Source organism: Cucurbita pepo, chromosome 10 (assembly GCF_057944985.1).
Source record: "Cucurbita pepo subsp. pepo isolate OVF chromosome 10, ASM5794498v1, whole genome shotgun sequence".
Taxonomy (NCBI): Eukaryota; Viridiplantae; Streptophyta; class Magnoliopsida; order Cucurbitales; family Cucurbitaceae; genus Cucurbita; species Cucurbita pepo.
This window is the reverse complement of record NC_141807.1, coordinates 8,868,025-8,940,113: the sequence shown is the minus strand read 5'-3', so window position 1 is coordinate 8,940,113 and position 72,089 is coordinate 8,868,025. Positions and strand designations below refer to the sequence as shown.

At 34.5% G+C, this 72,089-nt stretch overlaps 1 long non-coding RNA gene, 5 other non-coding genes and 1 pseudogene across 6 annotated transcripts; 5 read left to right on the top strand and 2 right to left on the bottom strand.

The window, feature by feature from the left end:
* Positions 1-952: 952 nt before the first annotated feature.
* Positions 953-2,060, top strand: LOC147790606 (uncharacterized; annotated as a pseudogene).
* A 3,301-nt stretch (positions 2,061-5,361) lies between these two features.
* Positions 5,362-7,777, top strand: LOC147790605 (uncharacterized). The gene is made up of 3 exons (XR_015422597.1): positions 5,362-5,476; positions 6,160-6,253; positions 7,543-7,777. It is a non-coding gene; the product is annotated as an uncharacterized LOC147790605 (long non-coding RNA).
* A 5,863-nt stretch (positions 7,778-13,640) lies between these two features.
* On the bottom strand, positions 13,641-13,712 carry TRNAQ-UUG (transfer RNA glutamine (anticodon UUG)). The gene has a single exon. It is a non-coding gene; the product is annotated as a tRNA-Gln (tRNA).
* Positions 13,713-26,404: 12,692 nt separating this feature from the next.
* TRNAF-GAA (transfer RNA phenylalanine (anticodon GAA)) lies at positions 26,405-26,477 on the bottom strand. Its single transcript has one exon. It is a non-coding gene; the product is annotated as a tRNA-Phe (tRNA).
* A 7,037-nt stretch (positions 26,478-33,514) lies between these two features.
* On the top strand, positions 33,515-33,586 carry TRNAP-AGG (transfer RNA proline (anticodon AGG)). The gene has a single exon. It is a non-coding gene; the product is annotated as a tRNA-Pro (tRNA).
* A 1,946-nt stretch (positions 33,587-35,532) lies between these two features.
* On the top strand, positions 35,533-35,604 carry TRNAP-UGG (transfer RNA proline (anticodon UGG)). Its single transcript has one exon. It is a non-coding gene; the product is annotated as a tRNA-Pro (tRNA).
* Positions 35,605-49,480: 13,876 nt separating this feature from the next.
* TRNAA-AGC (transfer RNA alanine (anticodon AGC)) lies at positions 49,481-49,553 on the top strand. Its single transcript has one exon. It is a non-coding gene; the product is annotated as a tRNA-Ala (tRNA).
* The last annotated feature ends 22,536 nt before the right edge of the window (positions 49,554-72,089 follow it).

The following is a 72,089-nucleotide window of genomic DNA, read 5'->3' as shown; positions in this document are numbered from 1 at the left end:
ATTTATAAAAGCAAAATATCTCAGAGTAACAAAAATAAAAATGAGATATAGATACGATACATAAATATTATACCAAATAGATATGATAACTGTAAGGATTAGATTTGATCGAGTTATTTGGATTAGATTTTATGTAGTTATTTGAATTAGATTTGATTTAGTCATTCTTCAATTGGATGAGAGATTTCTCCCGATTCTTCTAATCTTTCCAGTTTTCTTTTTTTGTTCCTAACATTTTGGTATCAGAGTCATGCCCTAAACTAGTTAAAACTAAAAGCAGAAGTCTTCTACGTGTGTCATAATAAAAGTATGTCGATGGAGAGTTCACTTGTGCAGTCTGCTGGAGGAAGGAGACAAGGTCGTGGAAGCTTTAGAGACAGAGGAAGGGGACGAGGCAGACAAACCTTCAACAAGGCCATAGTGGAGTGCTATAACTGTCACAAGCTAAGACATTTTCAATGGGAATGTCAAAGCAATACCAGACGAGGCAGACAAACCTTCAACAAGGCCACAGTGGAGTGCTATAACTGTCACAAGCTAGGACATTTTCAATGGGAATGTCAAAGCAAGGAGAAGGAGACAAACTATGCAGAGAGTCTAGAAGAGATGTCGCTGAGGCTTACGTGAATATGAATAAGGCCAATAGAGAAGATATGTGGTTCCTTGACTCGGGATGTAGCAATCATAAGTGTGGGAAGAAGAAATATTTTTTAGATTTTGATGGAAGTTTCAGAGATTCAGTGAAGCTGGGCAACAACTCAAGCATGGTTGTAACCGAAAAGGGTAATGTACTGCTGGAAGTGAATGGAATCATAATGATAATCACAGGAGTGTTCTATGTGCCAGACCTGAGGAACAATTTGTTGAGTATTGGTAAATTGCAAGCAAAGGCGTTACCTTTTTGTTTCAAAATGGAACATGCAAGGTGTTTCATCCTGAGAGAGGCTTAATCATGGAGACAAAGATGTCTTTGAATCGAATGTTCGTATTGCATGCTATATCTCAGCCTGTAGCAGCCGTTCAAACTCAATTGAAACTTATGGGGAAAAGTGGTTCAAGGTCTCTGTCGTACACTCACCGCTCCAATTCCTATCGCCATAGTCAGAGATGTAGAAGGGACCCAAGTTCTTCTCCCTATCATTCCACTACCAATTCCAGGAGAAGCAGCCGTTCAAGTTCCCTCAGCCGCCAACGCAGAAGTAGGTCTTCCTCGTTATCTCCTTTCCCCAAATCGTCCAGTTCCAGTCCTAGTCGTGCATCCACTGATCGGAATCATTCCATAGAGAAGCTTAAGGAAGAGGAAGAAGAGAAGAAAAGGCGTGAAACAGAGTTGAAGAAGTTAGAAGAAGATGCAACTAGGAGGATGGAAAAATTAATTCAGAAGAATGTTGAAGAAAGGCTAAACTCTAAAGAGACTAAATTAGAAATACAGAGGCGAATAGAGGAAGGTCGCACGAAGTTGTTTGATGATGTTGATGTGCAGCTTGAGAAAGAGAAAGAAGCCGCTCTTACTGCTACAAGACAAAAAGAAGAACAAGCACGAAAAGAGAGAGAAGAGCTAGATAAAATGCTGGAAGAGAATAGAAGAAGGGTAGAAAAAGCACAGCGACGATTAGTTCTGGAGCTGCAGCGGAAGGAAGAAGAACAATATTGTGAGCTCGAGTTGATTCAGAGATAAAAAGAGGAGGCAGCTCAGAGAACTAAGCTAGATGATAAGAGTTTGAGTTATGTTTTGCTGGGAGTTAGTGAAGAGTCAAAAGCATACAGACTCTATGATATAGAAACGGCAGATGAAAATAAAGATATAGAAGCGGCAGATGAAAATAATGATATAGAAGCGGCATATGAAAATACTGCAGAGGAAAATATTTCATCTGGCTCTTTGGCTGAAGCAAGCTCTCCTAGCTCGAATAAGGCAAGGAATAAGAGACCACCAGTCCGGATGAGAGACTATGCAATAGGAGAAGTTTTTTTTTGTAAAGAAGATGATGAAGCTCAGCCATGTTTACCCCTACTGAACCTGCAAACTTTGTAAACTTTAGAGAAGTATTGAAGAGTGAGAAATGGAGGCAAGCCAGGGATCTGGAGCAATAAACAGAAATGGCACATGGGAATTGATGAAGTTACCTAGTGGAAGTTTGGTATGAGGTCGTGGATATAAACTGATTACTATTCGTGTTCAGTTTAAGGGAGGGATTGTTAGGATTAGATTTGATTGAGTTATTTGGATTAGATTTGATCTAGTTATTTGAATTAGATTTGATTTAGTCATTCTTCAATTGGATGAGAGATTTCTCCCAATTCTTCTGATCTTACCATTTTCTTTTTCTGTTACTAACAGTAACATGTCATTCTTAAAAAACTAGGATACCGATGTGACAATGATACATTAATTAAAAAGAATTATTTCAAAAAATTTATCAATTTTATATTAGAAATAAATTCATATAAATAAGTTTATATATTTGTATACTTAAAAAAAAGCTTAATGTATGTTTCACTCTCAAAATATATTCAAAGTCAAGTGTCTGATACGATGGATTATAAATTTGTAATGTATCCATTGTATTAACAAGTGTTCAGTACATGCCCAACACGTGTCGGATTAGTGAAACTAAGTTATTCTCATGCTCTCTTTACACCCATTTAAAGTAGTTTGAAAACTAGCACGTCAAATATTATAATTGACTAACCACAACTTCAATTTTGTGTTTTAAGGATTGTTTTGACCCAAGAGAAATAAAATCCTTAATTTAGTACATGGTAGCAAAGATGAACAAGAGAATGAGTTATTCTCATAGGGAAAGAGATTTAACCTTAAGTTATATCTCATATCCTCTCTTAACCAATTATTTAGTTTTATTTAGTATGTTTTAGAAAGATACACCCGTCAATAGCAAAAAATTAAAATAAAATAAAATAAAATAAATAGAATAGATTAAATTAGCCAAAAGTAATGACTAACGTAATTAAAAAAAAATAAACATAAACGATGAATTGATTAAATTGGCTAATTGCTAACATAATTAAAAAAAAAAGATTGTAACAAACACACCAAAGTAAGATTAGGAACAAGTAAAAAAAAAAAAACACAAACAGCCAAAAAATCAAGATTTGGAAAGTGTTAAACAGTTTTGATATATAGACATTTCAAGATCTTACTCGTGCAATTTTCCCATGAAATCTAACACTAGAGCATCATAAAATTTAGAGAAATGATTGAAATTGATGTCATGTTCATATAGGTTGACTTTAATACAAAAGACAAATCGAACTTTCTTAAGGATAAATTGGGGACACCAGCCTAAGCTAATCATGTAGGTGGCCTTACCATCCGTATGGTTATATTTGATGTTGACTGTGCTCGTGGTTCTGCAAGTGTCATATATATTGATATATGTGAAATGTTTGTAAATCGATATGCTTATGATATGTTATAATATGTGAATTGTATGATAATACTTACGGTACCATGTGTTCAATGGTATATTTAAGATAGGATATGAGAAGGATGCACTAAACGTAAAGTAATGATAAGAGTAAGACATGTTCATGAAACGTTATGGTTTGGTTACGTATCGAAGTGTTATGGGTATGACAGATCGATAATAACGATATGGTCACGATGGATTCATAAAACAATACGATTAGGTTATGGGTAGAAAGGGACAGGATTATGATAGATTGATAGAACGATAGCATTAGGATACGTTCCTGTAACGTTAAGACTAAGGTACATTCAGGTAACGACACAACTATGATATGTCTAAGGACGTTAAGGCTATGATAAATTAGGGAAGGATATAATCACGAAGTTTTTACGACATGATATGATTATGATACGACATGTGAAGGACGGATATATATCCAACAAGTGTCTAAGAGGGACGTGAGAATAAATTATTCTCGAGCTTTCTTTACATCGGTCAAAGAGTATTTGATAAGCTTTCAAAATGAAGGGTTTTCTCTTTTCTTCTTCCTTATTTCTCCCTTTTCACGTTTATTTATTTATTTTTTTAAATAAAAAAAAAGTTTAATGTGAGAATGAAGAAGTTAGAAATGAGAAAGAAATGAATGTAATAAAACTTTTCCGTCGGTAGGAATGGAAATGGTGAATGGGTCCTTGACGATAGTCGACCGCTATACTCTTGTTTTGGATGTAAGTGATGATTATCAGCAATATGAGTTGTGTCAATACCACACCGTTATCAAGAGGAAGTAAAGTAGAGTAGAATAGATCAAGCGATCCATTTGTTGAGAGTACTGTAAGAGGCACACAAGTAAGAATGTTGGATATAACTACTCTTTCACATATGAGGGATGAGTCTCATAGATCCAACTACAATATCAAAGAAACTTCGGGTGGTAGTGATTGCTTGCATTGGTGGCTCCGTGGTATCCCAGACACATGTAACATGATTTTTCTTTCTCAAATATAGCTTCATTTGTCTTAAAAGTTCACTTTTGAGTAATCCAGAAAGGCTTATTAATTTGCAGCCTCTGGTGAAGATGATCACTCCGAGGTGGGTTTGTTAGTGAAGATGCAATTATATAATCAGGGTTTTCTATCAATGGTTCCATTTATATCTATAAATGAAATTTGTGGTGTATTTTTTTGAAAATTCAACAATAATCATCGGTTATTTGGTTACCATTCTAAAGAAATTCAACTTTCGACCTTTTGTGAATGCTCAAAGCTACTTGCAAAGTACTGTTGATTATGATCCATAATACTCACTGACTCGAAATTGAGGTTTGTTCATGTTTGAAAATGTGACAAACCAAAAGACAAGATGCTAATTAATATTGTTTGTGATTGTTGTTGTGAATTTTCATCTTTGAATACATATTTTGGTTGGCTCATGAATTTTTCCATCTTTTAAAAATATTATTTTTTTAGTTCGGGCCTAATTTCATAATAGGCTATTGAATCACAATATTGCAATATTTTAAGTTACTTTTCACATTAAAGGTCCATGAATAAAGTAATTACGGCAAGTTCTTTTTATGCATCTTATTTTAATCTAGCACATAAATGCTTCCTAATTATTTTATTTATTTTTTTATGAATTAGGTTATGAAGATCATTCGAATTCTAAAGGCTTTAATTTATACAATATTTAATAACTAATCATTTTAATATTTATACTCAAATATACTAACAAGTACTAGTAATGTAACAGCCCAAAAATGAATAAATAAACAAATAAAAATTATTATTATGTATAAAAAAAAAAATAATAAATTAATAAATAAGTAAATAAAATAAATTAAATTAAATTAAATTAAAAAAAAAAACCATTATTCCCTCTTTTTAAGGCACTTCCCCAATCATCTCTCCTCAACACACCTCACAAAAATGGAAAATCTCAGATTTGAGAAAACAGACATGCCTTGCATCAAATTTATAGGAGATGGGTTGACAGAGATGATCAAGATTTACCTGGGAGAGGGGAGAGAGATTTGAGATTTTTCGGTAAGTTATATCTCACATCTCCTTTTCTTTTATCCAATTATTTAGTTTTATTTAGCAATTTAATTAGAAAGATACGTCATGATTAATAGCAGAAACAAAATAGAATCCATTCAATTGGCAGAAGTAATTGCCAACCTAATTGGAAAAGTAACAAACAAAAAATAAAAAGAAAGGATTAAACAGATTTAACTAATCAGAATTTCTTCTCTCCTGCAAAAACAAGCACAAAAGGGTTCAGATTCAGTTTTGTTTGGGTAGAAAGAGATATTTTGCTAAAAAGAGATATTGCATTTGGAGAGGTCAGTAGTTTTCCTTTTATTTTATTTAATGATATTAAGAGTCATTCTCAAACAGAGAGAGATAATTAAAAGAAAGAAAACACAGTAAGAGACAGAGAGGGAAGACTGTGAATATAATTGAAAATTATCTGGAAAATGTTAAAAGGGTATTAAACACCATCAGAGAAAATAGATTATCTGGTAAATTTTGATGAGTATTAAATGGTTTGTATGAAAAATAATACTATAACAAACATATATAAATATTTTAACACCTAACTCAAGCAAAGACCCTAACGTTCAAGACTCTAACGTTCGCATGAAGTATAACACATGGGTCAACATAAATTAGAGAAATAATTTTATAGAGTTCAAACTTGAAACTGATGTCATGGGCTCACATAGGTTGACTTGGAGTTCAATGGACTTTCATCAAGGATAACGACGGAATCGAACTTTCATTAAGGATATATTCGTGACAACGACTTAAGCTAACCAGGTAAGTGACCTTACTATCGGCATGGTTATATTTGATGTTGACACGTGCCCTGTGGTTCTGTACGTGTCATATATATTGATATGTGTGAATTGTCTGTGGATCGATATGCTTTCTATATGTTATGTTATGTTATAATGTGTGGTTTGTATGATAATAATTATGGTACGATGTGCTCAAGGATATGTTTAAGATAGGGTACGAGAAGGATGCACAAAACAAAATGTAACGATAGGAGTAAGATGCGTTCATGAAACGTTAGAGTTAGGTTACATACCGGAGTGCTATGGATAGGAGAGATTGATGAAAGAATACGGTTAGGTTATGGGTAGAAAGGAATAGGTTTGTGATAGATTGATAGAACGATAGCGTTAGAGTACGTTCTTGTGACGATATGACTAAGGTACGTCATGTAATGATATGTCTGTGATAGGTATAAGAACGTTAAGGCTATGGTAAGTTAGAGAATGATATGACTATGAAGTGTTTACGTTATGACTTGGTTATGATATGATACATTGTATGCTAGATTATTGTGCTTAAGTACGAAATCATGTGAACGTGAGTGTATGTTATTTATGCTGGTTAGTTGATGTGATATGAATGCATGTGACGATGTGTGCCCTTGTACGATTATGGTTTGTTGTATGAGTATTGAAATGTAATTGAATGAATTGTATGACATGAAATACGGTAAATTGCATGATACATAACCCCGCTAGGAATATGTATGATATGTAACGAAATGAGAATGGGAATGACATGTAAGCATGAAAACGTGACATGGGGTTATGTTCATTAAATGATGACTGTAGGACTAGTGGGACCTCATGCATATTGTGTGATCATGCATTTGGGGGGATACCCCTATCCCATCACGAGGGTACGGACGCGTACATCCAAATGGCAGGACAACGATCGTTATGCCCTGCATAGCGCTGCCGTGACGGTTTTAGTTTTAACGGGTCCCGGTGGGCCCCCAGAGCATGCCCACCGGCTAGGGACAGTGGCCCAGCGGTGTGCGAACTAGCTGGTGAGCTCATACTCGCACGTATGGGCTGCGTGTAGAGTATATGGTATACGTCCACGATTACCTGTTAGGATTACACCGTAGGGAAAAAGAAACGAAACGAAACGAAAAAGAAACGAAACGAAACGAAACGAAATGAAACGAAACGAAAGATGGGTCCCATCATTTCATTGCATGTGATTGTTGCATTTAACCCCAATAGTGGGGTCACTTACTGAGTATTTCTTTAAATACTCAGGCCATGTGCTACTACATTTTTCAGGTTAAGGCAAGGCATTCCTGTACGGTTGACGACGGCATCGCAACTCGAGATCATGGCACATGCATAGGATAGTGGTATTTATTTTCTTAGACTTAGGATAGAATAGGATGTTTTAAACTTAAACGCTTATTTATTTTATTTCGGGTCTTTTGTTGTGTCGTTTTAAAGATGTTTTCGAAACACGTAAGTCCATGGCTGTGTTTTTAAGGTAAAGGTTATGTTTTACGGAATTTAAATGAAGTCTTCCGCATTCAATGTTTATGGTATGTATACAGTAGCGACCTTAAATTAAGTAGAAAATTTCGGGTCGTTACAAGTAACACTAGTCTCAATGACTTAAAGAATACAACTATTATCTCGAACTATAAAGAATTTAATTCCAACCTATTCTAATGGACAAACACTTTATTAGACTCTATTGTAAGATTTCACTTCATCAATTTAAGTAGCGTTCAACTACAACTATAAATATCAAATTCTTAAGTATTCATGAACAAAATCGGCCTAACAATGTCTCTTGGAACTATATACCAAAGGTGTTAGACTGAGCCGTGTGGAAGGGTTGCCTTTAGATGCTTTAGTACCAATTAAGGATGTCAATATCCTAGTAGTGCAGAATGCAGGAAGGTTCGTAGTTGAAAAGAATAACGAGAATAGTGGACATCGTTTCATCTACAATCGTGTGGTGAACGGTCTAGTTGGTATGACTAGAGAACGTCGTCCTCGCAGAATTTATATTATTGTGATAGAAGTTATAAATAACGATGATATTCCTTGGTCTTTTATTACAAAGGTGCAGAACTTTTAAAGAAGTTCTCGAGTTCCTTGTCCCCAAGTAGCAATACAACTACTAAAATGCTATCTCTACTTATAATAAAGCCCTCTCTCTCTCGAAATATATATGTGTATGTTTGTGGATGTATTACTCTCTTTTATTAATGAAATATGGCATAGTCATAATGATATTATGAGTATCTTTTCTATCCCTCCCTTCCTTATCGCTATATAAAGAATATGAAGATTATAAAGAATATGAAGATTATAAGTAAAAGATGTACAAGTAATTTGTTACTTTTGAACTTAAAATGCTTATAATTCAATATATCTTTGTTATCATCAATAATTATCAAACGGTACATAATTTTGTCCAAGTAAGGTCGCTTCTCATTCCCTGTATGATATCATAACACAAAATCGAGCGGAAAGGTTAACGATAAAATGATAACAAAAAACCAATTCGTCGAACTAACTATAAAGGAAGGGTTGGTTGGAAACCATGTCTATACTTCTTTGCTTTAATCACAGGTAACTAAAGATATATAAGAACAACAGAATATGGCATGCCTAGTCAAAATATAAAAAATTTCTTGCCATATTATAGTTAATGAATATGGTATGCACAAAGATCCGATGTCACACTTCATGATTGGAGACCAATACAGTGAGCTATGGTCGTCCATAACGTCCTTTGGTCCAATTATGTCAAGCAAATATTGTAGCAAGCAAAGAGTTTTTAATAAGTTTGCTATTGCAAAGAGCTCGGTTTAAGGCACAAATGTCTCTGATGTGAAAGGCGCACCAATTCAACGAGATTTAAGTAACCATGAATAAGACACATGATACAGCTTGTAAACAAAACGATGTCCATGACTCTTGTTATTTTCTTCCACTACAAACCTTCTAGCCTCTTGCACTTTTTTGTCATTGACATCCTTAATTGAAATTAGAATTGAAGGAAACACTTCTCCACAACTCATTGTGGAACACCTTTGATAGATAGTTTCAACAGATTTACTTTGTCGAGGAATACTTTAAAATTCGATATTTATAGTTGAACGCTACTTAAATTGATGAAGTGAAATTTTACAACACATGTTAATAAATCGTTTGTCTATTAGAAGAGAGCTTGGAATTAAATTCTTTATAGTTGGGATAAGGGATGTTTTAGTCAAATTTAGTATACTTTTTAGTTTTAAAATAAATTAATTTTTTAGTTTAAAATAAATTGATTTTTTAGTTTTAATTTTATTCCTAATAAATTAATTTTGATGTGGTGTTATGTATTTTAATAAAATTAATATTAACTTAATCAACAAAAATTTGTATTTTTTTTTAAATTATAAGCTAAATTAATAAAAATACCATTGAACTTTGCACTTTATCTAAAAAAATACTCATAATTTTTTTAGAAGTTTCAATAATACACTTAATCTTTAAAAAAAAAAAAAATCTAAAGAAACTATTAATTTGTTTTTTATAAAAATACAGTTGAATTTTCAAAAAAAAAAAAAAAAAGCTTCAAAACTACTGTTAACTTTCAAAAGTGTTTAAAAAAAATAGATGGGAGAAAATTGTGTTCATGGGGATAAAATTGAAGGTTATTTTAGGAGAAGATTTTCAAGATCAGTATAAGATCCTGAAAACATAACAAGAAGTAATATCCTAGCTTAAGGTAGCCATTAAGAACCTACTAGTAGGCTACTTACTAAGTTTTACTCACTCCATGTTTATCATTTTTTTTCTAAGTAACTAAGAGTTGGTCGTGGGTGAGAGCGGACTTTGGAGTGTGAGCCATGGACTAACCTCTGTTTTTAATCTAGTATTTTTTGTTCTTCTTTTAAGTCTGCTTCTTATTTTGTGTTTGTAACGAGTATGTATATGTAACACCCAAAAAATGAAGGAAATTATCTCCCATAAGAATAAGCCACTCATGAAAGACCCAATGGATAGAAAGGAAAAAAATTAAAGGATTAAGCAAGAACAAAGGACTTAGTCAAGTCACTCGTGTACCCTAACAAGTGATTTCAAGGAGTTAAAGGCCTTTTGAAAAGGATTGGAAACGAAAAAGTAAATCAAAGTCATTTTATCAATTATCAAAAATCTTTCCGGATTTGTAATTCCTTATCTAAAAGGAATCTCAAGATTCAAAAAAAAGGGAAAAATGATAAAAAAGCGATGAGAAATTTGTAGAAAAATTTTGGATTTTTCAAGAAAAATAATAATAAAATATTCGGAAAGTGGTAAATTACCAAAATACCCCTAGAAGAATGGATAATTACCGAAATGCCACTCCAATTAGAATCAGAGCATCTATCGTGACCATCCGAACAAAATCTTTTGAACTCAAATCTCAATCGTCGGATGTCCTCAAAAATTTGATAAGATCTAGAACGAACACGCACGGATCATCACATCCAACGACTAGTATGCAAAGCCAAGGTCGATAAGGCCATGATCGGAGTTGATATCACAAAAAAATTATCCAGAAAGATCGATCTCTAAATAACGAAGATTCTGGAGCTCTCGATGTTGGTTTAAGCTCCTCCTATAAAGTCGAAAGTAGGAGCAACAATACGGAATAAGAATCGAGAAAGGTCGATCCCCCAATTGAAGGCAATAAAGGTTTAGATTGTGTTTCTCCTACTCTCAGATTTCTTCCAAATTCGAGAGCCTCCACCATTTCTCTTCAAACTTCTAAATAACGAAGAATCTGGAGCTCTCAATATCAGTTTAAGCTCCTCCTATAAAGTCTAAAGTAGGAGCAACAATATGGAATCAGAATCGAGAAAGGTCGATCCCCCAATCGAAGGCAATAAGCGTTTAGATTATGGGTCTCCTACTCTCAGATTTCTTCGAAATTCGAGAGCAATCCTCCACCATTTCTCTTCAAACTTATTCCTACTGTTTCTCAACAAGATTACCCACAAGTTCTATGAAGGAATAGAGTGCTGAAAGTGCCTAGAAACCATTCCCCCAATTCAATCCGCCATTGAAGAACTTCAAGAAAAACTTGAAAATCCAACCCGAGGATACATGATGACTCGTCGAGCAAGAATGATTCCAATCAGTTTCTGTACCTCCAAGGAATGCTTCCATAGAAGACCACGAAGAAAAATAACCTCGAGAGCGTGCCAAATTGAAGGAAATAGGTTTCAAAATTAAATTGGGGATAGGAGTCAAAATTCCTATCTACGATCTCTTTTCCTTCAAATTAAGGATTCCTCTAGCTTCAGAGAAAGAAGTTGAGTAAACTTGATGAAGGAATCCAGTGCTGAAACGTCGTAGAATAAGCTATCCACGAGATCGAAAATCTGGCGTTTCGAGTGAGTTGCATACCGAGAACGGTTTCTGGAAATTAAGGTCCTACACTCAAAGACGTTCCTCCAAACCAATTCCTTGAGCCTGAAGATAGGATATGGAAGAGGTTCAATGAAGAAATAAGGCCTTGAAACCCCTAGAATCGGCTACCCAGTAAGAAATCCTTTGTTTTATCTCGAGCGATAATCAGATTTTGGATGAACTTTTGTAGCGAATATCTTAGGCTACGATCCACAAGAAATTATCAAATAAATCCCAAGCCCTTTCTTGTAACATCCTTCTTTAAGTTTCACAAAGAAATCGAGGAGAGAAACACTGTAAATGTGGCTGTACATGCCGAGTTTCAGATGGCGGCGATGCGAAAAATGTGCATCTTCTTCCTGTTCAGAGGAAGAAAACGATGATACGGCCAGTTCAGCTGAACTGTCCAAGTCAACTAAAAAGTTTACCTTTTCTCGGGTTTTCTCAGTAGATCTTATTTTATGAAATGTTGTATGAATCCTTTTCCCGAGAGGTTATATAAGGTAATGAAGTTTCGGAGTTATTGGAAAACTTTAGTTAGTGAAACCAAGATATGGGAGAAAATGCTCATCACGATCCATATGACTTTACCTCCTAGGATAACTAAAGTGGTATCCCTAAAATAATAGATTTCCTAGATGTACCCTTGGTCTCTAATAAATACTACGTGCACAACTTATAAGTTCAAAGCTTATGCATAGAGGCCCCTATTACAACAACTTACCTAGATGTACCCTTGGTCTCTAATAAATACTACGTGCACAACTTATAAGTTCAAAGCTTATGCATAGAGGCCCCTATTACAACAACTTATAAGTTCCAAGCTTATGCATAGAGGCCCCTATTTCTCTTTAGGTGGGATGCTATGGTATATGTACCATGAGCAGCCTACCACGATTATGACAACACGCCACCTATGCACTCATGGGAAGTGGTAACAACGTACCACGATTATGACAACACGCCACCTATGCACTGATGGGAAGTGTTAACAACGTTTTGTTTTAAAATACCACGATTATGACAACACGCCACCTATGCACTCATGGGAAGTGGTAACAACGTTTTGTTTTAAAATACCACGATTATGACAACATGCCAACGTTTTGTTTTAAAATACCACGATTATGACAACACGCCACCTATGCACTCATGGGAAGTGGTAACAACGTTTTGTTTTAAAATACCACGATTATGACAACACGCCACCTATGCACTCATGGGAAGGAGGCCCCTATTACAACAACTTACCTAGATGTACCCTTGGTCTCTAATAAATACTACGTGCACAACTTATAAGTTCAAAGCTTATGCATAGAGGCCCCTATTACAACAACTTATAAGTTCCAAGCTTATGCATAGAGGCCCCTATTTCTCTTTAGGTGGGATGCTATGGTATATGTACCATGAGCAGCCTACCACGATTATGACAACACGCCACCTATGCACTCATGGGAAGTGGTAACAACGTACCACGATTATGACAACACGCCACCTATGCACGGATGGGAAGTGGTAACAACGTTTTGTTTTAAAATACCACGATTATGACAACACGCCACCTATGCACTCATGGGAAGTGGTAACAACGTTTTGTTTTAAAATACCACGATTATGACAACACGCCAACGTTTTGTTTTAAAATACCACGATTATGACAACACGCCACCTATGCACTCATGGGAAGTGGTAACAACGTTTTGTTTTAAAATACCACGATTATGACAACACGCCACCTATGCACTCATGGGAAGGAGGCCCCTATTACAACAACTTACCTAGATGTACCCTTGGTCTCTAATAAATACTACGTGCACAACTTATAAGTTCAAAGCTTATGCATAGAGGCCCCTATTTCTTTTTAGGTGGGATGCTATGGCCACCTATGCACTCATGGGAAGTGGTAACAACGTTTTGTTTTAAAATGTCTTGTGTTGTCGTTCCTTATTCTGTGTTTTCACATTAAGGTCATTTCGTAAAGGTCCTACCGGGAGTTGAACCCAGGTCGTTGGATTCAAAGTCCAAAGTGCTAACCACTACACCATAGAACGTAAAAATTTATTTTGGAATGGTTTTTCTATTTTATGCCGATTCCACAAGAAGGGAGATTCTATCATGAGTCAAACTCAAGTTATTGGATTCAAAGTTCTAGAGCTGTTTTATCTAACTCGTTGTGATCTTGAGCACCTTTAGAGTGGTTGCAGAAGTAACCCTCCGGTGTTGATTGAAGCTCTTGGAGAACATGTAATTTTATATATTTCTTATAGTTAATTTATATATTGTTGTATATTACAAACAAATTGAAATAATACTTTACATCCCCGTCTTTCTTTCTTTCGTGCAAAACTTAACATGAAAACTATATTATTTCAATATTCACTCTAGAAACAAGGGGTGAAAACTATATTATTTCAAACCCTCCATTATTGCTTCTACTTTGCGTGAAAATGCTTTCACTAAATCATGTTACTAACTAGTTGGTTTGGTTTGGTTCAATTCTTGGGTCCATTAGATTGAGTTGACGTAGCTCAATTAAACTCTTGATAATATAAAAATCATAAGTTTCTTAAATTAAGTTAATTTAAAAGTTTAACCCCTAATCTTTTTTAGAATGTTTAGCTTTGTGTCTAGTTGATCTCTAAATGCTTAGAAGTATCTAATAAAACTTCTATTTAAGGAACTTTTCACTGTAAAAGATGTAAGACTTCACGTTTATTATTAAGGAATTTCAAATGAGTGATTTGATATATGACAGAGGACAAAATATTTATTTGTTTCAAATATCTTACGTTGACCATCCTTTTTTGTCAAGTATTTTGAATATTATCATTGTGAATTACTAATGGCATTAGATTGAATCTCATTAATAACAATATCCCAAAACTCAAGTAAAGATGACATTAAAATTAATACTTTAATTTCATCTTCAAATTTTATTTCCACATAACTCAGTTGACTAATAATCATAATAGTCACCGGTTCACAAATATTTACAACCTTAAAAGGTAAAATTATAAGGAGTACAAGAAAAAAGTGTTTAAAATAGTTTCAAAATATAGAAAAAAAAAATAGTAGGAATTGGTCAAAATCAACGTCAATTGATCACTAATGAAACAGCACAACACAGATGAGGGTAACATTTTTTTATTTCTCTACTATATTAGGCCATTTTGTTTATTGGCTTTACAAGATGGAGACATGAAGTTTTCTATGTTCCAAATAAATTTGGTTGATTGTTTTCTGGTTAGCATTGGTACCATCAAAACTTATTTATTTCATTAAAATGTTTGAGTTTACAATTTACATGTTTTCATTTTTCTACTTTGTCTGCTTGCATTTAGAAATGAAGCAAAATTAGTCGGAGGGTTTTAGGCAGATTGTTATAATTCTAATTTTTAACTAAAAAAAAAAAAAATTAGTCTCGTTGTCACGCTTAAAACTACCCTATAGGTATAATCGACCTATTATCCTTCCACCAATAGGAGCAAAAGGCAACGTTACTATGTGAAACTAGTTTCATGTCATTTATTCAACAATAACGGTGTTAGCATGCATTTGGAAATGAACCCATATTTAAAAAATTTATATAAAATAGAAAAGAATTGTTATCTCAAAGACAATAGAAAACAAACGGTTCCTTCACCCAAGACCTATGGCCCGACTCCCAACATGGAAGGGATAATCTAGAGAATCATTCCAAGAACCCTACCGGATGGGTTACAAACTCACATTTCGGTGGCTTCTGCAAGCACGGATTGCAAGTTAAAAGAGGTTGAAAACAAAGTAGAATGATAAAAGGGCCCAACCAAATTCGAACGGGTGACCTCTTGATCTGCAATCAAATGCTTTACCACTGAGCCATAGACCCATTTTGCATAATTTCAACCTGAGTGACCCCTTCTACAGAGTGTCAGTCTAAAAGTGTAAAAAGTGTCTCTCCAAAATAAAAGGGCCCAACCAAGTTCAAACGGGTGACCGGTCAAATTCTCTACCACTGAGCCATGGATCCATTTTGTAGAATTTTAACCCTAGTGACCCCTTAGACAGTGTCGGTCCGAAAAGTGTAACAAATTTCTATCCAAGATAGAAGGGCCTGTTAGGATCGCACAACAACGTACACACTCGATCTAGATGAACACAAAGAACATTTTAGAGAAAAGTGCAAGGAGAACTCTAGCTAAAAGAATTTTTCTATTGATGACTTCACGTATGTACAGTAAGAGAGAATTACAGAGAATAGAAAGTACTTTTCAAAGCTCTAGGCGGACGGTATATATATATAGTTCAGTTTACTATATATAGGTTTACCAGATTTAACTATCTACTATATATAGCCATTTACTATATATAGCTTTACCCGATTTAACCATCTACTATATATAGCTATTTACCATATATAGGTTTACCGAATATAGTTTTACCAAATATAGCTGTACCGAATATAGCTTTACTAAATATAGCTTTACCCGATATAACCGTTGACCAAGCTATAAATAAGCTGTAGGCTCCATAACCTAACAATTCTCCCACTTGGAGACTGATCTAGTCAACCAAGAATTTCATTCTCAAACGACCATGAGCATCTTCATGGTCTTCATGGCACCATATCAATTGAGGCTTTGCACAACCTCAATATTCCAACATCAACACATTTTGTCAACATGTTTGCTGGATTCTTTGCACCCTCTATCTTCTCCAAACACATCACCATCTTTCATTAACCTACAAGTGAAATGGTATCGTCTTATGTGTTTTCTCTTTAAATGATAGACCGGGTTCCTTCGCCAACTGTATGACACTCTGACTATTTCTGTTAAGAATCTTCGTGCTGCTTCTTGCCCATTCTTCCAGATAGTCAGTCATCCATATCGTCTTCTTTCCCGCTTCAACTATTGCCACGTACTCAATCTCAGTACAACGCATTTTTTAAGCCTAGACGTCCCATCATCCATGGCTTGCTCCTACTTGGTTGTATCCTCCAACTGTAGGGTCTCATCAAAGGGTTGTGGTTCCCTTTCATCAGCAACAGATAGTGTAATGAAGGTACATACATATCTGGTACTCTGATAGTACATGATGATCTTCTCAACACCAGTTCAGGTGTCAGTTACTCCACTACTGATTCCTCCGCAACAACCTCAGGAGGTGATTTTCTCCGCAACTCAACCTCAACTCCCACTTGCTTTGTTGTCTTGGAACCTTGCTCCACATCTTGTTCCTCAGCAGTAGTCTCAGGAGTTTCTTGAGTATCTGCTATAACAACACTAGGTGAGTTTCCCTGCAACTCAAGCTCAACTCCCACTGTCTTCGTGGTCTTGGAACCTTGCTCCACATCTGGTTCCATTTTCAATCGCACTTTCTTCAATTTTCTGGCGGTCCTTGTGAAGCTAATTCATTTCTGCTTGCTCATAACGTAGTTCTCACAACGACCCACATCAACAGATTTCAGACCATCTAAAACTCTTTTTGCAGCCAGCCTCTTCATTCCTTTCGCGCTCATAGGTTCAAGTCTATTGTGGTGTAGACTTGAATTTGAAGCACTCTCAGCAACAGCAGCTATGTTCATACACCCTGCAGTGGTGTATAAGGTTCCAGATTTTAAGCCACGTGCTACCACCGTAGCACCCTTCATAATTTTCCACGAACTCTTCCCTAACTTTGTTGCATAACCTGTGTTGTCCAACTGACCAATAAAGATCAGGTTCCTTCAGAGACCAGGAATATATCTGACATCCTTTAATGTCCACTGATTTCCTGCTCGAGTTTTTATGCAGACATCTTCTTTTCCTTTAATCTCCAAATCTTTGTTGTCGGCAAGAAACACCTTCTCGAATTTCCAGACTTGAAATTCCAAAACAACTCTTAATTTGGAGATGAATGAAAAGATGCACCTGAATCCAAAATCCAGGATTCAATCGAACTGTCCACGCTGAGGATTAGAGCATCCCTAATGTCTTCTGCTGAATTTATAGAATCATCACATCTCCAGATATGTGATTCTGCTTTCTCTTTGGTCTGGTACAACCTGTCCAAAAGTGACCTTTTTCTCCACAATTCCAACACGTTACGTTTGGTCTATTTGGAGATTTTTCTCGGTTCTTTGATTTTGATCGCCCTCTGTTTGGGCCCTTCGGTTTACTTCTTCCCCTTCGATCAACACTGAGAGCATTGTCTGATGAATCTCCAGTTTCCCGTTTGCGAATACTTTCGCTGAGAACTACATCTCAAATTTCACAAAACTTCAGTTTATCAGATCCTCGGGAACTGCTGATTGCGGCAACAACAGTATCCCATGACTCGGGTAAGGATGACATCAAAATCAACGCTTTAATTTCATCTTCGAAATTAATTTCCACCGAACTCAGTTGACTCATGATCATATTGAATTCATTTATATGATCAGCAACAGGTTCACCTTCAGACATTTGTAGATTGAACAATCTCCACATCAAATACACCTTGTTCATAGCCGATGGTTTTTCATACATATTTGACAGCGCCTTCAATAGATCTGACGTTGTCTTCTACTTGATAATGTTGAACGCCACGTTTCTGGATAGCGTCAACCGAATCAGCCCCAAGGCTTGTCGATCCTTGAGCTTCCACTGTTCCATGGTCATGGATTCCGGCTTCACTCCCAACAGAGGTTCGTGAAGATCTTTCTGGTACAGATAATCTTCAATCTGCATCATCCAGAAACCAAAATCGGATCCATCGAACTTCTCAATTCCAATCTTTGAACTTTCCATCTTCACAGATCGTGGTGAATTTCGCCTAGCTCTGATACCAGTTGTTGGGATCGCACAACAACGCAAATGCTCGATCTAGATGAACACAAAGAACAGGATAGAGAAAAGTGCAAGGAGAACTCTGACTAAAAGGATTTTTCTATTGATGACTCCACGTATGTATAGTAAGAGAGAATTACAGAGAATAGAAAGTACTTTTCAAAGCTCTGGCGGATGGTATATATATATATAGTTAAGTTTACTATATATAGGTTTACCAGATTTATCCATCTACTATATATAGCCATTTACTATATATAGCCATTTACTATATATAGTTTTACCCGATTTAACCATCTACTGTATATAGCTATTTATCCTACGTAGTAAAGCTCTGGCGGATGGTATATATATATATAGTTAAGTTTACTATATATAGGTTTACCAGATTTATCCATCTACTATATATAGCCATTTACTATATATAGCCATTTACTATATATAGTTTTACCCGATTTAACCATCTACTGTATATAGCTATTTATCCTACGTAGCTTTACCAGATATAGCTTTACAAAATATAGCTTTACTGGATATACCTTTACCAAATATAGTTTTACCGGATATAACCGTTGACCAATATATAGCAGCAGGCTCCATAACCTAACAGGGCTCAACTAGGTTTGAATTGGTGACCTCTTGATCTGCAATCAAATGCTCTAACATTGAGCTATGGTCCAATTTTATATGATCTCAACCTTAGTGACCCCTTCTACAGATTATCGGTCCAAAAGTGACCCTACCGAATCGGCTATGGACCAATTTTATATAAATTGGTGGATTACCTATCGGGAATTAAACACAGGTAGTTGGCTTCAAAGTCGAAAGTACTAACCACTACACCATAGAACCACTTGTTAAACTTTATTTTGGTAGCGATTTTGGTAAGCGCCACAATGCTAAATTTTGGAAAGCTAGAGGTCATAGTATCCTTAGATACTTTCACAAGGTGTTTTCAACTTCTTTTATAGGTAATTGAACTTTTGAGTCCATGTATAAATGATTGGTTGGATTAGTATCAGTTTAAGAAGACAGAGGAGAGAAGAGAGACTTTGTTAGAAATTCTCCCATAGGTAATCCCCCAAGGTGTTTTCAACTTCTTTTATAGGTCGAATTTTAAAATCAAACCACAACAAAATTTACTTCTATCTAGCAAAATTATTTTTTAGTTTGAAACAAGATTATTCCCTTCTTTTTCTAAAACTAAATTTGACTCTCGAATAGATTTTAATAGTTTTGTTATTTAAATTTTCTTTAAAATTTTTGTACACAGAGTATAATGGAAATAATATTTTTTTTTTTTTTTTTTTTTTTTACTATTTTGTAATTTGTATGGTATTATTGGAGGCTTTTGAATGAAATATGATAATTGATTCTCTGTCCTCTTTGACAATTTTAGATACCTCCATATCCGATATTTGATGCGTCAGGTTTCATTATGAGATCTGCCCTTGGGTCAATAAGACTTAAGCAGAGAGTTTATTTGACTAATGAATTGATTTTTTTGGGTTGTAGAGATATCCCTTATAAATCAAGACTTAGTATTATTTTGAAGACACTGATCAAGACATTTGTAAATGTGCGTGATATCTTGAAGGATATAAGACACGTAATTGAGAGAACCTAAAATTTTTTTGAAGTTTGCTTTTCTAGGATACGTCATCACCAAAGTTTGAGACAAAGACCATTGGATGGGTTTTAATAAGGCTCAAATAAATTTAAAATCCAAGAAAACGTATCTGAGTTTGATATTATTTGATTTTGGGTATGGACACAACTAGCTGATTTCTTTTGATTACATTAATGAATGTATGTAGATGTTTAAAGTGTTGATCTTAATGGTTTTAGAAAATATCAACACATCATCGATATAAACTATTGAATTTTTTTGAAAGGATTGAAAATATCATTCATAATCTTCTGAAATTCGGATGGAGCGTTATTTAGCCTAAATGGCATGACGTTCCTGTCATATTTTCTAAATTGGACATTAAATGCTATTTTATATTTGTCCTTTTAGGAAACTAGAATTTTTCGAAATCCCAATTTCATGTCGAATTTTATAAAAACATTTGACTCTAAATTCTTTTTATCAAATCATTTTTGTTTTGGATTGGATATCTTATTTATTCTAAAACCTTATTCAAGGTTTGAAGTTAATTACGAGTATAAGAATTTCTGGTTTCTTTTCACCATGTTGTTAACCTAAAATGCCAGACATGACCACATGCTCTTTGAAGACCTTATTAGCTTCCTCTGCAAAATATCACCTAAAATGTCACAGTATTTAGTGTTTGATGCTTTTTGACTTAACCCTAGGGTTCTATTTAAAGTGAACTTGTGATAATTTTTGTCAAATGCCTAATACATTAAGATATAATATCTTATTTCAATAATATTAAAATGTCGTAGAATATCATAATATATGTTTAATTAATATGAATCTCATTCAAATTTCAAATATATATTTTTATTTAATGTTTATGATACACATCAATTATTTTAATATTTAACATATCAAATACGTTAATATGTTTTGATATTATACTTCAAGACTATAGGAACTTGCTCAGAGGACCTGAGAGTTACATTGGCCTACAATGCATCTCATGGACGATGCAAAACTATGGTGGCGCTTGAAGGTGAATTGTATAAAAAAATGGTCATGCACAAAAAAATCATGGGAAGACCATTGATGGAATTGAAGCAATCGACGCTCCCCTATATGGGTTTCCAATCAAATACCTAATGTTTGATGTTGACTCTTTTGAAGAAAGAGCCGCATGATCAAACAACAAAAAACGTAGCGGTATCTTTGAGAACTCTATCACACACATAAAAAAAAAACGTGTCGAAGAGTTAGACATTACACAGAAGATCTAGCTTTCATCGAGGAGACCCGAGTTCGATTCTCGAAAATGAAATTTTATTTTCTTATTTCGTTTATTTTATAGTTTCATCTTTTGTCACCAATTATATTTAAACTTTACCTAGGTTTGAGAAGCACTATAATAGATGAGTTCAATAGTATCTTAAATTCAAAAGACTTTTATGAACTTGGTTTGAGAGGCACTATAATGGTCAAGTTCAATAGTATCTTAGATTAAAAGGACTTTTATGAACTTTGAACCTTTAATAGTGTTATGTCATAGATATTTAGTTCAATTTCAACAAGTGAGGTTGCGGTCATTCAAATGGTTAATGTGATAATCTGGTCGTTTTCAAGGTCTCTTTTGTTGAACGTCATCATTGCTGAGATGACTGAGATGAGCACTAGAGTGAGTTTGACAAGGAGGGTCGTAGAGAACCACACCCCAAGCCAAGCTCATGTTGGGCTTAACAAACTGAAAATCCAAAAACACAAACCCTTAAAAGGGAACCAGGATGCTAAGGAATTAAAAAGCTTTATTTTTTACGTAGAACAATACTTGAAGGTTACAGGAACTTGCTCATAGAACCTAAGAGTTACGTTGGCCACAATGCCTCTCATGGACGGTGGAGCTCGAAGGTGGATGATATAGAAAATGGGTCATGCACCATAAACTCATGGGTCATGCAATGGAATATTATTCTCTTATTTCATTTTATTTTACAGTTTCTATCTTAGACTAAAAAGACTTTTATGAACTTCGTACCTTTGTTAGAGTTATGTTATAGATATTTTGTTCAATTTCAAATGGTTAATGCGATAATCCAGTTGTTTTCGAGGTCTCTCTTGTTGAACGACATCATAGTTGAGATGAGCAGGTAATTCAAATGGTTAATGCGATAATCCAGTCATTTTCGAGGTCTCTCTTGTTGAACGACGTCATGGTTGAAATGAGCAGGTGATTCAAATGGTTAATGCGATAATCCAGTCGTTTTCGAGGTCTCTCTTGTTGAACGACATCATGGTTGTTGAGCGCCCGAGTGAGTTTGACAAGTTGGGCTGTAGAGAACCACACCTCAAGCCAAGTTCATGTGGGCTTAACAAACTTAAAATCCATGAACACAACCCCTTAAATGAAAACCGGGATGCTATGGAATTAAAAAGCTTTATTTTTGACGTAAAACAATACTTGAAGGTTACTTGAACTTGCTCATACGACCTAAGAGTTATGTTGGTCGCAATGCATCTCATGAACGATGCAAAACTATGGTGGCGCTCGAAGGTGGATGGTATAAAAAATGGGTCATGCACCATAAACTCATGGGAAGACTGTTGATGGAATCGATGCAATCGACGCTCCTTCTTATACAAAATTTGGATCAACCAAGAGATAGCTAGAATTAGATTATGAAACCTTTTTCTAAATTGAGTCACTCCACAATCGAATTTGATCAAGGCTTGATTGAATGACTCAGATGCAATGTACCACAAGAATTGCATAAAACTTAGAAATGACAAAGATATGCTCGAATTTCTACACGGGGGATCATCTCAACTTGAGATATCAATTTCATTGATCACAAATATGCTTTTACATAATAATGTGTGGGTATTTATAGTCTCCCTACAAAAGAAGTTAGTGGCCGTGATTTAATCTCGATCCCTTTAGATCTCCACAGAAGACGAAGTCAATTTGAGCATTACAAACTTTATGAAATTAAAATAAGAAATAAAGTTTTCTAACGACTCATGAAATGATGCTTGCAACTTCATCCGCTACTTCAACCATGCAAATATTTACTTTTGAATCTCCAAATGGTCTTGACTCAAACGAATTAACTTGTCACACATGAAATGATGGTTGAACCTAGCCTATCCAATTTTGTAGATGAAGTATGAATGCTTGTTGAATCTTCTTGGCCTTGGGTTGTGTAATAGGTCCAGTTGGAACACCGTGATTCTTATCATCATCCCTCTCTTCAAAAGGATTCGTCCTCGAATCAAAAAAATCATCACCTACATCAAAAGGATTCAACTCAGCAACATTGAAAGTAGAATGTACACTGTGATTCTTATCATCATCCCCCTCTTTAGGATTCGTCCTCGAATAAGAAAAATCATCACCTACATCAGAAGGACTCAACTTAGCAACATTGAAAGTAGAATGTATTGACAATTCTAAGGGAAGATCAATTTTATTGTTCCATGCAATAAAATGAGTCATTTTACTAAATGTCTTATAGAGCATTTATAGTAAAATAAAGAATTAGGAATCCACGCTATCTACAAACGCACTCCCAATTGAGCTATCCACAGTAACATTAAAATGAAAATTCATCAGTAAAATTATTTACGCTAACTCATTGAAATTTTAAAAAGAAATCATCTCTAAATTTAGATAAGATAGTAAGTTATATTACTTGAATCACGTGTGGTGAAGGTCGAACAACACCTAACCTTCAAGTAATTTTAAAAAGAAAATTCTGAAACATTGAAAATGAAAATTCTGAAATTTTAAAAAGAAATAATTACTAAATTTAGATTAAATAATCAAGAATTTTAAAAAGAAATAATCACTCATTTTAGATTGAATATTTAGGTTATGCAAGTTAGTCAACTTTAATTAGGTGCGGTGAACGTGGATCAAACACGTGACTTTCAGATCTTCAGTGATGCTCTCACGTGACTTTCAGATCTTCAATGACGCTCTCCAAACTAAGCTATCCCCACTAACATTAAAAATAAAAATTCATCGGTTAAGATATTTTCACTACTTCATTGAGATTTTAAAAAGAAATAATCTCTAATTTTAGATTGAATAGCGAGGTTATGCAACTTAGTCAACTTGAATCAGGTGCAGTGAACATGGATCAAACACGTGACCTAATCACTAATTTTAGATTGAATATTTAGGTTATGCAAGTTAGTCAACTTGAATTAGGTGCGGTGAACGTGGATCAAACACGTGTGGTTCAGATCTTCAGTGATGCTCTCACGTGACTTTCAGATCTTCAATGACGCTCTCCAAACTGAGCTATCCCCGCTAACATTAAAAATAAAAATTCATCGGTTAAGATATTTTCACTACTTGATTGAGATTTTAAAAAGAAATAATCACTAATTTTAGATTTTATAGCCAGGTTATGCAACTTAGTCAACTTGAACGCTCTCCAAACTGAGCTATCCCGCTAACATTAAAAATAAAAATTCATCGGTTAATAAGATATTTTCACTACATCATTGAGATTTTAAAAAGAAATAATCACTAATTTTAGATTGAATAGCAAGATTATGCAACTTAGTCAACTTGAATCAGGTGCAATGAACGTGGATCTAACGGGCTAACATTAAAAATGAAAACTCATGTATTTAGCTAATTCATTGATATTTTAAAAGGAAATAATCACTAATTTTAAATTGAATAGTCACGAGTGAAGTTATGTGACTTGAATCAGGTGCGGTGAACGTGGATCGAACACGTGACCTTCACATTTTCAGTCTGACGCTCACAAAACTAAGTTATCTTCGCTAATATTTGAAAAAAAAAATCATAAGTAAAGGTATTTCCGCTAATTCATTATATTTTTAAAAGAAATAATCACTAATTTTAGATTGAATAAAGTTATGCAACTTAATGAACTTATGCAACATAAACCAAGTGCGGTGAACGTGGATTAAACATGTAACCTTCAGATATTCAGTCCGAACTAAGCTATCCCCGCTAACACTAAAAATCAAAATTCATGTGTAAAGGTATTTCTGCTAATTCATTATTCTTTGAAATTTTAAAAATAATAACTAGTTTATTTTTTATTGAATAGTTAGCTTATGCAAATGGAAACAGGTGCGGTGAACGTGGAGATTAAACATGCGACCTTCAAATCTTTAGTTTGACACCCTCCCAATTGAGTTATCCCCACTAACATTAAAAATAAAAATTCATAAAACTAAGCCATCCTAGATAACATAAAAAATAAATAATCACATGTTTTAGATTGAATAGTAAAGTTATGCAACTTAGTCAAGTTATGCCAGTTCGATAAAAAACGTGACAGATCTTCTGCTAATTCATTGAGATTTTAAAAAGAAATAATCGATCTTCTGCTAATTCATTGAGATTGAGAATTTAAAAAGAAATAATCGCTAATGTAGTGAACGTGGATGAAACGTTACCTTTAAATCTTCCTTCTACTAATTCATTGAGATTGAGATTTGAATAGTAAAGTTATGCAACTTAGTCAAGTTATGCCAGTTCGATAAAAAACGTGACAGATCTTCTGCTAATTCATTGAGATTTTAAAAAGAAATAATCGATCTTCTGCTAATTCATTGAGATTGAGAATTTAAAAAGAAATAATCGCTAATGTAGTGAACGTGGATGAAACGTTACCTTTAAATCTTCCTTCTACTAATTCATTGAGATTGAGATTTTAAAAAGAAATAATCGCTAATGCAGTGAACGTGGATCAAACATTACCTTTAAATCTTCAATATGACGCTCTCCCTGAGCTATCCACGCTAATATTAAAATTGAAAATTCAAAAAGAAATAATCGCTAATGCAGTGAACGTGGATCAAGCGTTACCTTTAAATCTTCAATATGACGCACTCCCTGAGCTATCCACGCTAATATTAAAATTAAAAATTCAAAAAGAAATAATCGCTAATGCAGTGAACGTGGATCAAGCGTTACCTTTAAATCTTCAATATGACGCACTCCCTGAGCTATCCACGCTAATATTAAAATTGAAAATTCATAAGTAAAGGTATTTCCACTCATTCATTATATCACTAACTAGAAAGAATATTCAAATTATACAACCTAACAAAGTGGCGTTACCTTTAAATCTTCAATATGACGCACTCCCTGAGCTATCCACGCTAATATTAAAATTAAAAATTCAAAAAGAAATAATCGCTAATGCAGTGAACGTGGATCAAGCGTTACCTTTAAATCTTCAATATGACGCACTCCCTGAGCTATCCACGCTAATATTAAAATTGAAAATTCATAAGTAAAGGTATTTCCACTCATTCATTATATCACTAACTAGAAAGAATATTCAAATTATACAACCTAACAAAGTGCGGTGAACGTGGATCGAACACATGACCTTCAAATCTTCAGTCTAACGCTCTCCCAACTAAGCTATCCCCGCAAACATTGGAAATGAAAATTCATCAGTAAAGGTATTTCGCTGATTCATTGAGATTTTAAAAAGAAATAATGACTAATTTTTTTATTGAATAGTCAGGGGTGCGGTGAACGTGGAGATCGAACACGTGACCTTCAAATCTTAAATCTGACGCTCTCCAAACTGAGCTATCCCCGCTAACATTAAAAATGAAAGATTTTAAGTTTTAAGTAAAGGTATTTCCACTAATTAATTGAAATGTTAGAAAGAAATAATCACTAATTTTATATTGAATAGTCAAATTATGCACCGTGAACCATGTGTGGTGAACATGGATCGAACACGAGATCTTTAGATCTTCAATCTAACACTATCTCAACTGAGCTATCCACACTAACATTAAAAATGAAAATTCATCAGTAAAGGTTCACTAGTTCATTGAAATATAGAAATAATCAGTAATTTTTAATAAGATATTCAAGTTATCCAACTTGTTTAAGGTGCGGTGAACTAGAACACGTTAGGTATTTCCGATAATTCATTGAGATTTCAGAAAGGAATAATGACTAATTTTAGATTGAATAGTCGGGTTATGCAACTAGAATCAGGTGCGGTGAACGTGGAGATCAAACACGTGACCTTCAAATCTTCAGTCTGACGCTCTCCCAACAGAGTTATCCCTGCTAATATTAAAAATGAAAATTCATAAGTAAAGGTATTTCCGCTAATTCATTATTTTTAAAAAAGAAATAATTACTAATTTTAGATTGAATAAGCAAGTTATGTTTTTAGATTGTATAGTTAGGTAATAAACTTTTATTAGGTGCGTTGAACGTGGATAAAACACGTGTGACCTTCAAATCTTCAGTATAACAATCTCCCAACTGAGCTACTCTTGCTAACATTAAAAATGAATATTTATCAGTAAAGGTATTGGGTACGCTTCTGGAAATTCAACAAAAGGCAATAGTATTAGACCAAGATGCCAGATTTAAATCTCGCTTCTGGAAAATTCAACTAAGGCATTGGGTACGCAGTTATAGTACGACATTCCACCCATAAACAGATGGTCAAACAGAAATGCTCAAGCAAATATTGGAAGACATGTTGAGGGTATATGTGATGGATTTTGCAGGAAGCTCGGATAAGTACCTACCCCTTATGAAATTCACTTATAATAATACTTGCCAAGCCACCATATAAATGGCCACATACGGGGTTCTCTATGGACGAAAATTTTGGTCCCTTATCTTTTGGGAAGAAGGGGGGCAAACGACAACTATTGGGCCAGAGTTGGTGCAAATTACCAACGCCGCAGTCTAGAAGATTAAAGCTAGGATACAAACCGCACAAAGCCGAGAGAAAAGCTATGCAGACCTAAGGCGCAAGAACATGGAATTGTAGGTAGGGGATCATATATTCCTAAAGGTAGCACCCCATGAGAGGGGTGCTCAGGTAGGGTAAAAAGGGGAAGCTAAGCCCTAGGTTTATCCGTCCCTTTGAGATATTAGAAAGGATTGGATCTGTGGCCTATAGAATCGGGCAATGCCCAAACTTGTCTGCAGTACATAATATCTTTCATGTATCCATACTACTGAAGTATACCCTAGATCGTTCACACGTACTGGCTCATGAAACTCTCTTCTTGAGAGATGACCTAACGTATAAAAAAGACCCGATTCAAATAATAGACAAGAAAGTCAAATGATTGAGAAACAAGGAAATCTCTCTTCTTAAGGTCCTATGGAAGAATCATAGAGTAAAAGAAGCCACTTGGGAAACAGAAGGAAAATAAGAACCTTGTACCTTGATCTATTTTAGAATAAACACTTTCGATGACTGAAAGTTTTCAAAAGAGAGGAGAATTTGCAACACTCAAGGTCTCCAATAAGAGACAGTGTATAATCCCTACTAGGTTGTATCTAGAAGTAAAGAACAAGTAAAATTGAAAAAACATTGAGAAAATGGTACTTTTTCTAATTTGTATAAACTTTCCGAATCATTAAATTTTTTATAGAATAAGAATTACAAGTTGCTTAAAAAAGGAAGGCTCCGATCGGAGAAGACTTTTCTGGTAGAAGATTCAGAAAAATCAAGAATGAAATTATAGAAATTCTAGACGTTTCAATGGTAGTGGAAAATCCGTCTATAAATTATGAATAAGGGAAGACTATTAGGGGCAAGAAGCAAGCTTAATCGAGTACCCAATCGAGAGATACAAGTTTTTTGTTTTGGGGCATCGTGTTCATGGGTTTACCTAGAATTCGAGAACTATAGTCCACTATTCATTTCCAAACTTGTTCCTGCACCTTCTAAATAAGTTTACCCATAAGTTTGGTGAAGGAAAGAGGTCCTCAAAGTGCTAGTAGGTTTTCACACGAATTAGTCCACGTTAGGTTACCCTCTAATGTTTTCCTAAGCTAAAACCTCAACTCCTAAAGCCTAACCCATGACATTATGTATAAACCTAGGTTCATCAATAATCCATGTACCAAGGACCTAGAACTATGTGAATAACATGCTAAATAAGTTGCTAGGATCCATACCCATAAGTAACCATTATCTGCATTACGATGTGTACTAAAAGGCCCCTATTCCTCTTTAGGTAGGATGTCCTGCAATATGTATCATGAGCTGGATGTTATGATAGGCCTACCTTTCCCATCAGCTAAACAAGATGTCCTGCACCACGATTTACCAGTAGGATTACATGATTATGACGACATCACTCATGTGTTCATGGGGAGAAAATTGAAGGTTATTTTAGAGGAAGGTTTTCAGGATCAGTATATGATACATGACACGATGGCCTCTAAGTTCTAAGATCCTGAAAACATAACAAGAAGTAATATCCTAGCTTAAGGTCGCGATTAAGAACCTACGAGTAGGCTACTTACTAAGTTTTACTCACTCCATGTTTATCATTTTTTATTAAGTAACTAAGAGTTGGTCGTGGATGAGAGTTGACTTTGGAGTGTGGGCCATGGACTAACCTCTATTTTTAATCTAGTATTTTTTTGTTCTTCTCTTGATTCAAAATAAGCGAAAAATGATAAATAAAAAAAAAAAGCGACAAGGAATTTGTAGAAAAATTATGGATTTTTCCAGAAAAATAATAATAAAATATTCGGAAAGTGGCAAATTACCAAAATACCCCTAGAAGAATGGATAATTATAGAAATGCCACTCTAATTAGAATCAGAGCATCTACCGTGGCCATCCGAGCAAAATCCTTCGAACACAAATTTCAACCGTCGGATCTCCTCCAAAATTTGATATGATCTAGAACGAACACGCACGGATCATCACATCCAACGACTAGTATTCAAAGCCAAGGTCGGTAAGGCTATGATCGGAGTTGATATCTTCGAAAAATTATCCAGAAAGTTCGATATCTAAATAACGAATAATCTGGAGCTCTCAATGTTGGTTTGAGCTCCTCCTATAAAGTCTGAAGTAGGAGCAACAATACGGAATAAGAATCGAGAAAGGTCGATCCCCCAATCGAAGGCAATAAGCGTTTAGATTGTGGGTCTCCTACTCTCAGATTTCTTCCAAATTCGAGAGCAATCCTCCACCATTTCTCTTCAAACTTCTAAATAACGAAGAATCTAGATCTCTCAATGTCGGTTTAAGCTCCTCCTATAAAGTCTGAAGTAGGAGAAACAATACGGAATAAGAATCGAGAAAGGTCGATCCCTCAATCGAGGGCAATAAGCGTTTAGATTATGGGTCTCCTACTTTCAGATTTCTTCCAAATTTGAGAGCAATCTTCCACCATTTCTCTTCAAACGTATTCCTACCGTTTCTCAACAAGATTACCCACAAGTTCGATGAAGGAATATAGTGTTGAAAGAGCCTAGAAACCATTCCCCCAATTCAATCAACCATTGAAGAACTTCAAGAAAAACTTGAAAATCCAATCCGAGGATACATGATGATTCGTCGAGCAAGAATGATTCCAATCAGTTTCTACACCTCCAAGGAATGCTTCCATAGAAGATCACAAAGAAAAGTAACCTCGAGAGCATGTCGAATTGAAGGAAATAGGTTTCGAAATTAAATTAGGGATAAGAGTCGAATTCCTATCTACGATCTCTTTTCCTTCAAATTAAGGATCCTCTAGCTTCAGAGGAAGAAGTTGAGTAAACTTGATGAAGGAATTGAGAGAGGAAACATCGTAAAACAAGCTACCCAAGACCATTTGGAGATTCAAAAGTAAATATTTTGAAGTAAATATTGACAAAAGTAAATTAGACACAATAAGGAGTACGTGGAAGGAAATTTTGAAGTAATTTAGATACTGGAAGCTCAAGAATGGACGTCCCAAACATCGACGACGAGGCAAGTAGCCACCTTGGACTTTTTGTTAAGAAATACTTCTAAAAATCGCTTGGATTTTCATATGAACCCTAAACCAAGTATGAATTAAGGATATATGAAAGAAAAACCCAAAGAACCGTGAGTTAAGACCCTGAACCGATCAAATAGCTCGAGATTTAAGTAACGTTAAAATAACCCACTATATGAGCTCCGCTGCCTATCAAATTTTAATACTGAGCATATTATAGTATGTTGAGGTCAGATATGAAATTTGGTGGTCATTGGATAAGGATAAGTAGGTAAACCAAGAAACAGTGTAAAATGACCATAGTGCCCCTAAGGTAATTTACCTTCGGTTCATGACCTAGATGACCTTCAAATGCTATGAAATTCATCGGTAGATCTTATTTTATGAAATTTTATATGAATCCTTATCCCAAGAGGTTATATAAGGTAATGAAGTTTGGGAGTTATTGGAAAACTTTAGTTAGCGAAACCAATATATGGGAGAAAATGCTCATCACAATCCATATGACCTTTGCCATGAAGCACGATGTTTATAAGTTTTGTAGTCAATGTTGCCAATGTTTGCTGCACAAAAAAAGATAGGGATGTTAAATTTTTAAGTCACATTTGGAATACTAAATTGGGTAACAAAATATTATGAGCATCACTTAGGGCTATTATTTATAAGAATATTAAGTCATAAATTGGGTAACAAATTATTGTTTTCAACTACATGTCATCTTCAGATTAACGAGCAAACTAAGGTGGTTAATAGAACGTTAGGAGCATTGCTTAGGGCTATTAACAACAACTCTTTAATAAACTAAAATCATACCGTCAACATACTTAAACTATATAAAACTCTCTCGCCTCCCCTATTAAGTTTAGCTCTCCATACAAACTGAATTAAACAAAGGAATCCGCATCTTCATCATGTAAAATTGATGGAATAAGAAAATAGAGAGTTATCCCGGTTTGTTGCCGTTCGTCAATGGAAGTTCCCTTCTCTTGAGCTCTCACGTCCACCTCTTTGCCCTAATCAATCCTTGTTGGTCTTCTTTTCTTTCTGCTGTCAACAGCTGCTGGATTAGTGTTTTCTTCTTCTTCTCTCGTTTCACAGCAGAGGCTGCTGCTGTGTAATTCGATTTTCTCCCCCAAAATGTGGCTCCTCTCCTCTTGGTCTTCCTTTTCCTTTCATATTGAGCATGGGTTCCCCTTTAGGGCTGAAGAGGAATAAGTAATCCACATAGGATGTTCCTCATTGGGTAGTCAATGACCCACTTGGACTGATGATGTGGATTTAAAATTTTCATGTCATCCCCCATTTGTTTCCAAATTTGCTACTCCCACATGGTTCAGCATAGATGTCTGAAATTTTACCATATAACTCAACTAAATATACAATTAAGATCGATTTATGCCAAATCATATTTTTTTTTTCATGTTAGACTGCAATAAACGATTTCATGCTCACTAAGTAGAATAAATGGGTAATAAATGAGAAAATTGTGAATAAGGGTGCAATATTAACTATAAAAAGACTTGATATAACTCTACTTTTAGAGAGTTATCAATATTATAATGGCTACTACCTAAATTATAACCTAAAGTTGATAATTGATGTCCAATTAGCCAACCCTAAATTTGTAATCATTGTGGAGTGATTGAAATTACAATGGAAGTAGTTTAAACTCCTAGTACCTTAAATGAAGTTGGTCTCTTCTAATAAAACACGAATTTCTCTTTAATATCATTAATACAATTATGCTTCATTTTGAACCTACTAAACATGAAACTAAAACTGCGTTCAATTTAACTCAATTTTATTGCATCTTGAATGACGTGTAGGATATATTCTTGATTTACCTCGATATTTCATATTAGTTAATCTTTTTGCAAAATCACAATTAGACAACCAGAAAGATGAACTTGTGAAAGAAAATTTCTTTCTCCATCTTATTCCTAAAAACTTTGTAACTAAATTCATATTATGCGAAGAAACAAATTTTTTACTCGCAAGAAGTAAAATATGCAACTTTAACCAAAATTTCATCTAAACAAATTTTATTGCCATACAACATAGATGACAATTATAGCCTTCAAACAAAAACTAGAATAGTTGTGGTGAACGGGATAGAAACTCTAGTGTTCATCCATAATATACAACCACTACCTAAATTATGACCTAAAAATTTGAAAACATAAGTTGTAGTTGAAAATTACATAAAACAATCCCCTAAATCCAAGAACTCTGTCCAATTAGTAAATCCTAAAGATAGGAGCTAACATAGAGTAATTGAAGCTCCACATGAAGTAATTTAAAGTTCCAGTTAGTTAACTAAAGTTTATCTCGTCTTTAGTGAAGCATGAGTTGCACTTAAGTTCATGAAATGTTTATAGACTCCAACTCTTAGTACTATTAATGCAATTATATTTCATATGAGTTTGTCATAAATCAAACTATGGTACATTCAATACAACTTCATTTTCTTGTCATACGAAGCAAAATAGAAGAATTAAATTTAACAAACTGATGAACTGAGCCGAATAAATCCAACCCAACCCAAACTGATTAGTTTGATTCAATATTACAAGCCTTACTTACAAGTAAAATACTAGACCATCAACTTTTTGTTTTATAATCCAACAACCGCTCAAGAAAATAGATTTTAAACTTGAGAGAAAAAAATATATTGAATAGGAGTTAAAAATGTTGCATTTTTTTTTAGAAAGGGCATTTGGTCTAGTGGTATGATTCTCGCTTAGGGTGCGAGAGGTCCCGAGTTCAATTCTCGGAATGCCCCTATGTTCATGTCATCAAAAGATGAGCCAACCTAGTGTATTATCATTTAATGATAATGCTCTTTTAATATCATTTACTTGTGTACTCCACGATATATGTCTCAACCTAGTATATTATCATTTAATAATAATGCTCTTTTAATATCATTTACTTGTGTACTCCACGATATATGTCTCAACCTAGTATATTATCATTTAATAATAATGCTCTTAATATCATTTACTTGTGTAATATATGTCCCCAATGGATGTATGTCTCAACCTAGTATATTATCATTTAATAATAATGCTCTTAATATCATTTACTTGTGTAATATATGTCCCAAATGGAACTATCAAACTAAAACTTACAAGAGAAAATAAAAAATGTGTAATATATGTCCCAAATGGAACTATCAAACTAAAACTTACAAGAGAAAATAAAAAATGTGTAATATATGTCCCAAATGGAACTATCAAACTAAAACTTACAAGAGAAAATAAAAAATGTTCCATCAAACTAAAACTTATAATGCTCTTAATATCATTTAATAATAATGCTCTTAATATCATTTACTTGTGTAATATATGTCCCAAATGGAACTATCAAACTAAAACTTACAAGAGAAAATAAAAAATGTGTAATATATGTCCCAAATGGAACTATCAAACTAAAACATACAAGAGAAAATAAAAAATGTGTAATATATGTCCCAAATGGAACTATCAAACTAAAACTTACAAGAGAAAATAAAAAATGTTCCATCAAACTAAAACTTACCAGAGAAAATAAAAAATGTTCCATCAAACTATAAAAAATAAGAAAAAAATAAGAATTTCAAAATAATTTTATTCTTTTTTCTTCTCTCTAATTCTATTCTTTTTTTTCTTCTCTCTAATAATTTTATTCTTTTTTCTTCTAACTAAAACTTATAAGAGAAAATAAAAAATAAGAAAAAAATAAGAATTTCAAAATAATTTTATTCTTTCTTCTTCTCTCTAATTCTATTCTTTTTTCTTCTCTCTAATAATTTTATTCTTTTTTCTTCTCTAATTCTATTCTTTTTTCTTCTCTAATTCTATTCTTTTTTCTTCTCTCTACAGTAATTTTATTCTTTTTTCTTCTCTCTAATTCTATTCTTTTTTCTTCTCTCTAATAATTTTATTCTTTTTTCTTCTCTCTAATTCTATTCTTTTTTCTTCTCTCTACAATAATTCTATTCTTTTTTTCTTCTCTCTAATTCTATTCTTTTTTCTTCTCTCTAATAATTTTATTCTTTTTTCTTCTCTCTAATTCTATTCTTTTTTCTTCTCTCTACAGTAATTCTATTCTTTTTTCTTCTCTCTTTTTCTTCTCTCTACAGTAATTCTATTCTTTTTTCTTCTCTATACAGTAATTCTATTCTTTTTTCTTCTATCTCTACCGTAATTAACTTCTAGATTTTCTTCTCTCTAATTCTATTCTTTTTTCTTCTCTCTACACTAATTCTATTCTTTTTTCTTCTCTCTACAGTAATTCTATTCTTTTTTTTTCTCTCTACAGTAATTCTATTCTTTTTTCTTCTCTCTACAGTAATTCTATTCTTTTTTCTTCTATCTCTACCGTAATTAACTTCTAGAAAATAAAAATAACTTCTATTCTTTTTTCTTCTCTCTATAGTAATTCTATTATTTTTTTTCTTCTCTCTATAGTAATTCTATTATTTCTTCTTCTCTATAGAGTAATTAACTTCTATTCTTTAATTAACTTCTATTCTTTAATTAACTTCTATTCTTTAAATAACTTCTATTCTTTTTTCTTCTCTCTACAGTAATTACCGCAAACCCTATGTAAATAATTTAACAGCGGTCTAGATCTAAAAGATCTAAAAGATATAATAATAATTGCTCATGGATTTCATTAACAAAGAAAATAAATGAAATAATGATGATACATTCCATAAACAACTTAATATATAGTTATTAATAAGGGCATCTGGTCTAGTGGTATGATTCTTGCTTTGGGTGCAAGAGGTCTTGAGTTCGATTCTCAAAATGCCCCTTCGAAAGAAAGCACAATTTTGGAAGAAAAAAAAAACAAAAAAACAAAATAGTTATCCATAAGAATTATAAATCTACTATAAAGGCATTTGGTCTAAGTGGTATGATTATCGTTTTGGGTGTGAGAGGTCTCAAGTTCGATTCTCAAAATGCCCCCAACAAAATTCGTTTTGGGTGTGAGAGGTCTCAAGTTCGATTCTCAAAATGCCCCCAACAAAATTATATCAAAATGAATTATGCAAGATAATATGATTTAAAATGTGGTTTTTAAACATTGAACCAAGAAGATGAGAATACAGAATGAAATATATTCTTGGAAAACATTGAACCAACCAAGAAGGATATATTCCAACATTGAACCAACCTATTCTTGGAAAACATTGAACCAAGAAGGATATATTCTTGGAAAACATTACCAACATTGAACCAACCTATTCTTGGAAAACATTGAACCAAGAAGGATATATTCTTGGAAAACATTGAACCAAGCAAGAAGGATATATTCTTGGAAAACATTGAACCAACCAAGAAGGATATATTCTTGGAAAACATTGAACCAAAAGGAAGATGAGAATACAGAATGAAATATATTCTTGGAAAACATTGAACGGAAAACATTGAACCAAGACGAAGATGAGAATACAGAATGAAATATATTCTTGGAAAACATTGAACGGAAAACAAACATTGAACGGAAAACATTGAACCAAGAAGGAAGATGAGAATACAGAATGAAATATATTCTTGGAAAACATTGAACGGAAAACATTGAACCAAGAAGGAAAACATTGAACCAAAAGGAAGATGAGAATACAGAATGAAATATATTCTTGGAAAACATTGAACGGAAAACATTGAACCAAGACGAAGATGAGAATACAGAATGAAATATATTCTTGGAAAACATTGAACGGAAAACAAACATTGAACGGAAAACATTGAACCAAGAAGGAAGATGAGAATACAGAATGAAATATATTCTTGGAAAACATTGAACGGAAAACATTGAACCAAGAAGGAAGATGAGAATACAGAATGAAATATATTCTTGGAAAACATTGAACGGAAAACAAACATTGAACAGAAAACATTGAACCAAGAAGGAAGATGAGAATACAGAATGAAATATATTCTTGGAAAACATTGAACCAAGGATATATTCTTGGAAAACATTGAACCAAGAAGGAAGATGAGATGAAATATATTCTTGGAAAACATTGAACCAAGGATATATTCTTGGAAAACATTGAACCAAGGATATATTCTTGGAAAACATTGAACCAAGAAGGAAGATGAGAATACAGAATGAAATATATTGTTGGAAAACATTGAACCAAGGATATATTCTTGGAAAACATTGAACCAAGAAGGAAGATGAGATGAAATATATTCTTGGAAAACATTGAACCAAGGATATATTCTTGGAAAACATTGAACCAAGAAGGAAGATGAGAATACAGAATGAAATACATTGAACAAACATTGAACGGAAAACATTGAACCAAGAAGGAAGATGAGAATACAGAATGAAATATATTCTTGGAAAACATTGAACCAAGGATATATTCTTGGAAAACATTGAACCAAGAAGGAAGATGAGAATACAGAATGAAATACATTGAACGGAAAACATTGAACCAAGAAGGAAGACATTGAACCAAGAAGAAGATGAGAATGAAAACATTGAACCAAGAAGGAAGATGAGAATAGAACCAAGAAGGAAGATGAGAATGAAAACATTGAACCAAGAAGGAAGATGAGAATACAGAATGAAATACATTGAACGGAAAACATTGAACCAAGAAGGAAGATGAGAATACAAAATGAAATACATTGAACGGAAAACATTGAACCAAGGATATATTCTTGGAAAACATTGAACCAAGAAGGAAGACATTGAACCAAGAAGGAAGACATTGAACCAAGGATATATTCTTGGAAAACATTGAACCAAGAAGGAAGACATTGAACCAAGAAGGAAGACATTGAACCAAGAAGGAAGATGAGAATACAGAATGAAATACATTGAACGGAAAACATTGAACCAAGAAGGAAGACATTGAACCAAGAAGGAAGATGAGAATACAGAATGAAATACATTGAACGGAAAACATTGAACCAAGAAGGAAGATGAGAATACAGAATGAAATATATTCTTGGAAAACATTGAACCAAGGATATATTCTTGGAAAACATTGAACCAAGAAGGAAGACATTGAACCAAGAAGGAAGATGAGAATACAGAATGAAATATATTCTTGGAAAACATTCAACCAAGAAGGAAGATGAGAATACAGAACCAAGAAGGAAGATGAGAATAGAGAATGAAATATATTAAGAAGGAAGATGAGAATACAGAACCAAGAAGGAAGATGAGAATACAGAATGAAATATATTAAGAAGGAAGATGAGAATACAGAACCAAGAAGGAAGATGAGAATATAGAATGAAATATATTCTTGAAAAACATTGAACCATGAAGGAAGATGAGAATACACATTGAACCAAGAAGGAAGATGAGAATAAAATATATTGTTGGAAAACATTGAACCAAGAAGGAAGATGAGAATAGAATGAAATATATTCTTGGAAAACATTGAACCAAGAAGGAAGATGAGAATAGAATGAAATATATTCTTGGAAAACATTGAAGATTCTTGGAAAACATTGAACCAAGAAGGAAGATGAGAATAGAATGAAATATATTCTTGGAAAACATTGAAGATGAGAATACAGAATGAAATATATTCTTGAAGGAAATGAGAATACAGAATGAAATAGATGAGAATAGAATGAAATATATTCTTGGAAAACATTGAACCAAGAAGGAAGATGAGAATAGAATGAAATATATTCTTGGAAAACATTGAAGATTCTTGGAAAACATTGAACCAAGAAGGAAGATGAGAATAGAATGAAATATATTCTTGGAAAACATTGAAGATTCTTGGAAAACATTGAACCAAGAAGGAAGATGAGAATAGAATGAAATATATTCTTGGAAAACATTAAAGATGAGAATACAGAATGAAATATATTCTTGGAAAACATTGAAGATGAGAATACAGAATGAAATATATTCTTGAAGGAAGATGAGAATACAGAATGAAATATATTCTTGGAAAACATTGAACCAAGAAGGAAGATGAGAATACAGAAGGAAATATATTCTTGGAAAACATTGGAAAACATTGAACCAAGAAGGAAGATGAGAATACAGAATGAACCAAGAAGGAAGATGAGAATACAGAATGAAATATATTCTTGGAAAACATTGAACCAAGAAGGAAGATGAGAATATAGAATGAAATATATTCTTGGAAGGAGGGCCGGACTTCAAAAAGAGCATTATAGAAATTGTTCTGGACTTCAAAAAGAGCATTATAGAAATTGTTCTGGACTTCAAAAAGAGCATTACAGAAAAAGAATTACAGAAATTGGAAGGGCCGGACTTCAAAAAGAGCATTATAGAAATTGTTCTGGACTTCAAAAAGAGCATTATAGAAATTGTTCTGGACTTCAAAAAGAGCATTACAGAAATTAAAGCATTACAGAAATTGTTCTAGACTTCAAAAAGAGCATTATAGAAATTGTTCTGGACTTCAAAAAGAGCATTATAGAAATTGTTCTGGACTTCAAAAAGAGCATTATAGAAATTGTTCTGGACTTCAAAAAGAGCATTACAGAAAAAGAATTACAGAAATTGGAAGGGCCGGACTTCAAAAAGAGCATTATAGAAATTGTTCTCGACTTCAAAAAGAGCATTATAGAAATTGTTCTGGACTTCAAAAAGAGCATTACAGAAATTGTTCTAGACTTCAAAAAGAGCATTATAGAAATTGTTCTGGACTTCAAAAAGAGCATTATAGAAATTGTTCTGGACTTCAAAAAGAGCATTATAGAAATTGTTCTGGACTTCCCAAACAGCATTATAGAAATTGTTCTGGACTTCAAAAAGAGCATTACAAAAATTAGAGCATTATAGAAATTGTTACAGAAATTGTTCTGGACTTCAAAAAGAGCATTATAGAAATTGTTCTGGACTTCAAGAAGAGCATTATAGAAATTGTTCTGGACTTCCAAAAGAGCATTACAGAAATTAGAGTATTACAGAAATTGTTCTGGACTTCCAAAAGAGCATTACAGAAATTGTTCTGGACTTCCAAAAGAGCATTACAGAAATTGTTCTATTGTATTCTTTCTAGGAACTTTTCATTATGTTGTCCGCTGTCGTCAAATAGATCATCTGTTGTCACAATCCTTTTAAGGAAGATGTGCCCAAATAACCGATAAAGAAGTTTCAGAGAGCCATAGGTTCGAATCCTATCACCTTGATGTTGTATTCTCAGGGGCCGAAGTGCAAAGCCCCGTAGTCTATCCGTGGTCAGGAAGGCAGGCATGTTGTCCGCTGTCGTCACATAGGTCATCTGTCGTCACAATCCTTTTAAGAAAGATGCGCCCAAATAACCGATGAAGAAGTTTCAGAGAGCCATAGGTTCGAATCCTGTCACCTTGATGTGGTATTCTAAGGGGCCGAAGTGCAAATCCCCAAAGCCTATCCGTGGTCAGGAAGGCAGGCGAACCACGCACACTGAAAAGAAAAAAAAAAGATCTCATTTTCTATCACACGTAGAATTGTCATTCTTTTGTCTTTTGAAACCCCTTACCTTATCAGTCATTAGGCAGGTTTTTGGTATCATATATCAAGATAATTATTATGAAAAATCTATTCCACTAGTGTGACTTAGATACCCTTTCTTTGTGGTATCAGCCATGCTATTTGAATAGCCTGAAGTCATCATAGCCTCTCCACCGGTTCCGAAGACTCCTTCGGCATCAATGTTCTCCAATGAAAGAGATGAGACCCTTTCCTGAACAAGAACCGAGCATAAAACGCCGAGGAGAAAGTTGAAAGCAAGCTCTTTTCGCGTATACGCAACCTCGAAACCCAATTAGCTCACGGACTGTCTCCTCAACCCTGGCGAGTATGAGTGCTTGGTAAGAGAGAATGTCGAATGAGAAAGACATTCGATTACGGCAACATTCGCAACTACCAAAGTGCACTAAACCTAGTAGAGATCTTTGACCTAACGACAATGGAACTTCAAGCCCATTTTATCAATCCGCTTTGTACCTTATTGTTGACCGTATTGGATGCACGCCAGACCTAAATTCTCTCTCAGTCACCTGGAGACGAAAGGATGATCAGATCCGAAGTTTTCGAATCGAAGAGAATGTGGATCTGAATTCTACAAGCTTTCATTTTCAAAAGCTTCGCTTGCCTACGGTACTTTCTTCAGGATGTGCAACAATACGGTCATCTCTCAGACGTGTATAGAGAATTCCTTGATCATTTCCTTGGCGGATAACACAAATGAAATCGTTTCCCTTACCGCCCATCTTATGAGTTCATTCTTGTCTTGTTGGTTTGTTGTATTATTCTATACCTCTCTCGATTGATAGAAAGACGTTTGGGAGCTGGGAGGGTCTATCGTGAGGGAACTTTCCTTTTCACGATAGGCAAAGGTAAAGTGGGAGCTGCATATATCCACGGTGATCAAGGCAGAGCGACTCCTTCTTTAAAAGAGGTTGGTTTTATCGAAACTGTTAGATCCGCTTTCGTTAAAGAAAAATTAGTAGCTCTTGGTTTGGCCGATGTTGATTCGTATGGCAATGCGGACTCAACTCAGGATGAGGATTTCGCTTTTCATACTGCTGCTATGAGCTGAAAGAGCTGGTAAGCTATCTCGCTAAACGAAAGGAAAAAGCACGTATGCGTTGACCTCTTTAGGACCGGTTGCTTTCTCTTTTTGTTTATACATTTGGAGAAACCTGCTAAGCGCGCCTTTCTTACCAGGTGTGATTCAATCTTTCAGCTCAAACTTTCCTATCGTCCGACGGAAAAGGTAGGAGTACGACTACCTTTTCCTTTTCTTGCCCGAGCCAAGGGATCATTCAGTTTTTACCAAAAAGTTCGCTATCTATTAGTTGCCGTAATCGAATGTATTTCTCATTTCATGTTAGCTCCTCCAAGAGCTTCCTGGTCCGTAGTAGACGAAATCTTGGACTTCTATCAGACTTATAGCATTGCCTGGTGAGCTCGCTGTTGAGGGTATGCCTTACAGGAGATCGAGCAGCCTTTCTTTCCCTACCTGGTATGCTTTTCTGCTTATCGTGCAACTAGCCAACTAGCCAAAGAGAGAGGGAGAGGGATCATGTCAATCAATTTGTATGTGCATTTTGTCCGTCCTGTACTTGCTTGCTTAGCTTTCTTAACCAACATCTCCAGTTTCCCTCGAACCAAGAGGTCCTGCTTATCTATACCCAACAGTCACACTTTCAGCTGAAAGATTGATTTTTTTCATAAAGTCGGTTCATAGATCAAGAAAGAATGAAGCTGCTTACAGGGACGGTTATGCGATACGTCTTTTCATACTCGTCTTTTCTTTAACCCTGCTATCAACCTAGTCATTCTCGCTTGTTGCTTTAAGGGGTCTCCCCACTTACTCATATTGGTTCTCGCGTCCCTGTGCCAAAAAGGATGGGCGAGTTTGGTTTGCGTGTTCATCGATTGGGTGGATCCATTTGCTCCGGGGGGGGGGGGGGGTGAGACGAGGTGTAGCGCAGTCTCGTCAACGCATCTGTTTTGGGTATGTTATCCGCTAAATGTTTTAGGACAGGGGGTACAAATTTTCTACATAGGTCATATGTGGTCACAATCCTTTTAAGGAAGATGCTCCCAAATAATCGGTGAACAATAGACTTTAAAGAAGTTTCAGAGAGCAAGAAGAGGCAGAACAGAGAATAGGAGTGAGTCGTGCAAGGAAGAAGAAACTAGTAGGTTTAATTTGGGTTCGATTGACCTAAAAAAACGAACAAATATTTTTCAAACGAACCCAAATTCAAGACTCACTAGCCCATAGTTCATATGTGGTAAAAAAAAAATCTTCCGTGGCCCAACCCTTATTTGCAATCAGCATCCAACCATTTTTTTTTCAACCTACACGTATGATCCAGGCCAAACTCACGTAACTAGTCAGAAGATGCGGCCCACAACTGAACGGAAGACAAGTGTCAGAATCGTACTCTTGTAGTAGTGAGACAATGATTATGTGACATTTGTTCTAATCCAATGAACAAGTCAACCATGCAAAATTTAGACTGAACGAACAATAGCAGTGTATGCTCGAATCACACTTAGAAGAAATATTTTAGAAAACGTGAGCGAGAAAATACGTTAAAAACAATTTTAAATAAAGCAATGTTATAAGCTAAAAGTGAAGAAACAACAACTGGTCACGTTCTCCTATAGTACATTTTGAAACATTTTAGTCCTAATGGGTGTAGATATGATTTTGAGGGCTAATCATACACCCCGTATTGGCACAACAATAATAGTAAAAGCCTATCTAAGATGAAAGCAAGTAAAAGGTGTTTGGAATGAGCATGCCACCATGAACCACAAATCGTTTACAAGAATAGCTGAGACATCTAACATGCAGCCACAAGCAACATGCCTCGACCAATCATGACCGCAACATCTGCCCTTACACAGTTTGTCAATATCTCTATCAACCGGCTCTTCATAAACTCAACGTTGTAGGATGAGGCTGACTTTAGGTCTCCCGATGCACTTCTAGCTGATCTCAGTATTGAGGAGTCTTTTCCAACATACTAGAAGCTATTGAAAATCACTTCTCGATTTGTTAACTCATCAAGTCTTCTCTGTTGGTGTTTATCCTACTTTCTTCGCTTGAAACAATTTCTTCTTTGCATGATGTCATACCACCTGCTTTTACTTGATGTTTTCTTGGTCGGAATAATAACGTTTCAAGTTACTAACGTGGACAACAGGGTTAGTCTGTATCGATAGGAGCAATTGGATCCTATATGATGTCTTCCTAATCTTGTGGATAACTTCGACTAGTCCATAGAATTTTCGCACAAGTCTTTGGTTCTTGTTGCTTTGAACTCAAAGTTGATCTGACCTTAACTTATCATAACTCTCTATTTTCTTTGAAATTATCGTGGTCGACCCTTCTCTACATCCGTCTGGATGGTATTTTTGCGTGAACATGTGTTGCTTTAGTGGTTTGTTTTTGTCTCCCTTCTTCAGTAGAGGTGTTGGCTTGGTGGCTTTGCCAAGCATTTGAGTGATCACTGACAAGAGCCTTTGCAGGTCAAATAAACCCGACTGTGAACATGACATTTTGCTATTTGTAGAATTCAACTAGCTCAGGCTGAGCCGCATGACATCTATTTGTGGTAGGCGACATAAAACTAATCTTGTGATTTATCTCTCTTGGTGGGGTTAAAACCCAATATCTGACCTTCTTGTTTTGGGTCGTGGTGTTCATGTAGTGGCAATAAAGATTTTGTTGAGGTTGGCACACTTAAGCTTCCCTTTTCAAATACAACAATGGCAGCAAGTGTAGATTCATCATGGCTAAGATTCTTTCTCAAGTGTACTATCGTCATCATTTTCACCCCTCTTGGTTGATGGATGTTTGTCTGAATGATCGTTGGGTTAGACTCCATTACTACTAGGCATTTGCTAGGGGCATGTACATGACTTTGTGTTCTAGCAGGATGTCAATCCCTGAATATTTGGGCTCTAGAACGTTGGATATGAAGACTGACTATTTATAGTAAAAATCTGATATAGATATATATACTAAATAATTATATATAGTAGGCGGTTACATGTAGTGAAGCTATATATAATAAACTGAAATCATATGTATACCCATTAGTCAGTGCTAAATGTACATTTCTCATTCTCCATATCCTCTCTTTGCATACCAGAAGTCATTAATACAAAACCATTAGTCAATATTTCTTCTTATATTTTTTCTATCACGTTCTTTGTGTTCATTTAGATCAAGTGTGTGCATTGTTGTGTGATTCTAATAACTGGTATCAGAGCGAGGAGAGATTCACCACGATCTGTGAAGATGGAAAGTTCAAATACTGGAATTGAAAAGTTTGATGGATTCAATATCAGTTTCTAGAAGATGCAGATTGAAGATTATCTGTACGAGAAAGATATTCAGGAACCCATTTTGGGGGTGAAGCTGGATACCATGACCACGGAGGAGTGGAAGCTCAAGGATTGGCACGTCGTAAGGTTAATCTGGTTGACGCTGCCAGGGAACCAAAGAAAGTGCGATTGGAAATGGTCCATACAGACGTTTGGGGACCATCTCCAGTTTCTTCATTTCTAGTACCAAAATTTCATGGATTAGAGGTCTCGCCCTTGCAACGACAACTCTCTGTTTTCGTAAGGCTAGTTAGATATCTCATGACCACTCTTTTCCTCCTCACCATATCTAGACACTATAACGTTGATCCAGTATTGTCTTATATAGTTAACGTTCACTCTTTAACGTCCGAGGACATTTTATAACTACCACGAAAATCAAAACATACAAATTTTACAACATATCATATACTGCTTACTTGGTCGCGGAGAGACGTGTCATCGAGCTGAGTCATAGAGATATACGACTCTTTATCCTAAGAAAAAATCTATATAATTTAAAATTTGGCTGCTCTGATACCAATCTGTCACAACCCAACTTTTAAGGGTTCAAAACTCAAATAGAAACTAAAATTGAGAGTGAAAACAAATAAAAATAAAAGTAAATTAATATAAAATAAGAAAATGTTGTAAAATTAAAATGAGATTGAGAAAACAACACAACATTAAATATAAAATTAAATTAAATTATAAGACGCTGTTGATCAAGTTTATCCAAACAAAAAAAAAAGTGTTTGGGATACAATTACAAAAAAAAAAAAAATACAAAAAAACTCAAACACAAAGACAGACTAACGCTACATAACAACACCATCTGTGAGTGCACAACCTTTGAAGGCTCCCTCATCTCAACGATAAGTTCTATTACGAACCCATCCAAAATAATCACACCTGTGATCGCATCTCTTGACTTTAAACTGCTAGTCTGAACATGGTTTCGTCACGAAAGCTTTAGAGATAAATCTATCTTTACAAAAATATTTTTCTCTTAATTTATAATTAGTCATAAAAAGAAATAATTAGGTACAAATTTGGTCTAGAATTCAAAACTTTCAAATCTTACTGTTTGTTAACCAGGTTCAAATCTAGATTCTTGAACTCCTAGTACCATAAATAAAGTTGGTATCCTCTAATAAAACAGGAATTTCTCTTAAGATCATTAAATTCTTATAGACTCCAGGCTCAATATCATTAATACAATTATGTTTTATCTTGAACACGCCAGACATGAAACTAAAGTGCGTTCAATACTTGTGACATGATAGTTCATATTAGTTAAGCTTTTTGCAAAATCACAAGTTAAAAGACAACAACGATGAACCTAGGTCTATTAGTCAATTCAAAGACAATTTATTTCTCTATCTTATCGATAATAATAGTTCAACTAAATCCATATTATGCAAAGAAACAAGTTTACGACTCATAAAAATAACTACCTAAATTATGTCCTAAAAATTTGAAAATATAAGTTGTAGTTGATAATTACACAAAAATTTCCCTAAATCCATGAATTCGTGTCGAATTAGTCAATCCTAAAGCTTGTAACTAGCATATAGTAATTGAAGCTCCACATGAAGTAATTTAAAGTTCCCGTGAACTAACTAAAGTTTATCTCCTCTTTAATGAAGCATGAATTGCACTGAAGTTCATGAAATGCTTATAGACTCCAACTCTGAGTACTATTAATGCAATTATGTTTCATATGAGTTTGTCATAAATGAAACTAAGGTTCATATGAGTTTGTCATAAATGAAACTAAGGTGCATTCAATACAACTTTATTTTCTTGTCATACGAGGCAAAATAGAAAAATTAAATCAAACAAACTAATGAACTGAACCGAATCAATCAAACCAAAATTGATTAGTTTGTTTCTTTTGTTGGGTTGTTGGTTTATTTGATAACCCTTGTATATTATAACGATTCAACTTTTCGTTTTATAGCCCTCCAACTACTAAGAGAAAAATATATTTGAGTAGAAGCTAAAAAAAATTGGTATACAAGAAAAGGTATTTGGTTTAGTAGTATGATTCTCACTTAGGGTGCAAGAGGTTTTGAGTTCAATTCTTGAAATGCCCCTATGTCTAAATCTTTTTTTATCTAAGGACCTCATATTCGAAATCAACCTAACTTCATATTCGACATTTTACACTTACCATCATGCTCTTAATACTCATAGTCTTTCTTAACATCTCATCCCAAGGCTTTATTCTCCAAGACAAATTCTACATCCAAGGTATTCTCCAAGACAAATTCTACATCCAAGGTATTCTCCAAGACAAATTCTACATCCAAGGACTTCACATGTTTCCTGCAATACGACAAAATACGACCTTCATACCTAGGCCTAAGGCTTCATACATATGTTTCAAGTGGTATAATACCTAGGCCTAAGGCTTCATACATACGTTTCAAGTGGTATAACAAGGGCATTTGGTCTAGTGCTATGAAAGTTCGATTCTCAAAATGCCCCTTCAAGAGATTGTAGTATGAAAGACATTTACCAAGTAAATAAATAAATTAAAATAACACAAGTGACACATATGTAAACTATGTTATTAATATTTTATTTCTATTACATCTTTCTTTATTTATGAAATAATGAGCGGAGATATTTTTCATTTTCACAATTATTGATGACGGGAGGTTTAGGATTTTTTAATGTAAGAATCGTGGGGATGTAGCTCAGATGGTAGAGCGCTCGCTCGATGTGGAAAGTACGGAGATCGATACCTTGCATCTCCAAATGAATCGATCACTAATATATTATTTCTTTTCAATTTTTTCTTATTTACGACATAATGAGCAAGGATAGTTTTTCATGTCACTATTATTGATGACGAGACGTCTAGGATTTTGTTACGAGAGAATCGTGGGGATGTAGCTCAAATGGTAGACAGCTTGCTTTGCATGCGAGAGGTACGGGGATAGATACCACGCATCTCCAAAATAAAACTATCTATTATTAAATATATTATTGAAAATTATTTCTTTTCAAATTTTCCTTATTCATGACAGGTTGAGTAGCGATATTTCTTCATTTTCACTATTATTGATGATGAAAAATTTAGGGTTTTGTGATGCAAGAATTGTGGGGATGTAGCTTCGCTTAGCATAAGAGAGGTACGACTTAGCATACGAGAGGTACGAGGATCGATACCTCGCATCTCCAAAAGAAACTATTTATTATTAATATTTTATTTCTATTAAATATTTCCTTATTTATGACATAATATGCAGAGATACTTTTTCATTTTCACAATTATTGATGAAGGGACGTTTAGGGTTTTCTCATGTAAGAATCGTAGGGATGTAGTTCAAATGGTAGAGCGTTCATTTCCCATGTGGAAAGTACGGGGATCAATACCTTGCATCTCCAGTTGAATCGATTACTAAATATATTATTTCTTTTCAATTTTTTCTTATTTAGGACATAATGAGCTGGAATAGTTTTTCATTTTCACTATTACTGATGACGAGATGTTTAGGACTTTGTGACATAAGAATTGGGGGATATAGCTTAGATGGTAGAGCACTCGCTTTGCATGCGAGAGGTATGGGGATTGATACCCTGCATCTCTAGATTTTCTTCATTTTCACTATTATTGATGATGGGAATTTGAGGGTTTTATGATGCAACAATTGTGGGGATGTAGCTTATGATGGGAAATACGTTATTAATATTTTACTTCTATTCAACCTTTCCTTATTTATGACATAATTAGCGGAGATATTTTTTCATTTTCACTAGAATTGATGACGGGACATTTAGGGTTTTTTGATATAAGTATTGTGGGAATGTAGCTTAGATGGTAGATTGCTTGCTTAGCATGCACGAGGTACGGGGATCGGATCGATACCCCATATCTCCAAAAGAAACTATTCGTTATTACTATTTTATTTCTTTTCAATTTTTCCTTATTTATGACATAATGAATAGCGTTATTTTTTTATTTTCACTATTATTGATGACGAGATGTTTAGGATTTTGTGACGTAAGAATCTTGAGGATATAGCTTAGATGGTAGAGCGTTTGCATCCCATGTGAGAATTACTGGGATCGATACCATGCATCAACAAAGGAAACGATTACTAAATATATTAGTTCTTTTAAATTTTTCCTTATTAATGACATAATGAGCGGGGATAGTTTTTCATTTTCAATATCATTGATGACGGGAAGTTTAGAGTTTTTTGATGTAAAATGTAAAATCGTGGGATTATAGCATGCGAGAGATACGGGGATCGATACCTCGCATCTCCAAAAGAAACTATTCGTTATTACTATTTTATTTCTATTCAATATTTCCTTATTTATGACATAATGAGTAGCGATATTTTTCATTTTCACTATTATTCATGACGAGACGTTTAGGGTTTTGTGACGTAAAAATTGTGGAGATGTAGCTTAGATAGTAGAGTGCTCGCTTTGCATGCGAGTTGTACGGGGATTGATAACTCGCATCTCCAAAATAAAGTATTTAATTTGTTATTATATTTTTTCATTTTCACAATTATCGATGCCCCGCATCACCAATCCAAACTATTTGTTATTAATATTTTGATATTTTTTTTATTTTCACTCTTATTGATGATGGGACATTTAGGGTTTATGATGTAACAATCATGGGGATGTAGCTCAGATGGTAGAGCGCTCGCTTTGCATGCGAGAGGTACGGGGATTGATACCCCGCACCTCCAAAAATAGGACTATCTATTATTAAATATATTATTTCTTTTCAATTTTTCCTTATTCATGACATGTTTGGTAGCAATATTTCTTCATTTTCACTATTATTGATGACGGGAAATTCAGGGTTTTGTGATGCAAAAATTGTGGGGATGTAGCTCAGATGGTAGAGCGCTCGCTTAGCATGCGAGAGGTACGGGGATCGATATCCCGCATCTCCAAAAGAGAGAAATTATTTTTTTAAGTATTGAGTTAATTTAACGTTATGTATCCGTGGGTACGAGAGAAAAAAAAAGATACTTATATAAGGATTATTATATCATTATGGCTATGCCATTTTTATAGATAAAAGAGAGTAATGTCCCACAAGCACATATAGAGAGAGGACTTATTGTAAGTAAAGAAAGCAATCTAGTAGTTATACTGCTACTTGTCAAGAGGGAATTTGATGAATTCCTCAAAAGATAAGAGCTTATAGGATGGCGGGAACTTCTTCACAATTGCAATACCTGAAAAGACCATTCACCACACGCTTGTAAATTAAATTATATCTATCACCTCTGTAATTTTCCACGGCAAACCTTTTAATAGCTTGCACTTCTTCATCATTGAAATCCTTAATTGGAACTAGATTTCAAGGCAAATCTTCTCCACGACTCACTTTTGAACACTTTTATAGATAGTTTCAACAAACTTACTTTGCTCGTGAATACTTTGGAGTTCAATATTTATAGTTGGAGAACGCTATTCAAATTGATATGGTCGAATCTTACAACAAAGTCTAATTGAGCCTCACTCTATTAGGAGATACCCTCGAATCAAATTCTTTAGTTTGGGACATGGTTGCATTGTTTTAGTCAAACAACCGAGACTAGTGTATTACCAATAGTATAGACATTTTGTACGTGTATTTTCTTACATATTAACAATTGTATACAAATAATAATTAAATTTATGAGTAGAAGTTTGGATGGAGTTTTATTAAATAGGTACTTAAATTATATATAAAAATATATAAGATTTTTATTTTTTATTTTTTTTATATACATTTAGGAGAACAAAACAAAGATTCAAGAAGATGTCATTCCTGCCATGTTTTAATTTTTATTCTTTCTTATTTCTCGAAGATTAAAAAAAAAAGTTATCCTCTCTCAAATATGGTTCGTTATTTGATTATTTTCTCTTGAGTGATTTTTAAGTGAAACACATTCTCTACCCAAGTAATTGCAAGATGCAAGCTTCACACCAAGAGGAATCAAAGTCCCAAGTATCAACGTCCTTAAGTGTCAATTTTTATTCTCCATCTCAACATAAATTAAACTTATTTTCGTGAAGATATCTATTTATAAAAGCAAAATATCTCAAAGTCACAAAAATAAAAATGAGATATAGATACGAGACATAAATATGATACCAAATAGATATGATAACTGTAAGGATTAGATTTGATCGAGTTATTTGGATTAGATTTTATCTAGTTATTTGAATTAGATTTGATTTAGTCATTCTTCAATTGGATGAGAGATTTCTCCCGATTCTTCTGATCTTTCCAATTTTCTTTTTCTGTTCCTAACATTTTGGTATCAGAGTCATGCCCTAAACTTGTTAAAACTAGAAGCAGCAGTCTTCTACGTGTGTCATAATAAAAGTATGTCGATGGAGAGTCCACTTGTGCAGTCTGCTGGAGGAAGGAGTCAAGGTCGTGGAAGCTTTAGAGGCATAGGAAGGGAACGAGGCAGACAAACCTTCAACAAGGCCATAGTGAAGTGGTATAATTGTCACAAGCTAGGACATTTTCAATGGGAATGTCAAAGCAATACCAGACGAGGCAGACAAACCTTCAACAAGGCCATAGTGGAGTGTTATAACTGTCACAAGCTAGGACATTTTCAATAGGAATGTCAAAGCAAGGAGAATGAGACAAACTATGCAGAGAGTCAAGAAGAGATGTCGCAGAGACTTACGTGAATATGAATAAGGCCAATAAAGAAGATATGTGGTTCCTTGACTTGGGATGTAGCAATCATATGTGTGGGAAGAAGGAATATTTTTTCAGATTTTGATGGATGTTTCAGAGATTCAGTGAAGCTGGGCAACAACTCAAGCATGGTTGTAACCGGAAAGGGTAATGTACTGCTGGAAGTGAATGGAATCATAATGATAATCAAAGGAGTGTTCTATGTGCCAGACCTGAGGAACAATTTGTTGAGTATTGGTAAATTGCAAGCAAAGGGGTTACCTTTTTGTTTCAAAATGGAACATGCAAGGTGTTTCATCCTGAGAGAGGCTTAATCATGGAGACAAAGATGTCTTTGAATCGAATGTTCGTATTGCATGCTATATCTCAACCTGTAGCAGCCGTTCAAACTCAATTGAAACTTATGGGGAGAAGTGGTTCAAGGTCTCTGTCGTACACTCACCGCTCCAATTTTTATCGCCATAGTCAGAGAAGCAGAAGGGACCCAAGTTCTTCCCCCTATCATTCCACTACCAATTCCAGGAGAAGCAGCCGTTCAAGTTTCCTCGCCGCCAATGTAGAAGTAGGTCTTCCTCGTTATCTCCTTTCCCCAAATCGTCCAGTTCCAGTCCTAGTCGTGCATCCACTGATCGGAATCATTCCATAGAGAAGCTTAAGAAAGAGGAAGAAGAGAAGAAAAGGCGTGAAACAGAGTTGAAGAAGTTAGAAGAAGATGCAGCTAGGAGGATGGAAGAACTAATTCAGAAGAATGTTGAAGAAAGGCTAAACTCTGAAGAGACTAAATTAGAAATACAGAGGCGAATAGAGGAAGGTCGCACGAAGTTGTTTGATGATGTTGATGTGCAGCTTGAGAAAGAGAAAGAAGTCGCTCTTACTGCTACAAGACAAAAAGAAGAACAAGCACGAAAAGAGAGAGAAGAGCTAGATAAAATGCTGGAAGAGAATAGAAGAAGGGTAGAAAAAGCACAGCGACGATTAGTTCTGGAGCTGCAGTGGAAGAAAGAAGAACAATATTGTGAGCTCGAGTTGATTCAGAGACAAAAAGAGGAGAAAGCTCAAAGAACTAAGCTAGATGATAAGAGTTTGAGTTATGTTTTGCTGGGAGTTAGTGAAGAGTCAAAAGCTTACAGACTCTATGATATAGAAACGGCAGATGAAAATAAGGATATAGAAGTGGCAGATGAAAATAATGATATAGAAGCGGCAGATGAAAATACTGCAGAGGAAAATATTTCATCTGGCTCTTTGGCTGAAGCAAGCTCTCCTAGCTCGAATAAGGCAAGGAATAAGAGACCACCAGTCTGGATGAGAGACTATGCAATAGAAGAAGTTTTTTTTTTTTGTAAAGAAGATGATGAAGCTCAGCCATGTTTACCCCTACTGAACCTGCAAATTTTGTAAACTTTAGAGAAGCATTGAAGAGTGAGAAATGGAGGCAAGGGAGGGATCTGGAGTTATAAACTGAAATGGCACATGGGAATTGATGAAGTTACCTAGTGGAAGTTTGGTATGAGGTCGTAGATATAAACTGATTACTATCCGTGTTAAGGAAGGGATTGTTAGGATTAGATTTGATTGAGTTATTTGGATTAGATTTGATCTACTTATTTGAATTAGATTTGATTTAGTCCTTCTTCAATTGGATGAGAGATTTCTCCCAATTCTTCTGATCTTACTGTTTTCTTTTTCTGTTACTAACAGTAACATGTCATTCTTAAAAAACTAGGATACCGATGTGACAATGATACATTAATTAAAAAGAATTATTTCAAAAAAATTATCAATTTTATATTAGAAATAAATTCATATAAATAAGTTTATATATTTGTATACTTAAAAAAAAGCTTAATGTATGTTTCACTCTCAAAATATATTCAAAGTCAATCTGATACGATGGATTATAAATTTGTAATGTATCCATTGTATTAACAAGTGTTCAGTACATGCCCAACACGTGTCAAATGAGTGAAACTAAGTTATTCTCATGCTCTCTTTACACCCGTTTAAAGTAGTTTGAAAACTAGCACGTCAAATATTATAATTGACTAACTACAACTTCAATTTTGTGCTTTAAGGATGGTTTTGACCCAAGAGAAATAAAATCCTTAATTTAGTACATGGTAGCAAAGATGGACATGAGAATTAGTTATTCTCATATGGAAAGAGATTTAACCTTAAGTTATATCTCATATCCTCTCGTAACCAATTATTTAGTTTTATGTAGTATGTTTTAGAAAGATAGTCCATCAATAGCAATAAAATAAAATAAAATAAAATAAATAGAATAGATTAAATTAGCCACTAACATAATTAAAAAAAAAAAAAAAAAAAAAAAAAAAAAAAAAAAAAAAAACTCATACACCCAAAAAAATCAAGATTTGGAAAGTGTTAAACAGTTTTGATATATAGACATTTTAAGTCCTTACTCCTGCAATTTTCCCATGAAATCTAACACTACAGCATCATAAAATTTAGAGAAATGATTGAAATTGATGTCATGTTCATATAGGTTGACTTTAATACAAAAGACAAATCGAACTTTGTTAAGGATAAATTGGGGACACCAGCCTAAGCTAATCAGGTAGGTGGCCATACCATCCATATGGTTATATTTGATGTTGACTGTGCTCGTGGTTCTGCAAGTGTCATATATATTGATATGTGTGAAATGTTTGTGAATCGATATGCTTATGATATGTTATAATATGTGAATTGTATGATAATACTTACGGTTCCATGTGTTCAATGGTATATTTGAGATAGGATATGAGAAGGATGCACTAAATGTAATGTAACGATAGGAGTAAGATATGTTCATGAAACGTTATGGTTTGGTTACGTATCGAAGTGTTATGGGTATGACAGATTGATAACAACGATATGGTCACGATGGATTCATAAAACAATACGATTAGGTTATGGGTAGAAAGGGATAGGATTATGATAGATTGATAGAACGATAGCGTTAGGATACGTTCCTGTAACGTTAAGACTAAGGTACGTTCAGGTAACGACACAACTATGATATGTCTAAGGACGTTAAGGCTATGATAAATTAGGGAAGGATATAATCACGAAGTTTTTACGACATGATATGATTATGATACGACATGTGAAGGACGGATATATATCCAACAAGTGTCTAAGAGGGACGTGAGAATAAATTATTCTCGAGCTTTCTTTACATCGGTCAAAGAGTATTTGATAAGCTTTCAAAATGAAGGGTTTTCTCTTTTCTTCTTCCTTCTTTCTCCCTTTTCACGTTTATTTATTTATTTTTTTAAATAAAAAAAAGTTTAATGTGAGAATGAAGAAGTTAGAAAGGAGAAAGAAATGAATGTAATAAAACTTTTCCATCGGTAGGAATGGAAATGGTGAATGGGTCCTTGACAATAGTCGACCGCTTACTCTTGTTTTGGATGTAAATGATGATTATCAGCAATATGAGTTGTGTCAATACCACACCGTTATCAAGAGGAAGTAAAGTAGAGTAGAATAGATCAAGCGATCCATTTGTTGAGAGTACTGTAAGAGGCACACAATTAAGCATGTTGGACATAACTACTCTTTCACATTTGAGGGATGAGTCTCAAAGATCCAACTACAATATCAAAGAAACTTCGGGTGGTAGCGATTGCTTGCATTGGTGTCTCCGTGGTATCTTAGACACATGTAACATGATTTTTCTTGCTCAAATATAGCTTCATGTGTCTTAAAAGTTCACTTTTGAGTAATCCTGGAAGGCTTCTTAATTTGTAGCCTTTGGTGAAGATGATCACTCCGAGGTGGGTTTGTTAGTGATGATGCAATTATATAATCGGGTTTTTATATCAATGGTTCCATTTATATCTATAAATTAAATTTGTGGTGTATTTTTTGGAAATTCAACAATAATCATCGGTTATTTGGTTACCATTCTAAAGATATTCAACTTTCGACCTTTTGTGAATGCTCAAAGCTACTTGCAAAGTACTGTTGATTATGATCCATAATACTCACCGACTCGAAATTGAGGTTTGTTCATGTTTGAAAATGTGACAAACCAAAAGACAAGATGCTAATTAATATTGTTTGTGATTGTTGTTGTGAATTCTTCATCTTTGAATACATATTTTGGTTGGCTCATGAATTTTTCCATCTTTTAAAAATATTATTTTTTTAGTTCGTGCCTAATTTCGCTATTGAATCACAATATTGCAATATTTTAAGTTACTTTTAAGATTAAAGGTCCATGAATAAAGTAATTACCGCAAGTTCTTTTTATGCATCTTATTTTGATCATTTTAATATTTATACTCAAATATACTAACAAGTACTAGTAACACTAGTCTCAATGACTTAAAGAATACAACTATTATCTCGAACTATAAAGAATTTAATTCCAACCTATTCTAATGGACAAACGCTTTATTAGACTCTATTGTAAGATTTCACTTCATCAATTTAAGTAGCGTTCAACTACAACTATAAATATCAAATTCTTAAGTATTCATGAACAAAATCGGCCTAACAATGTCTCTTGAAACTATTTACCAAAGGTGTTAGAATGAGCCGTGTGGAAGGGTTGCCTTTAGATGCTTTAGTACCAATTAAGGATGTCAATATCCTAGTAGTGCAGAATGCAGGAAGGTTCGTAGTTAAAAAGAATAACGAGAATAGTGGACATCGTTTCATCTACAAGCGTATGGTGAACGGTCTGGTTGGTATGACTAGAGAACGTCGTCCTCACAGAATTTATATTATTGTGATAGAAGTTATAAATAACAATGATATTCCTTGGTCTTTTATTACAAAGGTGCAGAACTTTTAAAGAAGTTCTCGAGTTCCTTGTCCCCAAGTAGCAATACAACTACTAGAATGCTATCTCTACTTATAATAAAGCCCTCTCTCTCTCTCGAAATATATATGTGTGTGTTTGTGGATGTATTACTCTCTTTTATTAATGAAATATGGCATAGTCATAATGATATTATGAGTGTCTTTTCTATCCCTCCCTTCCTTATCGCTATATAAAGAATATGAAGATTATAAAGAATATGAAGATTATAAGTAAAAGATGTACAAGTAATTTGTTACTTTTGAACTTAAAATGCTTATAATTCAATATATCTTTGTTATCAACAATAATTATCGAACGGTATATAATTTTGTCCAAGTAAGGTCGCTTCTCATTCCCTGTATGATATCATAACACAAAATCGAGCGGAAGGGTTAACGATAAAATGATAACAAAAACCCATTCGTCGAACTAACTATAAAGGAAGGGTTGGTTGGAAACCATGTCTATACTTCTTTGCTTTAATTATACGTAACTAAAGATATATAAGAACAACAGAATATGGCATTGCCCAGTCAAAACATAAAAGATTTCTTGCCATGTTATAGTTCATGAATATGGTATGCACAAAGATCCGATGTCACACTTCATGATTGGAGACCAATACAGTGAGCTATGGTCGTCATAACGTCCTTTGGTCCAATTATGTCAAGCAAATGTTGTAGCAAGCAAAGAGGTTTTAATAAGTTTGCTATTGCAAAGAGCTCGGTTTAAGGCACAAATGTCTCTGATGTGAAAGGCGCACCAATTCAACGAGATTTAAGTAACCATGAATAAGACACATGATACAGCTTGTAAACAAAACGATGTCCATGACTCTTGTTATTTTCTTCCACTACAAACCTTCTAGCCTCTTGCACTTTTTTGTCATTGACATCCTTAATTGAAATTAGAATTGAAGGAAACGCTTCTCCACAACTCATTCTGGAACACTTTTGATAGATAGTTTCAACAGATTTACTTTGCCGAGGAATACTTTAAAATTCGATATTTATAGTTGAACGCTACTTAAATTGATGAAGTGAAATTTTACAACAGATGTTAATAAATCGTTTGTCTATTAGAAGAGAGCTTGGAATTAAATTCTTTATAGTTGGGATAAGGGATGTTTTAGTCAAATTAAGTATACTTTTTAGTTTTAAAATAAATTAATTTTTTAGTTTAAAATAAATTGATTTTTTAATTTTAATTTTATTCCTAATAAATTAATTTTGATGTGGTGTTATGTATTTTAATAAAATTAATATTAACTTAATCAACAAAAATTTGTATTTTTTTTAAATTATAAGCTAAATTAATAAAAATACCATTGAACTTTGCACTTTATCTAAAAAAATACTCATAATTTTTTTAGAAGTTTCAATAATACACTTAATCTTTAAAAAAAAAAATCTATAGAAACTATTAATTTGTTTTTTTAAAAAATACCGTTGAATTTTCAAAAAAAAAAAAAAAACTTCAAAAGTGTGTTCATGGGGAGAAAATTGAAGGTTATTTTAGGGGATGGTTTTCAAGATCAGTATAAGATCCTGAAAACATAACAAGAAGTAATATCCTAGCTTAAGGTCGCCATTAAGAACCTACTAGTAGGCTACTTACTAAGTTTTACTCACTCCATGTTTATCATTTTTTTTAAGTAACTAAGAGTTGGTCGTGGATGAGAGCGGACTTTGGAGTGTGGGCCATGGACTAACCTCTGTTTTTAATCTAGTATTTTTTGTTCTTCTTTTAAGTCTGCTTCTTATTTTGTGTTTGTAACGAGTATGTATATGTAACACCCAAAAAATGAAGGAAATTATCTCCCATAAGAATAAGCCACCCATGAAAGACCCAATGGATAGAAAGGAAAAAAATTAAAGGATTAAGCAAGAACAAAGGACTTAGTCAAGTCACTCGTGTACCCTAACAAGTGATTTCACGGAGTTAAAGGCCTTTTGAAAAGGATTGGAAACGAAAAAGTAAATCAAAAGGGCAAAAAAGTCATTTTATCAATTATCAAAAATCTTTCCCGATTTGTAATTCCTTATCTAGAAGGAATCTCAAGTTCAAAAAAAAAGGGAAAATTGATAAAAAAAAGCGATGAGAAATTTGTAGAAAAATTTTGGATTTTTCAAGAAAAATAATAATAAAATATTCGAAAAGTGGTAAATTAACCAAAAAACCCCTAGAAGAATGGATAATTACAGAAATGCCACTCTAATTAGAATCAGAGCATCTACCGTGACCATCCGAGCAAAATCTTTCGAACTCAAATCTTAACCGTCGGATGTCCTCCAAAATTTGATATGATCTAGAACGAACATGCACGAATCATCACATCCAACGACTAGTATGCAAAGCCAAGGTCGAAAGGCCATGATCGGAGTTGATATCACCAAAAAATTATCCAGAAAGATCGATCTCTAAATAACGAAGATTCTGGAGCTCTCAATGTCAATTTAAGCTCCTCCTATAAACTCGGAAGTAGGAGCAACAATACGGAATAAAAATCGAGAAAGGTCGATCCCCCAATTGAAGGCAATAAACGTTTAGATTGTGTTTCTCCTACTCTCAGATTTTTTCCAAATTCGAGAGCAATCCTCCACCATTTCTCTTCAAACTTCTAAATAACGAAGAATCTGGAGCTCTCAATGTCAGTTTAAGCTCCTCCTATAATGTCTAAAGTAGGAGCAACAATATGGAATAAGAATCGAGAAAGGTCGATCCCCCAATCGAAGGCAATAGGCGTTTAGATTATGGGTCTCCTACTCTCAGATTTCTTCCAAATTCGAGAGCAATCCTCCACCATTTCTGTTCAAACTTATTCCTACTGTTTCTCAACAAGATTACCCACAAGTTCTATGAAGGAATAGAGTGCTGAAAGTGCCTAGAAACCATTCCCCCAATTCAATCCGCCATTGAAGAACTTCAAGAAAAACTTGAAAATCCAACCCGAGGATACATGATGACTCGTCGAGAAAGAATGATTCCAATCAGTTTCTGTACCTCCAAGGAATGCTTCCATAGAAGACCACGAAGAAAAATAACCTCGAGAGCGTGCCAAATTGAAGGAAATAGGTTTCAAAATTAAATTGGGGATAAGAGTCAAAATTCCTATATACGATCTCTTTTCCTTCAAATTAAGGATTCCTCTAGCTTCAGAGGAAGAAGTTGAGTAAACTTGTTGAAGGAATCCAGAGCTAAAACGTCGTAGAATAAGCTACCCACGAGATTGAAAATCTGGCGTTTCGAGTGAGTTGCATACCGAGAACGATTTCTAAAAATTAAGGTCCTACACTCAAAGACGTTCCTCCAAACCAATTCCTTTAGCCTGAAGATAGGATATGGAAGAGGTTTAATGAAATAGAGCCTTGAAACCCCTAGAATCGGCTACCCAATAAGAAATCCTTTGTTTTATCTCCAGCGATAAATCAGATTTTGGATGAACTTTGGTAGCGAATATCTTAGGCTACGATCCACGAGAAGTTATCAAATAAATCCCAAGCCCTTTCTTGTAACATCCATCTTTAAGTTTCACGAAGAAATCGAGGAGAGAAACACTGTAAATGTGGCTGTACAGGCCGAGTTTCAGATGGCGGCGATGCGAAAAATGTGCATCTTATTTCTTTTCAGGGGAAGAAAACGATGATACGGCCAGTTCAACTGAACTGTCCAAGTCAACTCAAAAGTTGACCTTTTCTCGGGTTTTCTCAGTAGATCTTATTTTATGAAATGTTGTATGAATCCTTTTCCCGAGAGGTTATATAAGGTAATTCTTTTCCCGAGAGGTTAAAACGATGATACGGCCAGTTCAACTGAACTGTCCAAGTCAACTCAAAAGTTGACCTTTTCTCGGGTTTTCTCAGTAGATCTTATTTTATGAAATGTTGTATGAATCCTTTTCCCGAGAGGTTATATAAGGTAATTCTTTTCCCGAGAGGTTATATAAGGTAATGAAGTTTGGGAGTTATTGGAAAACTTTAGTTAGCGAAACCAAGATATGGGAGAAAATGCTCATCACGATCCATATGACTTTACCTCCTAGGATAACTAAAGTGGTATCCCTAAAGTAATAGATTCCCCAGATGTACCCTTGGTCGCTATTCCTAAGAACTTATAAGTTCAAAGCTTGACCCCAAGACATTATGCATAGAGGTTCTCTTTAGGTTGGATGCTATTGTATATGTACCATGAGCTGCACCACGGTTTGCTAGCAGGATTATGACAACGCCACCTATGCACTCATGGGAAGTGGTAACACTGTTTAGTTTTAAAATGTCTTGTGTTGTCAAAGGTCCTACCGGGAGTAGAACCCAAGTCGTTGGATTCAAAGTGCTAACCACTACACCATAGAACCCCTTGTAAAAATTTATTTTGGAATGGGTTTCCTATTTTATGCAGATTCCACAAGAAGGGAGATCCTATCATGAGTCAAACTCAAGTTATTGGATTCAAAGTTCTAGAGCTGTTTTATCTAACTCGTTGTGATCTTGAGCACCTTTAGAGTGGTTGCAGAAGTAACCCTCCGGTGTTGATTGAAGCTCTTGGAGAACATGTAATTTTATATATTTCTTATAGTTAATTTATATATTGTTGTATATTACAAAAAAATTGAAATAATACTTTACATCCCCGTCTTTCTTTCTTCCGTGCAAAACTTAACATGAAAACTATATTATTTCAATATTCACTCGAGAAACAAGGGGTGAAAACTATATTATTTCAAACCATCCATTATTGCTTCTACTTTGCGTGAAAATGCTTCCACTAAATCATGTTACTAACTAGTTGGTTTGGTTTGGTTTGGTTTGGTTCAATTCTTGGGTCCACTCGATTGAATTGACGTAGCTCAATTAAACTCTTGATAATATAAAAATCATAAGTTTCTTAAATTAAGTAAACTTAACCCCTAATTTTTTTTAGAATGTTTAGCTTTGTGTCTAGTTGATCTCTAAATGCTTAGAAGTATCTAATAAAACTTCTATTTAAGGAACTTTTCACTATAAAAGATGTAAGACTTCAGGTTTATTATTAAGGAATTTCAAATGAGTGATTTGATATATCATACAGGACAAAATATTTATTTGTTTCAAATATCTTACGTTGACTATTCTTTTTTGTCAAGTATTTTGAATATTATCATTGTGAATTACTAATGGCATTAGATTGAATCTCATTAATAACAATATCCCAAAACTCAGATAAAGATGACATCAAAATTAATACTTTAATTTCATCTTCAAAATTTATTTCCACTTAACTCAGTTGACTAATAATCATAATAGTCACTTGTGCACAAATATTTACAACCTTAAAAGGTAAAATTATAAGGAGTACAAGAAAAAAGTGTTTAAAATAGTTTCAAAATATAGAAAAAAAAAATAGTAGGAATTGGTCAAAGTCAACATCCATGGATCACTTATGACACAACATATATGAGGGTAACATTTTTTGATTTCTCTACTATATTAGGCCCTTTGGTTTATTGGCCTTACAAGATGGAGACATGAAGTTTTCTATGTTCGAAATCAATTTGGTTGATTGTTTTCTGGTTAGCATGGGTACCATCAAAACTTTTTTATTTCTTTGAAATGTTTGAGTTTACAATTTACATGTTTTCATTTTTCTACTTTGTCTGCTTGCATTTAGAAATGAAGCAAAATTAGTCTGAGGGTTTTAGGCAGATTGTTATAATTCTAATTTTTAACTAAAAAAAAAAAAACTTAGTCTCGTTGTCACGCTTAAAACTACCCTATAGGTATAATCAACCTATTATCCTTCCACCAATAGGAGAAAAAGGCAACGTTACTATGTTAAACTAGTTTCATGTCATTTATTCAACAATAAGGGTGTTAGCATGCATTTGGAAATGAACCCATATTTAAAAAATTTATATAAAATAGAAAAGAATTGTTATCTCAAAGACAATGATACTATGTGAAACTAGCCTCAAGATGCTTCCTTAACTCTTAGGGGCGGTAAACCAACGGTTCCTTCACCCAAGACCCATGGCCCGACTCCCAACATGGAAGGGATAATCTAGAGAATCATTCCAAGAACCCTAACGGATGGGTTACAAACTCACATTTCGATGGGTTCTCCAAGCACGGATTGCAAGTTAAAAGAGGTTGAAAACAAAGTAAAATGATAAAAGGAACCAACCAAATTCGAATGGGTGACCTCTTGATCTGCCGTCAAATGCTTTACCACTGAGCTATGGACCCATTTTGCATGATTTCAACCTTAATGACCCCTTCTACAGAGTGTCAGTCTAAAAGTGTAAAAAGTGTCTCTCCAAAATAAAAGGGCCCAATCAAGTTCAAACGGGTGACCGGTCAAATTCTCTACCACTGAGCCATGGATCCATTTTGTAGGATTTTAACCTTAGTGACCCCTTAGACATAGTGTCGGTCCAAAAAGTGTAACAAATTTCTATCCAAGATAGAAGGGACTGTTAGGATCGCACAACAACGCACACGCTCGATCTAGATGAACACAAAGAACAGGATAGAGAAAAGTGCAAGGAGAACTCTAGCTAAAAGGATTTTTCTATTGATGACTTTACGTATGTACAGTAAGAGAGAATTACAGAGAATAGAAAGTACTTTTCAAAGCTCTAGCGGACCGGATATATATATAGTTCAGTTTACTATATATAGGTTTACCAGATTTAATCATCTACTATATATAGCCATTTACTATATATAGCTTTACCCGATTTAACCATCTACTATATATAGCTATTTACCATATATAGGTTTACCGGATATAGTTTTACCAAATATAGTTGTACCGGATATAGTTTTACCAAATATAGCTGTACCGGATATAGCTTTACCAAATATAGTTTTACCGGATATAACCGTTGACCAAACTATAAATAAGCCGCAGGCTCCATAACCTAACAATTCTCTCACTTGGAGACTGATCTAGTCAACCAAGAATTTCATTCTCAAACGACCATGAGCATCTTCATGGTCTTCATGGCACTATATCAATTGAGGCTGTGCACAACCTCAATATTCCAACATCAACACATTTTGTCAACATGTTTGCTGGATTCTTTGCACCCTTTATCTTCTCCAAACACATCACCATCTTTCACTAACCTGCAAGTGAAATAGTATCGTCTTATGTGTTTTCTCTTTAAATGATAAACCGGGTTCCTTCGCCAACTGTATGACACTATGACTATTTCTGTTAAGAATCTTCGTGCTGCTTCTTGCCCATTCTTCCAGATAGTCAGTCATCCATATCGTCTTCTTTCTAGCTTCAACTATTGCCACGTACTCAATGTCAGTACAACGCATTTTTGAAGCCTAGACGTCCCATCATCCATGACTTGCTCCTACTTGGTTGTATCCTTCAACTGTAGGGTCTCACCAAAGGGTTGTGGTTCCCTTTCATCAGCAACAGATAGTGTAATGAAGGTACATACATATCTGGTACTCTGATAGCACAGGATGATCTTCTCAACACCAGTTCAAGTGTCAGTTGCTCCACTGCTTATTCCTCCGCAACAACCTCAGGAGTTTGTTGAGTATCTTTTACAAGATCACTTGGTGATTTTCTCCGCAACTCAACCTCAACTCCCACTTGCTTTGTTGTCTTGGAACCTTGCTCCACATCTGGTTCCTCAGCAGTAGTTTCAGGAGTTTCTTGAGTATCTGCTACAACATCACTAGGTGAGTTTCCCTGCAACTCAAGCTCAACTCCCACTGTCTTCGTGGTCTTGGAACCGTGCTCCACATCTGGTTCCATTTCCAATCGCACTTTCTTCAATTCTCTGGCGGTCCTTGTGAAGCTAACTCGTTTCTGCTTGCTCATAACGTAGTTCTCACAACGACCCACATCAACAGATTTCAGACCTTCTAAAACTCCTTTCGCAGCCAGCCTCTTCATTCCTTTCGCGCTCATAGGTTCAAGTCTATTGTGCTGTAGACTTGAATTTGAAGCACTCTCAGCAACAGCAGCTATGTTCATTCACCCTGCAGTTGTGTATAAGGTTCCAGATTTTGAGCCACGTGCTACCACCGTAGCACCCTTCATAATTTTCCACGAACTCTTCCCTAACTTTGTTGCATAACCTGTGCTGTCCAACTGACCAATAGAGATCAGGTTCCTTCAGAGACCAGAAATATATCTGACAACCTGTAATGTCCACTGATTTTCTGCTGGAGTTTTTATGTAGACATCTCCTTTTCCTTTAATCTCCAAATCTTTGTTGTCGGCAAGATACACCTTCTCGAAATTTCCAGACTTGAAATTCTAGAACAACTCTTTATTTGGAGACGAATGAAAAGATGCACCTGAATCCAAAATCCAGAATTCAATCGAACTGTCCACGCTGAGGATTAGAGCATCCCCAATGTCTTCTGCTGAATTTATAGAATCATCACATCTCCAGATTTGTGATTCTGCTTTCTCTTTGGTCTTGTACAACCTGTCAGAAAGTGACCTTTTTCTCCACAATTCCAACACGTTACGTTTGGTCTATTTGGAGATTTTTCTCGGTTCTTTGATTTTGATCGCCCTTTGTTTGGGCCCTTCGGTTTACTTCTTCCCCTTCGATCAACACTGAGAGCATTGCCTGGTGAATCTCCAGTTTCCCGTTTGCGAATACTTTCGCTGAAAATTACATCTCGAATTTCATAAAACTTCAGTTTATCAGATCCTCGGGAACTGCTGATTGCGGCAACAACAGTATCCCATGACTCGGGTAAGGATGACATCAAAATCAACGCTTTCATTTCATCTTCGAAATTAATTTCCACCGAACTCAGTTGACTTATGATCATATTGAATTCATTTACATGATCAGCAACAGGTTCACCTTCAGACATCTGTAGATTGAACAATCTCCACATCAAATACACCTTGTTCATAGCCGATGTTTTTTCATACATATTTGACAGCGCCTTCAATAGATCTGACGTTGTCTTCTACTTGATAATGTTGAACGCCACATTTTTGGATAGCGTCAACCGAATCAGCCCCAAGGCTTGTCGATCCTTGAGCTTCAACTGTTCCATGGTCATGGATTCCAACTTCACTCCCAACAGAGGTTCGTGAGGATCTTTCTGGTACAGATCATCTTCAATCTGCATCATCTAGAAACCGAAATCGGATCCATCGAACTTCTCAATTCCAATCTTTGAACTTATCATCTTCACAGATCGTGGTGAATTTCGCCTAGCTCTGATACCAGTTGTTGGGATCGCACAACAACGCACACGCTCGATCTAGATGAACACAAAGAACAGGATAGAGAAAAGTGCAAGGAGAACTCTGGCTAAAAGGATTTTTCTATTGATGACTTCACGTATGTACTAAGAGAGAATTACAGAGAATAGAAAGTACTCTTCAAAGTTGATGGTATATATATATATAGTTCAGTTTACTATATATAGGTTTACCAGATTTAACCATCTACTATATATAGCCATTTACTATATATAGCTTTACCCGATTTAACCATCTACTATATATAGCTATTTAATATATAGCTTTACAAAATATAGTTTTACCGGATATAACCGTTGACCAAGCTATAAATAAGCAGGCTCCATAACCTAACAGGGCCCAACTAGGTTTGAATTGGTGACCTCTTGATCTGCAATCAAATGCTCTAACATTGAGCTATGGTCCCATTTTGGATGATCTCAACCTTAGTGACCCCTTCTATAGATTATCGGTCCAAAAGTGACCCTACCGAATCGGCTATGGACCAATTTTGTATAAATTGGTGGATTACCTATCGGGAATTAAACACCGGTCATTAGATTCAAAGTCGAAAGTGATAACCACTACACCATAGAACCACTTATTAAACTTTATTTTGGCAGCGATTTTGATAAGCGCCAACAACGCTGGATTTTGCAAAGCTAGAGGTCGTAGTATCCTTAGATACTTTCACAAGGTGTTTTCAACTTCTTTTATAGGTAATTGAACTTTTGAGTCCATGTAAATGATTGGTTAGATTAGTATCAGTTTAAGAAGACGGAGGAGAGAAGAGAGACTTTGTTAGAAATTCTCCCATAGGTAATCCCCCAAGGTGTTTTCAACTTCTTTTATAGGTCCAATTTTAAAATCAAACCACAACAAAATTTACTTCTATCTAAAAAAATTATTTTTTTTTTGTTTGAAACAAGATTATTCCCTTCTTTTTCTAAAACTAAATTTGACTCTCGAATAGATTTTAATAGTTTTGTTAATTAAATTTTCTTTAAAATTTTTGTACACAGAGTACAATGGAAATAATATATATATATATATATTTTTTTTTTTACTATTTTGTAATTTGTATGGTATTATTGGAGGCTTTTGATTGAAATATGATAATTGATTCTCTGTCCTCTTTGACAATTTTAGATACCTCCATATCCGATATTTGATGCGTCAGGTTTCATTATGAGATCTGCCCTTGGGTCAATAAGACGTAAGAAGAGAGTTTATTTGACTAATGAATTGATTTTTTTGGGTTGTAGAGATATCCCTTACAAATCAAGACTTTGTATTATTTAGAAGACACTCATCAAGACATTTATAAATGTGCCTGATATCTTGAAGGATATAAGACACGTAATTGAGAGAACCTAAATTTTTTTTGATGTTTGCTTTTCTAGGATACGTCATCACCAAAGTTTGAGACAAAGACCATTGGATGGGTTTTAATAAGGCTCAAATAAATTTAAAATCCAAGAAAACGATATATGTAGATGTTTAAAGTGTATGGACAAAACTAGCTGATTTCTTTTGATTACATTAATGAATGTATGTAGATGTTTAAAGTGTTGATCTTAATGGTTTTAGAAAATATCAACACATCATCGATATAAACTATCAAATTTTTTTGAAAGGATTGAAAATATCATTCATAATCTTCTGAAATTCGGATGGAGCGTTATTTAGCCTAAATGGCATGACGTTCCTCTCATATTTTCTAAATTGGACATTAAATGCTATGTTATATTTGTCCTTTTAGGAAACTAGAATTTTCCTAAATCACAATTTCATGTCGAATTTTATAAAAACATTTGACTCTAAATTCTTTTTATCAAATCATTTTTGTTTTGGATTGGATATCTTATTTATTCTAAAACCGTATTCGAAGGTTTGTAGTTAATTACCAGTATCAGAATTTCTGGTTTCTTTTCACCATGTTGTTAATATAAAATGCCAGACATGACCACATGCTCTTTGAAGACCTTATCAGCTTCCTCTACAAAATATCACCTAAAATGTCACAGTATTTAGTGTTCGATGCTTTTTGACTTAACCCTAGGGTTCTATTTAAAGTGAACTTGTGATAATTTTTGTCAAATTATATATTTGAATACCTAATACATTAAGATATAATATCTTATTTCAATAATATTAAAATGTCGTAGAATATCATAATATATGTTTAATTAATATGAATCTCATTCAAATTTCAAATATATATTTTTATTTAATGTTTATGATACACATCAATTATTTTAATATTTAACATATCAAATACGTTAATATGTTTTGATATTATACTTCAAGACTATAGGAACTTGCTCAGAGGACATGAGAGTTACATTGACCTACAATGCATCTCATGGACGATGCAAAACTATGGCGCTTGAAGGTGAATTGTATAAAAAATTGGTCATGCACCAAAAAATCATAGGAAGACCATTGATGGAATTGAAGCAATCGACGCTCCCCTATGGGTTTCCAATCAAAGACCTAATGTTTGATGTTGACTCTTTTGAATAAAGAGCCACATGATCAAACAACAAGAAACGTGGTGGTATCTCTGAGAACTCTATCACACACATAAAAAAAAATGTGTCGAAGAGTTAGACATTACATAGAAGATCTGGCTTTCATCGAGGAGACTCGAGTTTGATTCTCGAAAATGAAATTTTATGTTCTTATTTCGTTTATTTTATAGTTTCATCTTTTGTCACAAATTATATTTAAACTTTACCTAGGTTTGAGAAGCACTATAATGGATGAGTTCAATAGTATCTTAAATTCAAAAAAAATTTATGAACTTGGTTTGAGAGGCACTATAATGGTCAAGTTCAATAGTATCCTAGATTAAAAAGACTTTTATGAACTTTGAACCTTTAATAGTGTTATGTCATAGATATTTGGTTCAATTTCAACAAGTGAGGTTGAGGTCATTCAAATGGTTAATGTGATAATCTGGTCATTTTCAAGGTCTCTTTTGTTGAACGTCATCATGGCTGAGATGACTGAGATGAGCACCAGAGTGAGTTTGACAAGGAGGGTCGTAGAGAACCACACCCCAAGCCAAGCTCATGTTGGGCTTAACAAACTGAAAATCCAAAAACAGAAACCCTTAAATGGGAACCAGGATGCTAAGGAATTAAAAAGCTTTATTTTTGACGTAGAACAATATTTGAAGGTTACAGGAACTTGCTCATAGAACCTAAGAGTTACGTTGGCCACAATGCATCTCATGGAGGTGGCGCTCGAAGGTGGATGATATAAAAAATGGGTCATGCACCATAAACTCATGGGAAGACCGTTGATGGAATCGATGCAATCGACGCTCCCCTTGATGGGTTGCCAATTAAAGACGTGACGTTTGATGTTGACTCTTTTGAAGAAAAAGCCACACGATCGAACACCTCGAAATGTCGCGGTAGCTCTAAGAACTCTATCATACGACCTGAGAGTTGAGGGCTATAGGAACTTTCTCATACAACCTGAGAGTTACGTTAGCCGCAATGCATCTCATGGACGATGCAAAACTATGGTAGTTCTCGAAGGTGAATGGTATAAAAAATGGGTCATGAACCATAAACTCATGGGATGATCGTTGATGGAATCGATGCAATCGACACTCCCCTGGATGGGTTGCCAATCAAAGACCTAACATTTTATATTGACTCTTTTGAAGAAAGAGCCACACAATCGAACATCTTGAAACGTCGCGGTAGCTATGAGAACTCTAACACACACAGGGAAGGACGTGTCGAAGAGTTAGACATTAAGCAAAAGATCATGCTAAAACTCTTCAGCGATCTGACAAAAGACTTCAGAACATCTACATCAAAAATCCATTGTCATCCAGCGGTAAGGATATTTGACTTTCACCCAGGAGACCCAGGTTCGATTCCAGGCAATGGAATATTATTTTCTTATTTCATTTTATTTTACAGTTTCTATCTTAGACTAAAAAGACTTTTATGAACTTGGTACCCTTGTTAGAGTTATGTTATAGATATTTTGTTCAATTTCAAATGGTTAATGCGATAATCCAGTCGTTTTCGAGGTCTCTCTTGTTGAACGACATCATGGTTGAGATGAGCAGGTAATTAAAATGGTTAATGCGATAATCCAGTCATTTTCGAGGTCTCTCTTGTTGAACGATGTCATGGTTGAGATGAGCAGGTAATTAAAATGGTTAATGCGATAATCCAGTCATTTTCGAGGTCTCTCTTGTTGAACGATGTCATGGTTGAGATGAGCAGGTGATTCAAATGGTTAATGCGATAATCCAGTCGTTTTCGAGGTCTCTCTTGTTGAACGACATCATGGTTGATGAGCACCCAAGTGAGTTTGACAAGTTGGGCTGTAGAGAACCACACCTCAAGCCACGTTCATGTGGGCTTAACAAACTTAAAATCTAAGAACACAACCCCTTAAATAGAAACCGGGATGCTAAGGAATTAAAAAGCTTTATTTTTGATGTAGAACAATACTTGAAGGTTACTTGAACTTGCTCATAGGACCTAAGAGTTACGTTGGTCGCAATGCATCTCATGGACGATGCAAAACTATGGTGGCGCTTGAAGGTGAATGGTATAAAAAATGAGTCATGCACCATAAACTCATGGGAAGACTGTTGATGGAATCGATGCAATCGACGCTCCTTCCTATACAAAATTTGGATCAACCAAGAGATAAAGCTAGAATTAGATTATGGAACCTTTTTCTAAATTGAGTCACTCCACAATCGAACTTGATCAAGGCTTGATTGAATGACTCAGATGCAATGTACCACAAGAATTGCATAAAACTTAGAAATGACAAAGATATGCTCGAATTTCTACACGAGGGATCATCTCAACTTGAGAGATCAATTTCATTGATCACAAATATGCTTTTACATAATAATGTGTGGGTATTTATAGTCTCCCCACAAAAGAAGTTAGTGGCCGTGATTTAATCTCGATCCCTTTAGATCTCCACAGAAGACGAAGTCAATTTGAGCATTACAAACTTTATGAAATTAAAATAAGAAATAAAGTTTTCTAACCAGTCATGAAATGATGCTTGCAACTTCATCCGCTACTTCAACCATGCAAATATTTACTTTTGAATCTCCAAATGGTCTTGACTCAAACGACTCAGCTTGTCACACATGAAATAATGGTTGAACCTAGCATATCCAATTTTGTAGATGAAGTATGAATGCTTGTTGAATCTTCTTGGCCTTGGGTTGTGTAATAGGTCCAGTTGGAACACCGTGATTCTTATCATCATCCCCCTCTTCAAAAGGATTCGTCCTCGAATCAGAAACATCATCACCTACATCAAAAAGACTCAACTCAGCAACATTGAAAGTAGAATGTACACTGTGATTCTTATCATCATCCCCCTCTTTAGGATTCGTCCTCGAATAAGAAAAATCATCACCTACATCAGAAGGACTCAACTTAGCAACATTGAAAGTAGAATGTATTGACAATTCTAAGGGAAGATCAATTTTATTGTTCCATGCAATAAAATGAGTCATTTTACTAAATGTCTTATAGAGCATTTATAGTAAAATAAAGAATTAGGAATCCACGCTATCTACAAACGCACTCCCAATTGAGCTATCCACGCTAACATTAAAATGAAAATTCATCAGTAAAATTATTTACGCTAACTCATTGAAATTTTAAAAAGAAATCATCTCTAAATTTAGAACTCATTGAAATTTTAAAAAGAAATCATCTCTAAATTTAGATAAGATAGTAAGTTATATTACTTGAATCACGTGTGGTGAAGGTCGAACAACACCTGACCTTGAAATCTTCAATATTAAGCTCTCCCAACTAAGCTATCCCCTATAACATTGAAAAATGAAAATTCTTAAATTTTAAAAAGAAATAATCACTAAATTTAGATTAAATAATCAAGAATTTTAAAAAGAAATAATCACTAATTTTAGATTGAATATTTAGGTTATGCAAGTTAGTCAACTTGAATTAGGTGCGGTGAACGTGGATCAAACACGTGACTTTCAGATGTTCAGTGATGCTCTCACGTGACTTTCAGATCTTCAGTGATGCTCTCACGTGACTTTTAGATCTTCAGTGATGCTCTCACGTGACTTTTAGATCTTCAGTGACGCTCTCCAAACTAAGCTATCCCCACTAACATTAAAAATAAAAATTCATCGGTCAATAAGATATTTTCACTACTTCATTGAGATTTTAAAAAGAAGTAATCACTAATTTTAGATTGAATAGCGATGTTATGCAACTTAGTCAACTTGAATCAGGTGCAGTGAACGTGGATCAAACACGTGACCTAATCACTAATTTTAGATTGAATATTTAGGTTATGCAAGTTAGTCAACTTGAATTAGGTGCGGTGAACGTGGATCAAACACGTGTCGTTCAGATCTTCAGTGATGCTCTCACGTGACTTTTTCAGATCTTCAATGACGCTCTCCAAACTGAGCTATCCCCGCTAACATTAAAAATAAAAATTCATCGGTTAAGATCTTCAGTGATGCTCTCACGTGACTTTTTCAGATCTTTAATGACGCTCTCCAAACTGAGCTATCCCCGCTAACATTAAAAATAAAAATTCATCTCTTAATATATTTTCACTACTTGATTGAGATTTTAAAAAGAAATAATCACTAATTTTATATTGAATAGCAAGATTATGCAACTTAGTCAACTTGAATCAGGTGCAGTGAACGTGGATCTAACACGTGACCTTGAGATCTTTAGTGAC